Raw genomic sequence first — 72,089 nt, 5'->3', positions numbered from 1 at the left:
GTCTAAGCTTGCTTCAATGGTAAAACTCATATCCCATGTGTTATGGTTCAAATGTTTGTGAAAATCCATCAAGTGTTCATGTGTACCGGACCAGATTAATAGACAATCTATGTATCCTCCCCAAAATACTATAGAGTCTATAAATGTAGCACCTTTTGTGCCCCAGATAAGGTCCTTTTCAAGTGCACCCATGAACAAATTCGCGAAAGAAGGGGAAAATTTGGAACCCATGGTGACACCTTTTATTTGTCTGTACCATGAGTTGTTAAACATGAACACATTGTTCTTCAAAATGAGTTCCATCATAGATACCAGCATATTAGTATGTTGCCACATTGTGGCTGGTCAGTTCTGTAAAGTCTTAGTTACTACTTCCAATCCTAGATCTGGTTTGATGCTAGTGTACAGTGCTACCACATCCATGGTTACTAGAATGCTGCCTGGTTGGCACTGTAGATCAGAGAGTATACTCAATATATGTTTCGTGTCTTGAATAAATGATGGTAGGTTGTGTACCAGGGGCCCTAGGAATAGGTCTACATACTCCGCTAGTCTCTCTGTCGGTCCCCCTATACCCGATATAATAGGTCTTCCAGGGGGGAAAGGGAGGTGTTTGTGTACCTTGGGCAAGGTATAAAGCCAAGGCTAAGAAGGTTTGAATATTTTCAAATAGAGATATTCGTCTTCATTGATTAGGCCATCTTCTTTCCAAGTTAAAAGGAATCTATTGATGATAGTAGTAAGAGATGCTATGGGGTTGTGGTCGAGGCACTCATAGCATGTAGTGTCTTGTAGTTGACCTAGTATTTCGTCTTGGTAATCTTTCTTGTTCATAATGACCACATTACCCCCCTTGTCCGCTTCTCTGATAATTAGGTCTTGATCTTTGATAAGGGTATTTAGGGCGGCCCGTTCTCCTGTTGTTAAGTTGTCCTTGTATCTAAAGGTACGTAGGTTTCTCTTATGGTCTAGTTTTTCTATGTCTTCCAGTACTCGTTTGTGGAAGTTGTCTATAGTTACCCCCTGGTAGGGTAGGGATCCATTTGGATTTGGACTTCAGCCCACTTACGATGCTGTAGTCTGACTCAATGTTGAGTTCTTCTAGTAATTTTTCCATGTCATATGAAGTTTGTTCTTGGTCCGTTAAAGAGAGTAAGAGCTGTGTGGTTTAAATATCATTGATAGTTAAGACACCAGGTTCAAACTGAGTCGGGATGTTCGTAGAAGTTTTATTAGACATATTCCGGTTGAAAAAATGCTTTTTCAGTTTTAAATTACGTACAAATTTAAACAAGTCCATCTTTAATCTACAGATGTCAGTGTTAGCGAAAGGGTTGAAATTCAGACCTTTACTTAGAAGGGAGATTATATTGGGTGTCAAAGTTTTGGATGATAGATTAATAACCTGTACCTCCCCCTCTTGTGTCAGTTATTTCTGGTTGTTCCCAGATCTGAGTTTCCTCCTGTAATCTTCTACGTTTCCCCCTCCTGCCCCTGCGGGTTTTGGATCTTGGATGCGATTGCCTCTCCTGATCCGTTGTATCTCGCATAAAAAAGGTGTGGTTTCGCTATCTGTTCTGTTGGCATCGTCCTTACTGACACTGACTGTGCTAAGTGATGTATTGCTCGAAGAGATCGAGCTAGCATCAGTTTCATTAGGTTTGCCTTTTCTTTTTTCGATGGTTTGTTTATCATGTAATCATATTTCTTGGCATATGTGAATATCCTACCCTCAGTGTAATCAGCCTCATCTTTTTAACTGTCTGGCTTTACGACTTTTTATCTCGTTCTGATGTTTTAGAAGAATTTCATCTAATATCGTATAGTTTTTGACAGTAGATTCAGGAAGATTTTAGTCTTTTATCTCCTGTTTCAAAATGGCAATTTCGGCTTGAAATTTGGTCACTTTACGGTCCGAACTCTCAATGAGCATGTCCGTGAGGATGTTCGAATTGTTAGTGAGGGCTTGTTCCCACTTGTCTAGGAGATCGGTGTCTAGGTCATCATAAGTGGGGAAGATCTGTGCCCTTAGACCTCTGGGTATACGTCTTAATCTTGCGTATTGCTTCAAAGTGGTGCCGTCCCACCACTTTGAGTTCTCGTGTTTTTTAAATTTCTCAAGTCTTATGAATTTGTCCCTAAGACCTTCTTGCTTGGTAACACTAGGAGTGCCACTAGTAGTTGCTCTATGTGTTGACATACCCTTTGCAAAGTTGTCAAAGTTCTTCTGCAGCTTTGTCTCTATTCATGGTATTCAACTGTGAAGCCTTGGACCATTTCATGTATGTGCATGATCGAGGTAACTATCAGCGGAGATACTACGTGTCTCTCGGACCTCTTTCAAGTGCTTGCTGTCCTTTTTTTCCCCAGCAAACCCCCCCCCCCCATCCAGGGGCGGCAATCTGAGGGATAGCCCCGGGCGCCAGAAGCTCTAGCTACGCCTCTGTATGGACATGGCCCATAGCAGTTTTGTTTCACGTGAGAGCACCAAGTACTATAAGGTAATTAAAGTGCAGTCTGAGTGAACTACATTTTACTGCCGCTCTTGTGCGATGGACGAGCTGCTCCGAATATTGGGGTGTCTGCGGTTGGTGCACTCTGTCCCAGTGAGAGCCTTTTGGTCCCAGGTTAGTGTGGGGCGCCTTGCTTTTGAAGTGCACGGTGGGGGTGGGGGGCTTTGCCACTCATGTCCTGTGCTTTTGTTCTATCATTCGGCGCATATGTTCTTTTGTTTATTTGTGGGAGAGCCGGTCGGAGGGGGGCTGTGGTTGCCGCTACTTTTAGGGGCACAGGGGTCCCCTGGCAGCGTGCGCGGCATGTCCGAGCTTATAATGTTGTGGGCTCTTTAAGGTATGGGACAGGCTCGGTTCTTCCGTGTTGCTATGTGCTTGGCCCATATACCTCAGGGCGACCTGATTTGGGGCTCTTGCTCTAGTGCTGGAGGGTTATCTGCTTGTTGGAATGGACGTGGTTCCTTGGGGTTCCGCATCTGATCTGTTGATAATGTCCTGGTTTTAGATGTTGGGGTGTCTGGTGTGTGTTGGGGGGAGGGGAGAGGTGCTGGTCCCTATGTACTGTCGCCTGATGCCGCGGCATGATCGGGGTTCTGGGGGGTTCCTGGGCTTCCTTGGCAGAGGAGTGCTGACAGCCCTCCCATCCTTCCCCTCCATGTGCCTCTGTTTATCAAGCGGTCATTGGTAAATGGGAGCCGTCTGCACACAGTGTGTGCGGGAGGCATGGTGCTGGGCTTTTCCTTCTGTCTGCTCTAGGGCATCACTTCTGCAATCTTTTTTTCGTCTTAGCTTGTTTGTGACCCCGTGCATTGGAATAACGAGGTTCTCTTTGTGCATGCTGTTTCTGCTCTGGTTTGTGTAGCTGTATTCTCCCATTCTATGCAAACATTGCTTTTCCTTTGCTTCCATGAATGGTGTGCATTTCCACTGCATTTTCACTCGTATATTCGGAGTTAAGAAGGTGGTGTTGCTCTACAGCTTTCGATCCCCTTGCTAAACCGGTTCCGATAGTTCTTTGCAGTATGTCTGTCTGATCTCTACTTAGGGCACTTGGACATTCTCTAGTCCTTAACATTTAGAGCACTGCGACCTGAATTTTCCCAACAAATTCAAGTTCACGGTGATGGTCTGGGGCAGTTTGGTTTCATTAGCCTGATGGATGTCTTATGATACCCCGATTAACCAACATGGGCGGTAGAGTGAGAGTGAGGGCGGTAGAGTGAGGGCGCACTCTGAGGTCATCCATGCTGCTGAGACTCGGCGACGCTGCCTGCGTCCAAAGCCGGTAAACTACGAGCAGCACTGCACTCGGAGGTCATCCATGCACAGTGACTCAGTCTGCACACCAAGCTCCAGTCCAGTCCCCGCTTAAACTCCTACCAATCCGACTTCACTTCCCTCCACAACCAGGAGGTGAGCTCATATTCCCCGCCCCAGCCAGTACCCACCAGTGCTGAGGGCAGGCCCTGCCCGCCGTTACGGTATCTGAATGGGCACAGGACTGCCACTCAACTCCCCCACCCCCATGACGGCAGGGTATTCGTCGGATTCCTGGCAGGCTTGCAATCCTTACGTCTGTCGCAAACGAAATCTGCATACTGAAGCAGCTATTTGCTCTGTTAGCATGAAATGAGCATTGTGGGCGTTTTTGTTTGAGAAGCTGGTACACTGGCACACTGTTGGAATAGGATAGTCATGGCCTGCACATATCTAGCACGAGATAATGCAGGTCTAGAGCTTGTAAATTCTGTAAGAAGCATTACTGTTACCCAATTTCATTCATTTTAATTTTGAATGTATCATTAATTGAAATTAAAGTAGCTTCAAGGGTGTAACTTAATATGTGGTACCTTTATAGTTGGCAATCCCACACTTTAAGCATTTCTAAGCAAAGTAATAGAAATATTAGATTTAGTAGTGAGTGTTTAACTCACTGAGCGATCCGACCACAATGGGCATAACTGCATGATAGATATGTGGCTCACAATATCCTAAAGCAGCCATTGAAGAAAAAGAGAAACATTCCTCAGTCATAGAACTCTGCCTTTCAGGCCCAGAAGTATGCGCTGCGCAGGCAAGAGGCAGTTTTAAGTTGCCCAATACACAAGAGCAAAGGTGAACGGGACACCGCTGCCCTTTGGTGGAGGGGAGAAAGATCCCCAAGACCCCACGGGAGTGAAGCATTTGAAGCATCCTCTGTTGGAAGTGTTAGGGAGGCCTGGCTGTAGGGAGTGAATTTCAGCAGGGCCATCAAGACGCGTTGTAGGCGGCAGCAGCAGGGAGGGAGGGAACAAAATCATGAATTCTAGCGGGTGTCACAGGGCGCTCTGGCTTCCCCCCTCTACCCCCGAGTGATGTCCCTGTAAACAACAGAACACTTTACAACTGAAATGAGTGAGGGTGCAGACTCTAGGCTTCAGGGAACAAAACACACAATTTATTTACATCTATACAGAGTTCAGTCACAAGTCTCCCCTGATGGGCACCAAGCAGGCCACCACCTCCCGCGGGGGCAGCCCCCAGGCCTGCTCGTATAGTTGGTGGGCGAAGGCCCGGCCGCTTAGGCGCGCCAGCGGACTGCGCACTGGCTGGGAGTGGTTCCTGGCTCTGCACCACCAGGAGCAGGCAGGTGCGCCCCTCCTCCTCTGTGGTGACCCCCTCCGGGGGCGCTGGCCTGCTGGGCCCCAGAGATGGCCTCCATCGGAGCCTGGCTGGTCTGCAGGGCCTGCGCGTCCTGGGGGTCGAGGCTGATGCGTAGGTAGAGCCCTACCCGGCTGGAGGTCTCGCCCAGCACCAGGTGGACGCGCTCCTGGGTGCGGCCTCTGGCGGCATCCGTCAGCTGCGCCTGGAAGTACAGCCGCAGGTGGAGCTGGGGCAGGTAGCGGCCCCGGCGCAGGCCCTCCAGCTCCACGAATAGGGCTTGGCTGAAGCAGCCGTGGGTTGCCAGCAGCGCTACCAGCCACTTCTCCCTCAGCGCCACCTGGTGCGCGGTCCACATCACCCGCTGGACATGCTGCAGGTCCAGCCACTGGAGCAGCCTCCCGGCCAGGGCCTGCTGCAGGTGGGCCAGCACTGGCTGGAAGTGCTGCGGGTCCACCACCTCCAGCAGGCGGCGCGCCACGGCCAGCTGGGCAGCGAGGGGCAGCAGCCCACAGCCGCAGGCCTCCAGGAGGAGCGGGTATTATAAGAACAAAAGGGGGATAGGTCCATAAACACCTGGTGGGAGCTAGAAGCTTTATAGAATATATAACACAAATTGCCCAAACCACAAAATCTCTACAAGCTTATTAGGAGGGAAAAGATCAATTTATTGTAATCCCCCTCGACATCCTACTTGGTGTCAATGTTTATTATCTTTTTCAAGTTATGACAAGCTATATGACAGAAAACAATACATTAAATATTTACACACCTATATATACTTTGTACATACATGAAAAACAGATTCTTTACACAGTACAAAAAGAGAATTTCTTGCATCAAACATTACAAAAAACTAAGAATACATCACAAACAACATTAGAACAAACATTACAATCAAAAAATGTGAAAAATAGAAAAATCCAATCAAGGGGGAATTATAAGCAATGAATGGCTTTTAAACAAATCAATACTGGACCAGCCGGTCCTATTATCGTAGTGATGACATTTTATTCCACCCTATGAAAGCGGGAGAACGGTGTGGGGCTGGCGGGGTCCGGGCATGCTGGGGACAGCCATGAAGAGCTGGGCGGCGGTGCGCTGGAGGGGCTCCTGGCCCCCTGGGCTCAGCGGCGCGGCCTCTCGGAGGCGGCGGAACACCCGCCTGCTGGCCTCCTCCAGACCTGGGGGTGGGCGGGCATGGAGGGAGGGGCCACTCCGGCCATTATCAACAGCAGGCAGCATGGGGGAGATGGGGGAAGGCTTGGAGCACGAGCAGGGTCCGAGCACAGGCAGAGGAGCAAAGGCAGAGTCAACACCAAAAACAGCACAGCAAGAAACTGAACCAACGCGGTGCCACAATCCGGGTCAGCTGGGCTCGACTGTGCCGGGCCTTTATACACCTCTAGAGCAACCGCTCACACCTGAGGGTGCTCGTTTTTTTTCTTTCTTCTTTCCAAGCCCGACTCGACTGGGTCGGGGTGAAGAACCGGGTTTTAGAACCCAGCGGCGCCAGGGATAACACCCGATGTCTTCGGATTCATCTGCCTCGGCAAACAGGGACACGGGACATTTGATGACGTCAAAGACCAAAGTTTATTGGCTGCAACCAGGAACAGGATCAACGAAGCACAACACGGGTGGTTCGCTAGAGACTACACAAATTCAAGGAGCGGAGCATGGTCTTTTATGCCAAAAATCACATTCCTTTCTAGCATCAATTACATACAAACTGACCAATTGAAACATGACATTTCAAAAGTATCGCATGACGACAATCCCACTTTCCGTTGTCCAGCCCACCAGAAATGACCAAGCACATTCCAATATTCCTGTTCGATCAGGCCTGACAGACCCATCATAAAGACCTCAACCCAAATCGGTGATTAAGCCATAAAGGAAGGAACAGAAACAGCTGAGAAGCAAGATAGAAGGGTGTGTGCGTGTACCATAAACTCAGCAATGTCCTGCTCTTTATCTGACCAGCTGCTTTACAAGGAACTGGCTCAGCGAGGTCAGCCTCGGGCAAGGGAGTCAGTTCGGCCCGGTCACACAAGAGGTGTACGTGTCCCAAGGACTCGTTCGGCCGTAGTCATCGGCCTATGTGAGGGCAACCACACAAAATGGCTGCCGCACACAAAATGGAACCCGAGGGTTCAAACGAAATCCCTGAATACGTGGTGTTCTCATTGATCGATTATGACGAAACACTCGTACACACCGTACCCGTAATTTACGGTCCGTTGATACCAAAATAGTCTATATCTGACGACCTTCATTGTACGGGTTCAGAATCTCCGAACCACGGACCCTCGAACCACGGAACCACAGGGGCGCTCGACATGAGCACCAGGTGTGAGAGGAGTAAGGGAGTGTCTGATGGTGGATAAAAGATGCATGAGGTAGACTCCAGACTATCCAGCCCTGGTATTTATCACCACCAGCCACAATCCTCTTAAAAAAACATTTGATGCCAGCACTTGTCCGTTTACAAATTAAGCACTCTTTATTTTACCACGTGAAAGTGAAAGTGAAGCTGATGGCGGAAGTGGGCAAGACCTTTAAGCGTTAATCCAGATGCCAATCTCTGGCTGGGATCCTTCAACTGAAAAATTATGAGACGCCTCATCCACCGCGCCAGGGCAGCATGAGTGCGGACTACACGCCCCAGACTTCAGCGGGGGCAGAGTGTGCAGCGGAAGCCCCTCCTCCACCTACCTGCCGGTATATCAGCTGTCCGTGACTTCTGCTTCGTGCGAGACGCCTCATCCACGGTGGCAAGGGCCAAGGCAGCACGAGTGAGGTCTACACACCCTGGACTTCAGCGGGGGCAGGGTGTGCAGTTTAAGCCCCTCCTTTACCTACCTGGACCCTCCCTGTAAACACACGGAAGGACTTAAACAACTGATCCTCCCCGCACGCGGGATGTGCGTGGGCATGCACCGGGCGAAGTCCGGGCCCACAGGTGGGCCTGTCTGAGCCCGGAAGAGGCAGGGCAGGGCCTGGCCCCTTTTATCTGCCCTTGAACAGAAGCGGTGAGGGTTTTTACTTTCTGGCATACTGTTGTGACTGTTCTATCCATCTAGCCTGCTCTTGTGCCCTGAGCTGAGTTATCATCTTTAAGTTTTGTTACGAGGTGTTCTTCTAAACTACTACCAGGGAAATGTCTCTCAGTTTGTAACTCATAAGGGGTGACGAACTCGATCAATGGGGAAGAGGAAAGTAATAGAGGGTGCTGGGGGATGTAATGGGCTGACAATAGATCAAAGGAAGAAAGATGCAGAGAAAATTGGCTAAAAGCGCCGCAGCGAACTGTATAATGGACAGGATAGATAATATAATACAGGAATGCGAAGATATCCTAGTAGAGGACCCAAGCACTCATGAGGAAGAAGCTATAACTAATAGCCCTGTAGTTCCACTCATAAAAACAATAATCCCTCAATGTTTTCAAAAAACCAAACGGACGGAATAAAGGGGGATGCGAGTCTGTTCCAGTTAGAAGCAGAACTCCACGCTCACGATTCCAGGGATGCCCAGGCAGGAAACTGGGTGCTAAGCAAGGTGGGCTCCAATGTTCATTTTTCTAATAGATTTGCTCCCCTAGCCTCGCTTAGCGAACAACCTGACCCAACAATACCATTATCTTCTTCTGATAGTTCGAGGATGTCACACATGTCCAACGAGGACTTAGTAGCGGTCATTGGGGAACTTAGAGGGGAGATCGAGCAGATGCGAAACATGATTATGGAACTTTCTGCATTTGTTTCTTCTACACTTAACCTTAAATTCAATACCAGCCAGGTTGGATTAAATACGTATTTTTTCCAGGAATCTTTACATACACAGGGGGGCCAAAGAATGAATATTCTGGACATAGCGGGGATCACGTCAGAACCATCTAGGGGAAAGGAGGCGCACAAAATTGTACACTTAATGGGCTCCAACACACCCTAGAGAGGGTAGATAGATTACGCCGCTTAGCTACCAACCAAAGTTCATTGTATAAACCACAAGGCACTTACACCCTCCCGGCGTCATCTGCTTCCCTAGGCCCAAGAAAAACCAGGGATGATAGTACATCTCCAAACATAGTTTTCATGGTTAATGTTCCCAAAATCAGTGACCCTAGAAAGAAAAACAAATCTGGTGATTCATTAATTAATACATTAGTACATGTAAAGGTTAACGCTACGATTTGGAACCTTTGGAATTGATTTGATGCTGATGGAAATTACCTGACTTAATTACCCCTAGGGGAATCTTTGTATTTAGTACGAAGGAATGTACTATTTTACGAGAAGTACAAATGCCATGTTTTTAATATGATCTTGTTTAAGTTTTAACAGTAATTTTATGTATAGGGTATACTTTTAAGGTTGTAATTAACCAAATAAAGTTTTCTTACTGACTGACTGACATTAATTAATAAATCGATTCATTGGATTCGCCATGTGCGAGGGTGCCGCTCCATCATCAGGGAGGACATAATCAAAACCAGGAGCTGTACCTCCTGTAATGTTGCACTTGATACTATTGAGCTAACTTTGGTAGATGCTAGCCTGGCCGATAATCTAGTAGCACTTGAGTTTCGAACATCTTCCCCAGATACCTCGCGCGTACAGTTAAGGCGTTTCCCTATTGCATCTGCATGCAGCGGGGCGAAGGAGCATGTTATAGGAACCAGAGGGTCTATGTCTAAATTGGATGCAATCGATTGACTTTTTCAGAACTTATCTGTAGAAGCAGAGAGTAGGTGCATCCCTTCATGGCATGGATTCTCTGTCTTGCAAAATCACAAGCACCTTTTGGCCCCCCTTTCAAGCCTATACTTTTAAATAATGGCAACCACAACGATACCCCTCCCTCAACTTCTCACGCCCAAACCCATCTGAAAATCCTCTCCTGGAACATAGCCGGGTATAAAGAAAAATATGTCCGTACCCTCGTGGAACGGATTTGTGGGAACTCATGATGTATTCCTATTTCAGGAGACTTGGAGTGTAGTGGCGCTATATAACTCTGGCTATACTACATTCCATACCCCTGCAATCACTACTGGAAAAGGCAGGCCTTCAGGAGGCTTAACAGCGTGGATTAGACTAGATTTGGGATGGTCTGCCTCTACACATCACATCGATAGCCATGACATCATGTGGTTAACACTAAAGGGCCCTAAGGGTGGTGACTCATTGGAACTTTTTAATGTCTATATAAGGGGGACTGTGAATGGGAAGTCCCTCGGCGATCTTGAGTCAGCTGGAAGAATATTTATCCAAATGCCCCCCCCACCCCCCCGGTAAAATTGTTGTGGCTGCCGATCTTAATTGCACATTCATTGCACATTCGAGCCAATAAGTTATGAACACATTTAGACACAATGGAGGAGGACAGCAAATGGGTAGTGCCCCCATTAGCCTTGCCCGCAGTAAAAAGATGGTCCGAGATCATAATACAAGTAAATGCCTTAACATCGGAATATGGTCTTAGAGCTGCTAATGGCAGAACCCTATCTGATACACGGGGGGGGGAAACCCTTTCAACAAACTTGCATGTCCATCCTGAATTGACTACATTTTGGTGGATTCGCGCCTATGGGTAGATGTCATCAATCTGTAGGTGGGCCATACCATTGACAGCGACCATAACCCTTTAACGTTAAAAATAAAGAATCGATGGGCTTCATCGAATACAAAATCTAACACCACTCTGAACGCCCACCTCCCCACCAAGGAGTTAATCCTGTCTAATTGCAGTAGGCGCCTGAGGTGGCCAAAGGTGGCAGGGGAGGATCTAAAGTTAACGTATATCTCCTCAATTTTAGCATCAAAGATAGGTAAATGTAAATGTATAGGCATTTATATAGCGCACTACTTACCCGTAGGGTCCCAAGGCGCTTCGACCGCTGCGAAACCCTTCCTGGCTTCCCTGAGAGATGGTCCCTTAATGGGTATCTCCAGGGTGAGACCAGGCATCCCCGGCGGTCTGGTGGGGCCGTTAGTGAAGATGAGGCAAGCTAATGCCCAGAGTTGCCGAGTGTGATCGCTGATCAGAGTGGGCACCGGGGCAAGAGAATTATCGAGTCCGCTGACCCTGGTCCAGAAACCTGCCGCGCCGGGAATCGAACCCTGGTCCCGGGCCGTCCTCTGCTCTCGGGTCTGCCGCCTCTAACCAGTGAGCTACACTACTTCACTGGAGGTGAACTGGAGGAAGCTTCAGTGGTAGCGCAGGGGTGGGAGAGGATTCCCCAAATTCATCAAACCATAGGTTTGATTGGTGCCCAGTTCCTTGGAGGATCCCGTATTGGCCATGGAAAAAGGCCATCAAAAAGCCCTAATTTATGGTATAAAGAGATCTGCAAGGAGAAAAGGCAGGCTGTAAAGGGGATAAACTCTACCATGGTCAAAATAGCGACGAAGGAGTACAATTTATCCCTGAAACAAGCCAGGCGTGATTGGGAGGAGGCCCATTGGGAGGACCTAAAAGAGGCATCGAGTAAGAGAAACTCTGCTTCCTTTTGGGCTCTAATTAAGTAGAGAGAAAGGAGTGATAAAATCTCCATTCCAAATCATATTGGGAACCAGGCTTGGTGGGATCACTTTGCCCAATTATATTCGTAGGAAGCTGAGTGGCTGCCCGCAACCAATCTGCAATGCAGTCAGGCCCTACTCGACTACGAAGCTACCAACCCCTTTCGAGTGAATGAAATCGTGAGCGCCATCAATTGCATCATTCCTGCAAAGGCGGCAGGACCAGATAGCATCCCGGGTGATCTGTTCTTATTGGAACTGCATAAGTGGGCCCAATATATTTTGCTCCTAATTAACAACATAATGATAGGAGAGGAAGTTCTGAAATCGTGTAAAGAAGCGGAGGTAATACCCATATTCAAAAAAGGTGATCGCCAGGACCCTGCCAATTATAGGCCCATTAGTTTACTAGACTCTATGCAGAAAGTGGTTGGCAGAACCCTCCTAAATAGGATTCAGATCTGGATGGAGGAGAAGGGAATCCTTTCCAATTGTCAAGCCGGCTTCAGGAAAGCCACCAGTACAGTAAATTTACAAAAGGCAAGAGGGTATTTTGCGCATAAAGGTGTGTCTAGTATCTGGAAATTCGTAAGGTACTCTAGTCTATGCTCTAAAGGTGAGATACAACCCTTGCCACAGTTGTAACTATAGACAAACAAAGTTTGTCTATTTAAACAATTACAAAAAGATTCTCCTCCTGAGCAAAACTAGGACATTTAAGAGTCAATCCACAAAACAATACTCTTCGATACAATAGTGAAAAACACTGCAAATATTTTCCAATAATTCTTCTTTATTTTCTTTTTCAGTCACTCAGTACCATCTTTTCATAATGTTATTCATCTTCTTTGCCTTGCCAACACGTGTTTCGTCCTACTTTTACAGCATTAGGACTTAGTCAGGGCTAAAAGCAAATTAAACATACCTTTGATTACAAAAGGCTCCTTATATTACGAAAAAGATAATACATAACCTAAACATTATCATAGGATATGTATAGCTAAAACCAAAGATAATCACTAAGTTTAGTGTATTCCAATTATCCATCTGATATCAACAATTGGCATTTCAACAGGTACAAGATTACCATAGTTAAAAGCTGTCATATTTCTAATCGCTCAGGTATAGTGGAAATGAGACCTATACAGTAATACTTTTTATTAATCTAGGAAGATCCAAGACAACTTTGGAAAAAGTACACAGATAATCATATATGTTGAGAGAAACAATTTATCATGCCAGAGAAAACATCGAAACCTAATATTCGATATATTTGTCTCATTACTGAATATCCCTTTATTACGTACTCAAAATGATGCTAGACTTACCGGTTTTACATCTATGGTCTGTAGATTGGCGACCCCTTTATTAATGCATATGAGAGCATTTTCAGGCACGTGAGCTTGGGATGTGTGCTCTGCAGGGTGACTGCGGTGTAATATACTATAATCAAGGCTGCTGAAATTAAGTGGCATGGGAGGAACACATTATGTGGCAAAGCAAATTATGCACTGTTACGCACCACATTTTGAAGCAGCATTGCTCAATTATCATTCCAGTGGCCCCTACTATAATGTTGCTCAGCACACAAAAAGAATACAGGCCACATATAGGGTGAACGAGACAGGTGCTTTGCCTCATATTACAAAAACAACAACTTCATTGGGGGCTGAAGGGGGCGAGCAGAGGCATGAACGTTTAAAAGTTCATATTTAAAAACTATTGGATAAATGCCTCTAAATGCAGTGATATAATCTGAGGTAATACAATGGGTCCTTCTGCCAGGCCCTTGGCTCGGGTCCTTCTGCCAGTCCCTTGGCTCGGGTCCTTCTGCCAGTCCCTTGGCTCGGGTCCTTCTGCCAGTCCCTTGGCTCGGGTCCTTCTGCCAGTCCCTTGGCTCGGGTCCTTCTGCCAGTCCCTTGGCTCGGGTCCTTCTGCCAGTCCCTTGGCTCGGGTCCTTCTGCCAGTCCCTTGGCTCGGGTCCTTCTGCCAGTCCCTTGGCTCGGGTCCTTCTGCCAGTCCCTTGGCTCTGGTCCTTCTGCCAGTCCCTTGGCTCTGGTCCTTCTGCCAGTCCCTTGGCTCTGGTCCTTCTGCCAGTCCCTTGGCTCTGGTCCTCTGCCGGTCCCTTGGCTCGGGTCTCTGCCGGTCCCTTGGCTCGGGCCCTCTGCCAGGCACTTGGCTCAGGTCTCTGTCCGTTAGTTGGCTTGCACACCTTACTCAATGGCATGCAATGCTCTAGTTCAACTCCCACCCCAAGACAGCCGCCTCTCTTCTTCCATCTCTGTAGGAAGATCTTTCATCAGTTATTCTTTCTCAAACTGCAAAATAATGTTTCCCCCCAAAACGTGTTTTGTTGTGAGTGTTTAGTTTAGACTTGACTGTATGTTCATTTACAAACGTAGTGCACAGTGGAAAAATGCTGGCGCAGCAAACATGAAGGAATTCTTCGCACAGGGGCACCCATGGCCCAATGCTGGCACTAGCACACTGGAGGGCATTGTTGTCATGAGAGAGGACAGCTGTGGCTTTTAAGTGGGGGGGGGGGGGTTGGGGTGGGAATGGGCAACCATGAATAAAATGCTGAACCTGAGCTACGGAGGTCGTTTTTGACATAAGGGTCACCCATGTTATATAGATGGTATTAATGGCAACATTTTAGCTCTGGTACATTGCATGTAATTTTGGAATACTGGTCCTCTATGTCAAAATACTAGCCCTGGCACTATGAATGTATTCTGACTTATGGGGGAAACCATATCACATTTTGAAAAAAGTGGGACATTGTCGGGCGCAAAGTGTGTCCAGGCAGGAATCCACAATACCCCAGAAGTGGAGCTATACCTCCACGTTTCCCAAAGGGTATTTTCCTCGCCATGTTATGGAAGACACAGCAGCGAGAAAAGAACCCCTCCAGAAAATGAAGAGACCAAGTCAGGGAGTAGTCCGCCAAGAACCCTTGGCTGGGAATGATGACACGTCTCTACTGTAATGTGTTGTAATCACTGCAGAGGAGGAGAACACAAAAACAAGAAATGAGATAAATATGCAAATATGCCAATAGTAACAAGTGTGGCCAAATTATCTCCCAACCGTGTGCTATTCCATACTCAACAGTGACTATCCAGTAGGAGGATATAAACCTAATGTCTTGGTCTCTTGTGAACAAAAAGGGTTGAAGGAAACAAAACTCTCCAAGCGTCCGTAAATAATCAGATGTAAGATTCCAATATTGGAGCTGTCTGTTGAAATAGCACAACGAAGGAACACACGCTCCTAACCAAGCGTGTATTTGGTTGCTTCCAGTAATCACAGTAGTGTTCCAACACTTTGTTTGGCTGAATAAAGTTTTTGTAATAGCAAAAAAGGAAGCGCTTACCCGTTTGCTTCACGGGGACGCCCAACATGAGAGAAAAAAAAGAAGGCTCTGACGCGACTTTCAGCGCGCCTGTGAGATCCTCGTTGCATGCGGGAAACCAGGTAAACCTCTCTCAGTTCACCGTAACTCTAAAGTTCGTCAGGGAAAGGGTGCCAGAGTTTGAGGATAACCGCAGTTACGTCACTGCTGATTTAGACCAAAATGCAGGGAGGGCGAGGCTCGGCGAGAGTCAATAATCCAAAGCGCAGCCGTTGTCTGCACGGCAGCAAGGAAAGACACGGTTTGTCAAATAGTTCAAAAAGTCAAAGGGCAGCCGTTGACCGCACGGCCGATAAAGGATTTTGCAGGGAAATGTGCCTGAAGGGCACGGCTCGAAAATGATGCTCGAAGATAATGCGCAGTTCACCACCGCTGCATCCGGAATACAGGAACCAAAACTGGGGAGAGTCCAAGGTTCGAATAGGGTGTAGGAATCACATGGATGAAGCCGCCAGGATACTTCAGGACTGAGCAAGAAAGCCAAGCGCCGCCATAACGTCTCTAGGCAGTAAAAGAACCTCCCCTGACATCAGCTGACAACGCAAAGCAGTATGGGATAGCACACCGTTCCAACCCCTTTTGCAAGGCATTATGGTATTCGTAGTGCAGCTCTGGTTCTAGGTCTAACAGTTCTCCCCCCCCCCCTAAAGGCCTTTTCACAGGGCGTGGTTTAGTGGGATGCAAGGCGTGAAACCTTCTGACTAACCTAGAAGAGTGTACCTGTTCTGCAGGTTCCCAAGACCTACCTTCTGGGGATATCCCACCCAATCTATCAAATACTGCAATCTGCCTCTTACTCTTCTCGAATCCAATATACGCTTTAATCAATACTCTATTTCTCCATTCACATCAATTGGGGGTGGAGGAGGTTCAGGACAGGAGGGTTCTAGGTAGGGTTTTAATAAAGAAGTGTGAAAGACAGGATGTATTTGCATTTCTGGTGGGAGATCCAACTTTATGGCCACAGGGTAGATTATTTTGGAAACCGTGAAGGGTCCTACAAATCTAGGTTGTAGTTTACGTGGTCCTTTCAGCCTGAGATTAATGGAGGACAGCCATACCCTATCGCCCACCACATAGTCAGGGGCGGGACGTCTGTGTCTGTCAGCTTGTTTTTTCATAGCCACTTCGGCTTCTGTCTGGTTTTGTCAGGCTCGATCCCAAAGGTTTACTAGGTATGTAGTATGATCCACTACAGCAGGGGTTTGGGATACTGAAGGAGGTAAATCTAAGGGTAGGAATTTGGTATGGTAACCAGAGGTAAAATAGAAAGGGCAAAACTTAGAGGAGGAATGAGTGGCGTTGTTAGCAAACTCAGCTAGAGGTAATGCTTGAACCCAGTCTCCTGTGATAGTGGTGATCAAACATCTCAGATATTGTTCTAAAGTCTGATTGGTTCTTTCTGTTAGCTCATCTGTTTGGGGATGATATGAGGAGGATAAACGATGGTCTATCTGCAGAGCAGAACACAGAGTCTGCCAAAATTTGGATATAAATTGGGGGCCTCTGTCAGATATGATAACTGAAGGTAGTCAATGTAGCCTTACTATGTTTTGAATGAAGGCTTCTGTGAGTTCTAAAGCTGTGGGGATCTTTCTGAGTGGGATGAAATGTGACATCTTGGATAATAGATCCACTACCACTAGTATAGTGGTATATCCTCGTAGTAAAGGAAGGTCAGTAATGAAATCCATACTGATGGAAGACCATGGCCTATTAGGTACTTCCAACGGTTGGAGGAGACCAGCAGGAACGCTATGTGAAGATTTCTGTCTAGCGCATGTAGGACAAGCATGTACATATATAGCAATGTCTTTTCCCATTCCCTTCCACCCAAACCATCTCTGACAAGTCAATCTTGTTTTTTCATCACTTGGATGACCTGCTAAGGGTAATGTATGACACCACTCTATGATCAAATTCTGAATATCTTTAGTGGGTAGATATAACTTTTTGTCATGAAAGAAGAGGTGGTCAATGATCGTATTCCCCAAAAAAGGAAACCCATCGCATTTGGCGAGGGGTGAGTGCTTTAGCTGTTCTGAAGTGTTGCAGATTACGATGGTCCGAATAGATAGTGATGGGATGTGGTGAACCTACTAGGTAATGCCGCCATTCTTGAAAAGCTAGTTTTAATAGCTAACAGTTCTCTTTCTCCGATTGTATAATTCTGTTCTGCCTGGGACAAGGTCTTTGAGAAATATGCCACTGGCTGTAGAATGCCGCTGTGTGTCTCTCGTTGGGATAGAATGCCTCCTACTGCATATTGGGAAGCATCGGCTTCCACGTAATAAGGTTGTGTTTCATCAGCGTGTTTTACAATGGGAACTGAAGTGAATCTGTCTTTTAGAATCTGAAAGGCTTTCTCTGCTTCTGTAACCCACTTGAATTCAACCCCTTTTTTAAGGAGTCTAGTTATAGGTGTGACTAGTTCTGAGAAGTGATCTATAAATCTTCCATAAAAATTGGTGAACCTCAAGAAGGATTGCACTTCTTTCACCGAAGTAGGACTTTTACATTGAGTGATCGCAGATACCTTAGCAGGATCCATATGAATACCTTCAGGTTGAAATGATGAACCCTAGAAAGGCTACCTTTTGAGTGTGGAAAATGCTTTTGTCTAGTTTGGCAAAAAGGTGGTTGTCTTGCAGTTTTTTCAAGATCAGACTCACATGTTGTACATGGTCAGATACGGATTGGGAGTATATTAAAATATCGTGGATGTAGACGATCACAAACCCATCCAAGTATTCCTGTAGTATCTCATTAATAAAGAATTGAAAAGTGGCATGCGCATTACATAAGCCAAAGGGCATTAAGCAATACTCAGAGTCCAAACTTAGTACGAAAAGCCGTCTTCCACTCATCTCCTTCTCTAATGCAGATCAAGTGGTAAGCCCCTCTTAAATCCAGCTTAGTAAATATGGTAGCTTTACGCACCTGATCCAAGAGATTGGAGATGAGCGGAAGAGGGTACTTATTTTTGATGGTTACCTTATTTAATGATCTATAATCCAGGCAGGCCCTAGGACCTCCTTCCCTCTTCGGGATAAAAAAGAGAGGGGATTAAACTGGAGAGGTGGAGTGCCTTATAAACCCTATCTTTAACATGTCCTGTATATAGTCGTAAAGGTATTTGGTCTCAGGCTCCGTAAGGGCATAGACCCTGCTCACTGGCAAAGCTGCGCCGGGTATTAGATCTATCCTACAGTGGTAGGTTCTGTGGGGTGGCAATGCTACAGCTTTTACTTCATCAAACACCATGCCAAACTGTTGATATTCTATAGGTAGGGGAGCTCCGTCAATGGTAGATAGGGCACAATATACTGGCGTCTGCCAATGCGCCATGTCCTGATGACAATGAGTGAGACAGAATGGAGATCTCAATGTGATCATTCTGGCTACCCAATCAATATGAGGGTTATGTTTCTGGAGCCATGGGATTCCTAAAATTGCCCCAAAGGCCGGAGTATCAATCAGATCAAATGCAATAGATTCCGAATGCCCGTTATCGCACAATAGAATGAGGTCAGGAGTGTGATACTTGATTAACCCAGAAGATAATTCAGAGCCATCCACAGCTCGTACCTTTTCCTGGTTTTTCTTGGGAATGAATTCAATACACAGAGAATTCGCTAACTGAATGTCTATAAAATTCCCTGTAGCACCTGAATCCAACAAAACAGGCATTGTGTGTCTCAACTGTGAATGTAACAGGAAGACCGTGTTGATAAAAAAAGGTTTAGGCACTGGAGCCATTGCATTAGCCACATATTGCAAGGTCTTTGCAACTGTTGGACTTGGAGGGGCGACCTCCCTACTCCCCAAGTCTGCTAGTTTTCCGAAGGAACACTTCGAGTACCCTTGCTAGTGGAGTTTGACAGGACAATCTTTGGGGAAGTCTCCCCCTTTCCCACAATACAAACAGAGGTTTAATCTGCTACATTTTTCTCTTTCTTCGGAAGTGAAGGGGCCCCTAACCCCACCAATTTGCATTGGTTCACTAGTGTCTCTGGGATCCTTTTTGTCTGTTTTGTTTAGATACAACCTTGGATAATCACCTTTGACCTTTTCACCCTTTCTCTCATGTAAGCGGTGATCTAATTTGATCACCAAATCAATAAAGGCTGAGCAGTCTTCTGGAGGATTTACAATCTGTATGTCATTAAGCTCGTCTCTCAATCCTCTGTAACACAAGGAAGTCCGTTTTTCCTCGGGCGATTGTGTTTCAGTAACCAACCTATTAAAGGTGGTAATACAAGTCAAAAGATCTTTGGTCCCCTGTTTTACGTTCATTAGTTCATTGTCGCTAGCTTGCATATAAGAGTGTCTAGAAAAGAGACTTTGCATCTTCTCTTTGAATAAGGTTAAATCGTATAGAATGGGGTCCTCTTTCTGTACTAGCGTAACGCAAATAGAGCTGCGTTCCCGCTTAGGTAGGAAATAATGAATGCTACTTTGGCTGCATCATCTGGGAAGGAAGCAGCTCTACACAAGAATAGTAAGTGGTATTGATTCATAAATACTCCATATTTATGACTGTCTCCGATAAAACGCTCAGGCATGGCAAGGGGTGTTTGTGGTGGTGTGACCACAGTTACATTCAAGGGGTTAGTACATGATCTAGACGATACGGAAGAAGCACCCCCTGAAGGCACCTAAAAATGAGCAGGTTGTATGTATGTACGTTTAAACTTAGGGATGGTGTCATCATCTCTACTCTCTTGATGACTCTGGGATTTAAGCACTGTTAATTCTGAGGTTAATCTCAGATTTTCTCCTTTTAACTAATTTTAACTCAGTTTGTAAGTTAACTACTGCAGCTGCAGCTCCCTCATAGTACTATCAGTAGTGTCCTCATCCATAATAGACACATCCATAATGTAGTTTCGCTCGGGGGGTATTTATAAACGTGGGCTTGGCTTTCTGTCGGGCGCAAAGTGTTTCCAGGCAGGAATCCCCAATACCCCAGAAGCGAAGCTATACCTCCACGTTTCCCAAAAGGTATTTTCCTCGCCGTGTTATGGAAGACACAGCAGCGAGAAAAGAACCCCTACAGAAAATGAAGAGACCAAGTCAGGGAGTAGTCCGCCAAGAACCCTTGGCTGGGAATGATGACACGTCTCTACTGTAATGTGTTGTAATCACTGCAGAGGAGGAGAACACAAAAACAAGAAATTAGATAAATATGCAAATATGCCAATAGTAACAAGTGTGGCCAAATTATCTCCCAACCGTGCGCTATTCAATACTCACCAGTGACTATCCAGTAGGAGGATATAAACCTAATGTCTTGGTCTCTTGTGAACAAAAAGGGTTGAAGGAAACAAAACTCTCCAAGCGTCCGTAAGTAATCAGATGTAAGATTCCAATATTGGAGCTGTCTGTTGAAGTAGCACAACGAAGGAACACACGCTCCTAACCAAACGTGTATTCGGTTGCTTCCAGTAATCACAGTAATGTTCCAACACTTTGTTTGGCTGAATAAATTTTTTGTAATAGCAAAAAAGGAAGCACTTACCCGTTTGCTTCACGGGGACGCCCAACATGAGAGGAAAAAAAGAAGGCTCAGACGCGACTCTCAGCGCGCCTGTGAGATCCTCGTTGCGTGTGGGAAACCAGGTAAACCAATCTCGGTTCACCGTAACTCTAAAGTTCTTCAGGGAAAGGGTGCCAGAGTTTGAGGATAACCGCAGTTACGTCACTGCTGATTTAGACCAAAATGCAGGGAGGGCGAGGCTTGGCGAGAGTTAATAGTCCAAAGCGCAGCCGTTGTCTGCACGGCAGCAAGGAAAGACACGGTTCGTCAAATAGTTCAAAAAGTCAAAGGGCAGCCGTTGACAGCACGGCCGATAAAGGATTTTGCAGGAAAATGCGCCTGAAGGGCACGGATCGCAAATTATGCTCAAAGATAATGAACATTTGACAGATAAGTGTCCTTTGTGGTTGAATGATGGAAAAACAAGTAAAGACACATGCTAAGAAGAGTGCATTACATTTGCCCTGACCAATCTGTAGAGAAATGTAACAGGAGGAGAAATTGTGACATGGAGGATTATACATTTGTTTTGCGACATGGCAAGGCTCACAGTAAGATAAACAGAAGACAGAGAACACCATACGCACAAGAATTTGAAGAGACGTTCCTGACTTCGAGGCACAGATAAACAGATTTCATGAGACTGTATGGCAAGAGCCAGTGGAAAATACTAAGAGCCACAGATCTTGTACTGTTCTCTGAAGTCGAACACTCACCTATAAGACCATCAAGGCCCCTCTTGTTCTGCAGACAACACTGAGGATAGTGTTCTGGATGGCGAAGTGTAGAACTGCCCAACAGCAAAATGACACAACACGTCAGATGTGAATCTGAAACCTTGGTAGCTGTGACGCCCCCTCCCGACCTCCATCCATCAGAGTACAAAGCCTCTCTCCACACGTTTAAAAAGGGCTCTTGGCTATAAAGCTGCAGCCTTCGGTGGGCGGGCGGCGCTACAGAAGAATGAATAAAGGCGGCTCATCGACGGATATTTTTTGCTATGCAGGGAGCAGCCTGCCTATTGCTGAATGTCTGGCCAGACAGGATGGAGGCCCCCACCTCCTGGGGGGGGGCAGCCCCCAGGCCGCCTCGTATAGATCGCCCGCTTGCTCCCAGGCGCTGTAGTTTGCCAGCTCTGTCGCAATGGCCTCCTGGTTATGGTCTGCCCCCTGGCCCAGCTCCCTGGCGCTATAAAAAAACCACCATCTGGCAGGCGCGGCCTGGAGATGGCGCTTCCGGGCATGCTGACCCTCTAGCCCGCCAGAATGTCCCGCAGCTGGGCCCGCCCGGCCTGCAGGGCCCGCATGTCTTCCGGGTTGCGGCAGATGGCGACATAGAACTCCATCCTGCTGGTGCTCACCCCTTGCTGGTGGTGTTGCTGGGCAGCGGCTGTGGCCAGCCTGGCCTGGTAGTGCAGCTGGAGGTGCAGGTAGAGGTAGCAGTGGGCCTCCAGCCGGCCCGCAGCTGCTCATGGAGGGTGTAGCTCACCCCGCCCTGGGTGCCCAGCAGGGCCGCCAGCTGCTCGTGGAGGGTGTAGCTCACCCCGCCCTGGGTGCCCAGCAGGGCCGCCGGCCACCGCTCGTGCAACACGGCCTGCTGGAGGTGACCCAGCACCAGCTGGAAATGCTGCAGGTCCAGCCCCTCCACCACGTGGCGCGACAGGGCCAGCAGTCCGGCGGGGGGCAGCAGGCCTCGAGCAGCAGCGGGGCCACGTCCTGGACTAGGTGGGGGGTGGGCAGGCCAGGGACTGCCTCCAGGAGGACGGTGGCATGGAGGCCCTCTCCTCCGGGGCGACAGCCCCCAGGCCTGGTCATAAAGGTCCTTGGTGGAGCCCCAGCTGCCACGGCCCTCCAGCATTGTGCCGACTGTCTGTGGCAGCTCCTGGGTGTGCAGCATGACTAGCATTCAGTCCTGGTTCGGCTTCAAGGTGGTGACTCCTTCAGGGGCGCTGGCCTGAGGGGCCCTCCAGAGGGCCTCCAAGGCGGCCCACCCGTCCCGCAGGGCCTGCACGTCCAGGGGGTTGAGGCTGATGCGGAGGTACAGGCCCACACGCCCACCACTGTGACCAGACTACCACAGACTCGGGGTGCTGTGCACGCAATCATTTATTTACATATATATTTACAAAGTGAAGTGCGGCTCAGTCCATATGAAAGGCACTGCCAGTTTGTTTGGACGGTCCAGATGGAGGCCCCCACCTCCCAGAGGGGCAGCCCCCAGGCCTGCTCGTACAGTTCCCTGGCACGGGACCAGCTGCGGAGGTGCGCCAGTGGACTGCGCACCAGCTGGGTGGGGGGGTCAGCACTGGAAACCACCACCAGCAGCAGGCAGTTGCACCCCATCTCCCGTGTGGCCACCCCTCCTGGGGCGCTGGCCTGAGGGGCCCCCCCAGTTGGCCTCCAGGGGGGACCGCCCGTCCCGCAGGGCCTGCTCGTCCTTGGGGTCGAGGCTGATGCGGAGGTACAGGCCCACCCGCCCGCCGCTGTGAACAGTCTACCACAGACTCGGGGTGCTGTGCACACAATCATTTATTTACATCTATATTTACAAAGTGAAGTGAGGCTCAGACCATGTAAAAGGCACTGCCAGTTCGGTTGGACGGTCAAGATGGAGGCCCTCACCTCCCGGGGGGGGCAGCCCCCAGGCCTGGTTGTAAAGGCCCTTGGCGGAGCCCCAGCTGCCACGGCCCTCCAGCATTGTGCCGACTGCCTGTGGCAGCTCCTGGGTGTGCAGCATGACTAGCAGTTAGTCCCGGTTCGGCTTCAAGGTGGTGACCCCTGCAGGGGTGCTGGCCGGAGGGGTCACCCCAGATGGCCTCCAGGGGGCCCACCCATCCCGCAGGGCCTGCGCGTCCTGGGGGTCGAGGCTGATGCAAAGGTACAGGCCCGCCCGCCGCTGTGAACAGTCTACCACAGACTCGGGGTGCTGTGCACACAATCATTTATTTACATATATATTTACAAAGTGAAGTGCGGCTCAGTCCATGTGAAAGGCACTGCCAGTTTGGTTGGACGGTCAATATGGAGGCCCTCACCCTCCGGGGGGCAGCCCCCGGGCCTGGTCGCACAAGTGCTTGGTGGAGCCCCAGCTGCCGCGGCCCTCCAGCAGCGCGCCGACTGTCTGTGGCAGCTCCTGGGTGTGCGGCATGACTAGCAGGCAGTCCCGGTTCGGCTTAAAGATGGTGACCCCTCCAGGGGTGCTGGTCTGAGGGGTCCCTCGAAAGCCTCCAGGGGGGCCCGCCCGTCCTGCAGGGCCTGCACGTCCTGGGGGTCTTGGCTGATGCGGATGTACAGGCCCACCCGCCCGCCACTGTGAACAGACTACCACAGACTTGGGGTGCTGTGCACGCAATCACTTATTTACAGATGTTAGAAATGGGGGTCTCTAGTTGGCAGGGGTAGGTACCACTGTCCAAATAGGTGCCCTTGCTTCTAGTCAGGGTAAGGAGGAAACCCTCTGAGATAACCCCTGCTCACCCACTAGGTAGCTTGGCACGAGCAGTCTAGGCTAACCAGAGGCAATGTGTAAAGTATTTGTACCAATACTCACAGTAACACAGTGAAAACACCACAAACTGACTCCACCAGTTTAGAAAAATAAAGGTATTTAATCTATCGCAACCTTAAGAACTCTTTTTGAAACCATATTCTTGAACTGGGAATGTTGGATTTTTGTTGTTTTGGTCTTGTGTAGTTTAAAGTCCTTTAGGTTGCAATAAAATTAATCCACAGTTGCGTGAAAAGTTCAGTTGCGACACTTTTAGCTCACAGTACCTTTAAATGCAACAAAGTTCCAAAAGAAGAAGCTGGTGCGGTGGAAAACAAGCGATGCGTTGCTCCTGAGAACCTGGGGAGGCGATGCAGCAGCGGGCGTATTGCGACGAATCCGGTCTGTATGGGGAGGAAGGCCACTTGTATGGATTCTGGTGCGTAGGTTCCATAGGAAGATTGCTCTTGCAAAGGCACGATGTGACGAACTTTGGAGTGGCGACTATCGCCGGGGCGATAATGCGCGAACCAGCTGTGATCTTCTCTCTCACAGCTCCACGATGTGATGGCTTTAGCGATGACTCTCGCAGCGACAAGATGCGGTCTGCAAGCAGGCGGTGCAGCGATCTCACCCAGCGACGACAGGCTCTGCGACGACTCTCGCAGCGATGTTAGACTGCCCGCAACGATCGGGTGAGTCCCGCAAACGAAGGATGTGACGGCTCTGACAGCTGCAACAGGCGCTGCGACGATCTCTACCTTCGTAGCGGCGGGAATCTTCTCGCACTGTCGGGGATGCGCTCTGCAGCGAGCGATGCAATAACTTTTCAGTAGTAAAGTCTCTCAAGCTCAGTTTCCAGCTTCCCAACACAGGTACAACTTCCAGAGGCACCACACATGGGCCAAGCACTCCAGGAAGGACAGAACTCTCTCAGTAGAGCTCAGGGCAAGCTGGGGGTGAAGTCCTTTTGTTCCTGGGACTTCATAAGAGGGAGCCAGCTCTTCTCAGGCCCTTGGATTCCTTCAAGACAGGGCACACACCACAACAGCAGTGTCCTTCCCCTCTCCTTGGCAGCAAAGCAACAGCAGGGCAATCCAGCATCCCACAGCAGGACAATCCTCCTTCTTCAGTTTCAGCTTTCTCCTTGGCAGAGGTTCCTTTTTGGTTCCAGGATAATCTGATTTCCTGTTGTCAGGGGTCCTGTAGTTATACCCCAAAAAGTCTTTGATCCCTTTGTGCAGGAGGGCTCTGAGCCCCGTCTGAACCAGTTCTGGGTGTTGCTTGGACACTTTGTTTTCCTGGCTTCTTCTTTCCTTTCAGAGTGAGGGGCAGGGTCGTCAGCCGCCCAGCAGGAGGTGGAGCCAGCATTGTGGAAGGCAGGCACAGCCCTATTCAGGCCCAGGTGCTATCTCCTCCCACCACTAAAGTTGCAAATGCAGTCATTCAGCTTAGGGCTGACTCAGCCAGCCTCATGGGGAATCCCCAGCCCCTGTCACACTCAAACCAGACAGTCAATACACAAACAGGACAAGGCACACAGAAAGGTCAGACAAGAGAACAAACTTTCTAAAAGTGCTATTCTCAAACACAGGATTTAAAAACCACCTTTCCTAACAGATATGGTATTGAATTCTGAGTTCAGGGATACCAGACGTTTATGTCCTGTCTTGCTTCTATGGGAAGATATGCTGGTAGCCACTGTAGCCAGCATCCCCCATGATAGCCTATGAAGCAAGACAGCCTTACAGCAGTGAAAAACGAAAATGGCTGTGATTCACTACCAGAGCTGTCACCTGCACAAGTACATGCTCTACCTTTCACATACACTACACCCTGCCCGGGGGGGGGGGGGGGGGGGTAACCCTGGGCCTTCCATAGGGGTGACCAATGTGCACAAAAAGGAAAGGAAAGGGTTAGGCCTGGTCAGTGGGGATTCTGAACGGGCGGACATGGCAGTTCACAGACTGCACACAGGCACTGCGGTGGCAGGCCTGAGACACCATTTTAGGGCTACTCATGTGGGTGGCACAATCAGTGCTGCAGGCCCACTAGTAGCATTTGTCATCACCAGCCCTGGCACATGAAGTACTAGGGACTTCATGGTGATACAAATAGGCCAATCATGTATATCCAATTATTATAACAATTTACACAGAGAGCATATGCACTTTAGCACTGATCAGCAGTGGTAAAGTGCGCAGAGTCCTATTGCCAACAGCCACGGGTCAGGAAAAATAAGGGAGCAAGAAGCAAAAAGTATGAGGATGACCCTGCAACAACAGATAAATTTACAATGTGTAGTGCAGCTCAGTCCATGTGAAAGTCCCTGCCAGATTGGTTGCACGTCCAAGATGGAGGCCCTCACCTCCCATGGGGGCAGCCCCCAGGCCTACTCGTACAGTTCCTCGGTGCAGGCCCAGCTGCGGAGGCGCGCCAGTGGTCTGCGCACCGGCTGGGGGGGTGGGGCTCAGCACTGGTGACCACCAGTAGCAGGCAGCCGCGCCCTATCTCAGGTGGGGCCACCCCTCCGGGGGTGCTGGCCTGATGGGCCCCAGAGATGGCCTCCAGCGGGGCCCACCCGTCCCACAGGGCCTGCGCGTCCTGGGGGTCGAGGCTGATGCAGAGGTACAGGCCCACCCGCCCGCCGCTGGGAACAGACTACCACAGACTCTGGGTGCTCTGCACACAATCCTTTATTTACAGATATATTTACAAAGTTGTTAGAAATGGGATCCCTGGCTAGCCAGGGCTTGCGCCAAAGTCAGTCAGAGACCACCACTTCCACGTCAGGGCAAGGGAGTTACACGCCAAGATAACCCCTGCTCACCCCCTTGGTAACGTAGCACGAGCAGTAAGGCTAAACTCGGAGGCAATGTGAGTTAAGTGTTTGCGCATGCACCCCCAGCAACAACACCCAAGGCCCACCACAAAGGAAACTCCACACAAGGTTATATATAAAAATAGCCTTTGTATTACACCAAAACACATTAGATAAAAACACACACTTTACAATGTGCCAACAGGCAGAATTTACAGGGGATATGTACAAGACAGGGCCACTTGGACCACTGTCGGGAATCAGCACTTTTAGAACTAGCTCTTAGAATATCACTTAGAACATAGAACATAGAATGTAAATCACTGTAGCACACAACCAGTAACTACTGGTCACAGGTAGGTACCACCTATGCAACCCTAACCACCTTAGGAAAATGTCACGCAGGAAACTAGGACCTCACTAGCAAAACCTGTATTAGGAGAAAAACAACCACCTAAGTATCACAATACCTGTAGGGATATAAGCATAGGAACATTACACATGATGCATCACAACATTCGGAGGTGTAGGGAAGGAAAACACATGACGTACAACCAACACATTCAGAGGTGTAAGAAAAAGGCACATGATGCATAAAAACACACTCAGAGTTGCAGCACGGGAGAACACCATTGCGCAAAACTCACATGAGCCACCACCTGTGGAAGTCCTTAGGCCAACTGGCCTCTCTAGGGCTAGGACGCCCTGTGTCCCAATGTCGGGGGGGGCCTAAACGGAGCAGCTGTCCATGAAGTGCTGGGCAGCTGTGTAGATAATGAGGGCCAACGTTGGAGCCTCGCAGGCTCTGCGCCACTGACTGGGCCCTCAAGAGCCTCTCTTGGCTCTAACAACTGATGCCCCCTGAGCCTCCGTGGCTTGAAAGAAAGAAATGCCCCCACGAGCCTCTCTGGGCTCGCAACTTAAGGAATGCCTTGAGCCTCCGAAGCCTCGCTACTCCGGCGGCCGGTGCTCCTGCACTCTGGGGCTCTCCCTCCTCCTGGGAGCCCCGGTGGAAGTACGTCGACTTCCTGTTGTCCCTCTTCCCGCCTCCGGCCTGCCTGACTTCCTGTTGCAGGCCGGGCGGCGGCGGAAACAACCTCGGGGTCAATTTACCAGCAAAGCGAGGGGTGGGCACCCTCGGATGTGGACAAGGCCAGGTGGGCACCAGCCTTTACAAATTAAGCGCTACAAGCAAAACAAAGCACTCCCAGGCGCCAGGGGCAAGGCAAAGCAATCCCAAGCGCCAGGGGCACGAACAAAGCTCCAGCAAAGTTCTGGGGGCAGTCAGGGGGGCAAGGCTGGTCCAAGAGCCAGCTTACTGGGCCTCCAGGCTGGGAGGCAGTCCAAGTGGTGGTCCTCCTGGCGCCCAACAGCAACAGCCCCCCTCAGCAAAAGGGATCCTGGAAGAGAACAACTTACAAGGGGACACAGCCCCTTTTTATACAGTTAAACCCTTTGTCTGAGGTGCAGGGTGAGGGGAAGAACCAGTCACAGCTGGTCTGGGAGCACCCTTGATGTGCTCAGCCCCTCACTCTATTCACTGGCAAGGTAGGGTCATTAGACGCACCACAGGGGGCGGAGCCAGCATTTTGTGGGGAAAGCCCAGCCCTATTCAGGACCCAGGTGCACTCCTCTCCAGCCATCAGCATGCTAATCTCCAGACACCACCGGGCAGACCCATCATGACGCCGCATACATCATTTCGCAACATTCAATCACACTAGTCCGCACATACCAGACTCTAGCCTGCACACCCCACGCATCAGGAACTACCAGGGACACATACATTCCCCATGCATTCCTATGGGAGGGCAGGCCAACCTTACTCCACGCATTCAGAGTGCGCACTCACTTTCCACTGGGACACAGTGAAAGTGCGCAGAACCCAAAAATCACCACCAACAGGTCACCATTAAAAGCAAAAAGTTTAGGAGTGAACCTGCCAGAAGGGCCAAGTCCAACAAGAGTGAAGTGCGGCTCAGTCCATGTGAAAGTCACTGCCAGTTTAGTTGCACGTCCAAGATGGAGGCCCTCACCTCCCGGGGGGCAGCCCCAAGGCCAAGTCGTACAGGTGCTTGGTGGAGCCCCAGCTGCCACGGCCCTCCTGCAGCGCGCCGACTGCCTGTGGCAGATCCTGGGTGTGCAGCATGACTAGCAGGCAGTCCCGGTTCGGCTTCAAGGTGGTGACCTCTCCAGGAGCGCTGGCCTGAGGTGGCCCCCAGATGGCCTCCAGGGGGGACCGCCCGTCCTGCAGGGCCTGCGCATCCTGGGGGTGGAGGCTGATGCAAATATCCACAGGAACACAATGTCACAATTAAATTCACAAAGTCAAATCAGATTGAAAATAGATATATGGTTCATTTAATCCTTAAGGCTTTCTCCAAGTCCAGCCAACACGTGTTTCGTTGAATGGGCAGGTACCCACGACTTCATCAGGGCTGGGAAAGAAAATACAATACAAACAAATATTGTAGTCTGGCGATACATCGTGTAATGGTCACATTTTACATATAGTTAATTTGTGATAATCAGGTCTGATGTCATGCAAGTGGGATTATTCTTTACATGTTATTAATCCACACATTGTCGAGATAGATAGATGTGTTTTTCTCTTATTGCCGAGTGAGTTTTCATGAGAGGAAAGGAGGGGAGACTGTGCTCTGAGACAGAGGAAATACCTCCTTAAGCGGCCCAAAAGTGCCCCACAATTCGTGAAGTCGCAACATACACCGGTAGCACCAGATTTTCCGACATCACACCAGCACTATGCCTCACCAATTCAATTTCAGCCATAAAACCATGTTAGAGTTGTCCTTTTCAATACAAGTGCAGTATATCCCTCATCGGATAAGTGAATTATTGTAAGTGGTGGTGTTCCAGAAGTTATCAAGACTGAGCATTACTACTCAGGCTTACCTGATATTCAATATTTGATAGGTTATATGCCTGTGAATTATCATAAGATATATACATCTTGTAAATTCCATATGCAAAGTAATATTATCCATGTGAATAAATAAATGAATAAACCGGCCCAGAAACGTACCTTCTGGCTGGTTATAATTCCGACCCTGCCTCAACGTGGCTGGGTTGCTAGTTTCTTTAAACACCCGGGTTTGTGTCTGTTAATCACGCTGTGGGAAAATATGTATATATTGCATATTACCCAGGTGAAAATAAATTATATGGATACAACTTGTACATTATTGTATGGTTAAAGTTATCAGGTTCTTAACGGGTCCATTATACTAACTATTATTATTAAATAAAGCCTCAAGCTTACCTTCACATTGGTGATTTAGAATATATAGTCCCAGAAGCCACCAGGATGAATTAAGTTAGGATCCAAATGTATAGTAGGATCATTAATTATATTCGTCACGTTGGTTGATAAGTATTAGTCCTCACCCCAGCTGCCGATCGTATAAGGAAGAGAAAAGGACAAACCTATACGGAAGTTCGTTAATATTCCGTATTTGTGGTCAGAGGGTAAATTACATTGTGTATCTAAGTTTGTATCGTTCTATTATCCTACCTTCATATTTTGAGGTCCCGGGGAAAATGTTGCTGCGTGTAGAGCCGGTCTCTCCGTATTGTGGAAGAGCCGCGTCTCCTAACCGTAAGTGTATATAAATCAGATTGGCCTTCCTGCTTGATGCGGCTAGACTGTCTGCGTCTGAAACGTAGCGTAGTTCTCGTCCGCCATTTTGGGTCAGTGTCTTATGCATTATCATGCCGTAATATTGAGTATTCATTGGTGGATGCCCGTAAAATTATTATTAAACGAAATTATAGGTTGGATGCAAAAATTATGCGTATAAATGGGCTTGAAGTTGGATACTTTCACACGGTGTGGAATCATATCATCGATAAGGTGTACCCGTATAGACTAGGGAAACTTTCGTTACCGGCAATGCCTGACACCAAAATATGGGGAAGGATGAGTACATGTAGTTTATAGAAGAAAACATTCAAGTAGGCCAAAATATAGGTTATGTCTCATTACATTGTGTATCAATGTGTATTCATACATAATTGGGGAGGCATACATCTTCATATACATCATTTATATAGAGATTTAAGGTCATTATTTTTTCATATATCATAATAGAGCTAGAGGGCACATTCGCATTCACTATGATTATATTGTCATTTACATCTTTCATCAATTTTATATACAGATGGTCTTATGTCTGTATCATACAGATAAGTATATTTTGTTGACTCTATAGCGATATGGGACAGCGTGTTAGTCTCCCAGATAGTAATGTAATTCTTGGTCCGAGTTCATCCCATACTCCACCGCCCGCATTGTCAATATCCATGATGCTTCTCTACGTTGTAGAGACAGTTCCCTATTACCCCCTCTGGGGTCATTTTTGACCTGATCAATGGCACAAAAGCCAATTACTTTATTCCTGCCTTGACTGGGACATTCATTCACATGTGTGGCAGTCCTATATCTTACGTCATGATGTCTAATCGCTCTTACATGTTCAAAGATCCTATCTTTAAGAGCTCTTTTGCTGCTACCAATATAAAAGCTACCACATTTGCAGATAATCATGTATATAACAAAACAACTATTGCAATTCAGTATTTGTTTAATCTTGAATTCTCTTCCCATGTAATTGCAAAAGGTCTTTGTTTTGTTCATAGCCATGGCACATAATTTACATATCCTACATTTGTGAAAACCCACACATTTCTGAGTTAGCCAGTCTGGCACTGTCTTGGGAGTTGATGGGTAAGTGGGACTCACCCAGGATTTAATGTTTTTCCCCCTCCTGTAGGTGATAAGGGGCTGTTTTGTAATATGTTTGTTCAGCGATTTGTCATTGTTTAGTATCCACCAGTGTTTTTTCATGCTGTTTCTTAATGTGATTGCTGCGTCATCATAGTTAGTAATAAGTCTAATTTTGGTGTTGTCATTATTAGCTTTTTGTTTTTGTCGTAGTGTGGCTTCTCTGGGTGTACTGTTAATTCTGTGTTCTGCCTTCATTATAATATCTGCATTGTACCCTCTGGCTTTAAATCTCATTCTCATATTGGTCTTACATTCTGGGAAGTCTCTGTCTTTGCTACAATTCCTTCTTGCTTGTGTCAGTTCTCCAAAGGGAATTTATTGGATCTGATGTTTAGGATGTGATCTACCAGCATGCAAAATGGCATTACATGAGGTTGGTTTTCTGTATAGTTTACTCTATATTTTATTGTCCTCAATAAATAGTGTAAGATCTAGGAATTCAATCTGAGTCCTACTTATTGAGTATGTGAGGTGTATTCCCATTATGTTAGAGTTCAGGTATTCACAAAATTGTTTTAGACTGTTCATATCTCCAGCCCAAATCAGTAGACAGTCAATGTAACGACCCCAATATATGATGGATTCGCTCCATTGTATACCACCAGGGCCCCAGATCCACTCCTCCTAGAACCTACCCATGAACAGGTTTGCATAGGAAGGAGAGAACCAGGACCCCATGGCAACACCCTGTTTCTGTCTGTACCAATTGGTCTCAAATAGAAAAACATTGTTCTGTAATATGAGATCCATCATCTTCATCAGCATTTCAGTGTGAGCCCACTGAGATGCTGGTCTTTTGTTAAGAAATTTTCTAGCGGCCATAAGACCTAGATCTGTCCTGATCGTATACAGAGAGGTGACATCTAAGGTGGCCATAATCATACCATCCTCCCATGGTACATCTGAAATAATGCCAAAGATATGCTTAGTGTCCTTAATGTATGCTGGTAGGTTTCACACTAGTGGTTGTAGGAAATTATCCACATATTGTGACAATCTTTCAGTTGGGCCCCCTATGCTTGATATAATTGGTCTTCCTGGTGGTAGTTGGGCATTTTTATGTATCTTTGGGAGAGTGTAGATACAAGGGAACCTTGGTTTGTCTACTTTCGAAAATGTGAATTCCTCCCTACTAATTAGACCTTCATGCCACCATTTTTCAAGGTGTGTGTTAATGTTGGCCGTCAGGGGTCCTATCGGGTTTTCCTTGAGTTTCTCATAGCAAATACTGTCTGTGAGTTGTGATTGTATTTCTGAATTATAAGCTTCCGTATTCATTATAACAATGTTACCACCCTTGTCCGCCTCCTTGATGGTAACATGGGGTAATTTGCTCAAAACCACTAGTGCTTGACGTTCATGTTTACTTAGATTATCTAAGAGTGTCAGCTTGTGTTTCTTGTTGTGTTTTAAGCGGTTATATAGATCCTCAGGGACGAATTTATGAAACATATCAACACCATTTCCACTTGGTAAGGTCGGGGTCCATCTTGATTTATTATGTAGACCACTCGATATGGTAGTGTCTGGTTCAATATCATGATCAAATAATAATTCATCTATGGACATGTGGTCTCTGTCATCATCCACAATAGACAAAAGTATTTCACAATCTCTAATATCCTGTGTTGTTGGTATGGCATGAGTCACACTTTGAATTTCTGTTTCTATGCTTTTATTTGCAATTGGAATACATTCAAAATGTTAATTCAATTTTAGTTTTCTCGTGAATTTAAATAGATCCACCATAGATTTGTGTACATCTCCTTGTTCCCTGGGGCAAAAGCCCATACCCCGTTCCAAAACCGTAATCATATCTTGCGATAATATCTTGTCACTGAGATTAACCACTTCTACACCCCTCCATTCATCCTTATGATCAGCTATTTCCTCCAAGATCTCAATCTCATTCCATGTCTTCCTGCATTTGGTTCCTCCTCTTTTTCCCCTCCTTGTCTTTTTGTTATATTTTCCTTTTGTCTTGATTGGTCTGTTTACCCATAACTTCATTCAGTCTCTGAGCACTTGTACTTCAGGCACATCAGAAGCTCCACGGGAGGTGGAGCCAGCATTGTGTGGACAGGGGTAGCCAGGAGTACCTTGATGACGGTGCTTCACCCCTCCTGGGCCAGGTGCCGGCTGAGTCATCAGTCGCTCCACAGGGGGTGGAGCCAGCATTGTGGTGGCAGAGCACTGCCCTATGAAGAGTCCTAGGGCACTCCTACCTCCAACTAAGGTGTAATCCTTGCCTTCACCATCTGTCATCCCCCATCCCTGTCACTCACACATCCCAGACAGTCAGAAACGCATACTAGCAGAGGCGGGCTGAAATGGTTAGGCAAGCAAATGCTAACTTTCTAAAAGTAGCATTTGCAAACGCAGGATATTAAAATAAACTTTACTAAAAGAAGTATTTTATTATTCGGAGTTCAGGCATACTAAACTTTATTTTCTACCATGTTCCCTGAGCCTGCTGGGATTATAGTGTAAAAATTCCAGCAGCCCATCTGGCCTAAGAGAACAGGTAGCCTTACAATAGTGAAAAACGAATTTGACTGTAATTCACTATTAGGACATGCCACACACATCAGGGCATGTCCTACCTTACACTTGCAATGCACCCTGCCCTTGGGCCTACCATAGGGGTGACTAATATTAAGTTAAGGGAAGGTTTAGGGGCTGGCAAGTGTGTGCACTTGCCCAGCCAGCATGACAGTACCAGACTGCACGCAGGTTCTGCAATGGCAGACCCTAGACACATTTTAAAAGACTGCTTCTGTGGGTGGCGCAACCAGCGCTGCAGGCCCACTAGCAGCATTGGCATTTACAAGCCCTGGCACTCCTGGTGCACTTTACTGGGGACTGACAGTAAATCCAATGAACCAATCATGGAAATCAATCACATATACATTTTACATTGGGAGAGCATATGCACTTTGGGCACTTTACCACTGCTGACCAGTGCTAGAGTCATTAAACCAACAAAAACAGGTCAGAGAGTATTGGAGGAAGGCAAAAAGTTCAGGGATGACCCTGCCAAGAGGGCCAAGTCCAACATACCATCCATTCCCGGGGACTTCGCCGTCTTTAGGTGGGCGATAGCCGCCCTTATTTCCTCCCCACTAAAGGGCCCCCCCCAGGGCTTCCTGACTGTCCGCGTCTATACTAAGCAATTCCTCCCCCACCAGATAGGCTTCCACAGCCTCAAGGGTCGTGGGTGACTGTGTACCAGAGTATATTTTACATAAGTGGCCCATGAATACGTTATTTATTTCATGTTGGGCATTCACCATCTGTCCAATGTCAATTTTAAAGTGCCAGGATTGGGTGAGGCGGAGTCTCTGCCCTAATTGGGCAGGCCAGCAGCCGCCCTCCCTTATCCCCTTCCGTATACCACCTACGTCTACTCGCAGTTCTAACATATTTGCCTAGTGAGTCCCATAAGTCCCCTATCTGCCGCCTCATGTCCTCCCACTCAGTCGACCTCAGTATTCTTGGGAAGCTCCCTTTCTAGTGTCGCTAATTGTTCCTCCTGCCGTCGCAGATCACGCTCCAACACTCATTTAACCACCACCTCCCTGGACATACAGATCCCCCGAACCACTACCTTCATTGCGTCTCACTCGATCGCCCTAGTGCCAGCGGAGCCCCAGTTGACCTCCATATAATCATTCAACTCATTCACAATAGCGTCTTTATAGATCGGGTCGTCAAAGGCTTCAATATTGAGCCTCCAGAGCGGTACCCTAGACCTCGGTCAGGCTAACGAATAGGAAATTGGGAGCGGGGAATGATCTAACGAATAACGGGCTAGGTATTGCGTCTCTGCCACCCGATATTTCGCCGTCTTTTGAATGAAGTAGTCTAGTCTACTATAGGTATTGGCAGCAGGTGTGTGCCACGAGTACACTCTACGACTAGGGTTACGGTGGCGCCACGCGTCCAGTACGCCATAATTATGAAAATTTTGACCCATCGCTTCACTGACTCGGCATCCAAATTTGGGGGGAGTCGGTCGAGCTCCCCTTCCAGGGTACAATTAAAGTCCCCCGCCACCACCAATTCTGTATCCGGGCCCAGATCTAGCTGTCCCGGAACTCTGCTCAAAAACCCACCATTGTCACTGTTCGGGGCTTACACATCTACAAGGCAGATACTGCACCCATTCAGGGTCCCCTCTACCACCACAAACCTCCTATCAGGGTCCTGTTGAACATGCATAGCCTTAAAGGAGACTCCCTGTGCCACCCAAATAAGTGCTCCCCTGGCCAACCCAGAGTAGGATGTAGCAAAATTCTGACATCTCCACCTACGCGGGACGAATTTGACAGCCCCCCTCACCCCCATAGGTGGGTTTCCTGGAGTAGAGCTTTGCTGACCCCATAGCGCCTAAGGTATGATGCCACTTGGATCCGTTTCATCCTGTTATTGAGAACGTTCCATGTAATCAGCTTGTAATTCCGGTTATCCCCTGACATGATTAAACAATTGGCGGTATCATAGTCCCCTGCCCATGGTGTGGAGACCACCCCTTTAGTGTCATCGCTTGCCCCCGCAAGAGGACTTCTTCGATCTCCGGTGTGCCAACATGGACCCGACTCGGCAGCAAACCCCCAACTGGAAACCCCAACTCCCCCCACCCCCCCACACACAGTCGGTAGCCCTTCATTCTCACAACCAGTTCTGGTTTGAGGACTCCGAACCCCACCCCAAAGCTCCTCCCACCCCTAGAATACCCCTCACCACTTGAAAGCACTAATACACCCACGGTTACTCACCCAGGTCCGTTGAAACCTTCCTCCCCTCTTAAACTCTGTAAATCAGCCGACTGACTGGCACCGCGCAGCCCCGCCCGACGTCTAGCCAGGCTTCCTCGTACCTCACAGCCGGCAAATAGACAAAATAATGTACCCTCCTCCAACACTGAGTAAAGCCCCCCTCAAGTCCATTGGGTGCAATGCTCGTTCACATGAGTTCCATGGTAAAGTCAAGTGCCCCGTGGGCTAAACCCGGTACTCGGTGTCTATGGCAGAACACCTCCCAATCTCAGCATGCCCCCCCCCCCCCCCACTCACTTGGTTCCAGAGCCCTCTACAGCCCGGTCAGTGGCACCATCCAAGTCTGACTGTTTTCTGCACCAGACAAAGCGGAGAGAACTGGTTCTACGTTGGGATCGCCTCTCTCTCTGCCTCTAGAGTTCCATGCGGTCCCACCACGATGCGTCCCCCCGATCTCGCTCCCATCACTGTTGCTTCTCTTCCTGGCATTGCTGGTTCCTCTGTTGATGGCTCCTGCGCCTCTGCCATCCCTGGTTTTTGCCCGGGCCGGCCAGTCCCAGAGAGTCCATCCAATCTGCTGCCTCTTAAGGGGTACCAATGAAGTGGACTTTGTCTGCATACTGCACTCGGAGCCTAGCCGGGAACATCAGGCTGTATTTAATATTGTGGCAACGCATCCGGTGTTTAACACTCAGGAAGTCATTTTGCAGGTCTTGCACTTTTTAGGTCTCGGGTCTAGCCTACAAACTGCGTAAGCAGTGTGGGTGGAGCCCAGAGGCCTCTTACCGGCGTTTTGGATTTGGACCTTGCAGTCCACAACGCTCGTGCATTTGTGGAATCCAATGTCCAATTTAATTGGCCTTGGTGTGCGTGCTGTTTTGAAACGGAACACGCAATAGGCCATAGGCGTCGCGTGGCTCCGCCTATGGCCTATTGGTGTCTGTTACATGCACCATAGGCCATATGTTTTGAATTATCGCGGCTTGGAAGCCGAGATAATTCACAACATATGCTGGCAGTGGCGCGCGCACCACTAGCGGGCTTTTCTTTTTTTTTTTTTTACAATTCGATCACTTTCGCGATCGGTTGAAGTGCCGCTTGTTCTGTTTATTGTCGAAAGTTTATCTGTGCTAATCAGGGTACAAAAATACACATGCAGTAAAACTGACTTCAAGGCAACTTTGTTCTCGTTAAGGAAACTATTGAATTTGAAGGCAGCAGATGTCTTTGATCTGCCTGAAACATGAGACTAAACCGCTGAAGTAGCATGCTATATAGAGCAAAGTGCAGGCATGTGTGGCTCCATCATATATCCATTTTTGAAATAGAACTCCTTGCTATGCTCATTGGCTGCTTTGAAAATAGAGGGGACCAGGGCTAAAACGCAGGCATAAGTGCGCATGCAGTTTTAAAGCGCACCTTCATGCAAAGTACGCCACTGCTGGCTTTTTTTCTTCATTCTTCAATTATTATTAAGCATGGGCGAATATTGCAAATTTGCGATCTGCGAAATTCGCACAAATTTGCTGATTTTTTTATTTTCTCTGCCCCACTCGTGTTTGTGCCCTGTTGCCCTCTTCCCCACTCGTTTCTGTGCTCTTCTGCTCTCTGCCCAACTCGTTTTTGTGGTCTTCTGCCCTTTGCCCCACTTGTTTCTGCCCTCTGCCCCACTCGTTTTTGTCCCCTTCTCCCCTCTGCCCCACTCGTTTCTGTGCCCTTCTGCCCTCTGCCCCACTCGTTTTTGTCCCCTTCTGCCCTCTGTCCCACTTTGTGCCCTTCTGCCCTTAGCCCCACTTAGAATGGCGCCGGCAAGCTGCCAGCGCCATTCTAAAATGCTACAAAGTCCGCTTCAACAGGAAGCACTAATAGATAAAGTAAAGCAGGTGCTCGAGTTGAAGGTCAAATTAAGTTACACAATCATTAATCACCCCAAGTTTGGTATCTGTTCGGCGTGTGGTTTTGTACAGTAATCGAACAGGGAACCCAGCCTGCAGTACGTTATTTAACAGAAACACATTTCTTTATTGGGTTTACCTATGGGAGCGCTTTGCACAATGGTATTAACGTTTACAATCAGTATAACACGTTTGCAGGAGCCAATGTGCAGTGACTCCGGAACGGGAACTTACCTTTATTTTGCAGGTTAATTTTACTCCCAACTACGCATGGTTTAAAATGGTATACAACTGTTACAACGCATTTTTTACAACACAATACCATTACAACGCATCTTTTACAACGCAAATACTGTTACAACGCATACTTTTATAACTGATACTTTTACAACGCTAGTACTTTTACAACGCAGGTACTTTTACAACGCATTTTTTAATGTTTGGATTTAATTGATATAATTATATTTAGTATAATGAGTTTTATTTTTTTTTAAAAAGGGTATTATAGTATTAATGTTTTATTAATATATATTACTATTTTTTACTATTACTATTTAATGTTATTTTTTAATTATAAATTTAATAATTTATTAATTAGAGTATTAATTTGGGCACTATAGAACTAATTTATATATATTAATCTTTTAATATAAAAAGGGGATTTAGTTAATAAAATTTAATTGGAAAAAGGGTATTATAGTATAATTTTTTTATCACTATATATTACTATTTTTTACTATTACAATTTCATATTTTATATTTGTAGTATTTATTTATTAATTAGAGTATTTTTGATACTATTTTATATGTATTTTAAATGAGTATTAATTGTTTTAATTTATAAGGTACTTTAATATTTTATTTTAATAAAAAATGTTTTAAAAATAATTACATTTAGAATTTTAAAAGAGTATTTAATTTATTAAAAATAAGGCTACTATAGTATTAATATATATTGTATTTTTCATATTTTATATCTGTAGTATTAATTTATTAATTTATTATTTAAAGTATTAATTTGGGTACTATACAACTCTTATATATTATTATAATTTTAGAAAATAAAAATAAAATTGAATTAATTTATTAAAATTTAAAGGGAAATTTAGTAATAAGTTTGATTTAATATATTAATGTTTTTAACAAAAATTTAAAATAAAAAAAGGTACTTTACAACTAATTTATATTTATAAAAAATGAGTATACATTTAATTTAAAGGGTACAAAAGTATTCATTTTTTAAAAATTAGTTTATATTTTTAAATGTATTACATTGAGAATAAATATGTTTAACAAATTTAAAAATTATGGTTCCCACGGTTTAACATTGTTTTCTATGGATACATTTGTCCTTTATTTATTTCCATGGTTTCTTGATGTGTGTATAGCGGTCCGGAATAATAGTAGAGGAAAGCACAGGAAAGAATCGGAAAATAAGGGTAATGAAAGAAGAAAACAGGTAAGTAATGAAAATAGTTAATTTACATGAAAATTGTATATAAAATAAAAAATGCTTAACAAAATAATAACAAGAAATCAGTGCTTAACCCCTTCCGTGCGGCCGCGATTTCCCCCGTGTGCGGCCACCGGACGAACAGGGGCGGGCCGTGACGAACCCCAGCCATCATCAGCACACAAGCACCGTAGTGCATGACGGCTGGGGTTCGTCACCAGCATGGAAGGGGTTAATTAAGATTCGTTTTTATTTTAGTAGTGACAAATAAATTGAAAAAAAACATCCAATTTTTAATAATTTAATGCATATTTTTGTACATTTTTAAATATAATGGAAAAATATATATAAAAAATAACTTTATTACAATATATGTAATATATATAAATGTACAGTAGTCCTTTCTTTATTGTTGCAGCACATTTTGACGTCATGACGTTTACGTGAGCGTCAGCGGCCATTTTGTGGAGTATCGGAGCAGGAAGCAGCTGGAAGCTGATCTACGTCCAGGTAGGAAACAACTTAAACCTTAAATAATAATTTTATTGATAAAAAGATTAACATTTATTGTAAGGATAGGATAAGTTGAGGTTGCTCGAATTGTAAACAATGTAAATAAGAAGACATGTCGCTACCCGTATTTCTAGAATATGCCTGTGTTGGGTCGGAGGGTGGGGGAAGATCGGAAACTTAACTTTAGGAAGAATTAGTTGTATTTAATGAAGAATAAGTGATTTAGACTGTATGTATTATAAATTCGAAATCGTTTGATATGCAATGTATTAAAATGCATTTTCGATCGAATATAAAGTTTTGCATATAGACGTTTGAGAAAGTTAGTTTCACGTAATTGTTGATAAAACATAAATCGATAGTAAACAGAGATATTTCCTATGTGGTTTTCGTGATTTGTGGAAAAGGAATATGATTATTTGTTTCGAAGTGTTGTATAATGTGGAAAAATAGACATTATGAAAGGCCGAATTGTTTTTCACTCTTTTTTAGAAAAATACGGTGTAGCTTATATTCATGGTTTATATTTGAGTTACTACATTTTGAAAAAAAAAAATCCGATTTTGCTACTTTCTTGTTCTGTTGATTTTTAAGCGTTGACAATTCATTCCCAAAAAAGATTGTACATATGAAAGGCCGAATTGTTTTTCACTTTTTAGAAAAATAAGGTGTAGCTTATATTTATGGTTTATATTTGAGTTACTACATTTTCATTAAAAAAAATCCGATTTTGCTACTTTCTTGCTGTTTTGATTATTAAGCGTTGACAATTCATTCCAAAAAAAGATTGTACTTGAAATTTTGTTTTTGAAAATTTTCAAGAAGTATAAAATGTAATGAATACATTTGCAGTTGAGAATTTGGGTATGTTTTGAAATGGTAATCAATATGTTTAATTCTTTTGATTACAAAAATGTGAATATATTTTCAAAAAAATAAAATATTGGATGTGGTGTTTTAACACATTAAAAAAAGAAGGAAATTGGTTCAAATTAAACCAAAAAATGTAAATCAAATCTTTTTGCTGACTTTTTTACATTTTAGAAAAAAGGTTTGATTGGTACAAAAATAAAGAGTTTTTGTTCAAGAACATAGAAGATTTTTGAAAACTATGTTTTGAAAATTTAGGCAAAATAATTTGCCAATATCGGTAATATCATTGAAATATAAAGTTACTGCTTTAAGAAATAGTTTTATCAACAATTGTACGGTGTAGACTGGAAAGAAGAAGAGTATAAGCTATCAAAAATGCATTTACAACTTTTGCAAAGTAATGTGGAAAAGATTAGCAATAATGCAATACATTTTGTTTGCTAATAATCTTTTCAAATTAATCAAATATATTTATTTTAAAAAGTAAAAAAATATTTTTCGTTGTAAGGGGATGATTATTAAATTGTTTTAAAAATTTAATTTAATAAAAAGATAGGTGACCCAACATATAATTTAGAATTTTTTTTACAAAAAATGTTTTTTGCCAATTAAAATTAGAAAGGGAGTAAATTTAGAGCAAAGCAGGAAAGTAATGTGAATATGTGTTTAAAAAGAAAGGATGTTAGCAAGATTCTCAAAGTAATCTAGAGCCACACACAACGAAAACTGTTGTATAAGTCCCAATAGTCGTTCAGACATTTCCTTAGTTCTTTGAGTAATCCGTGAGTTTAGACTATCTGTGAGAGTTTGTGATATTCTCATTTCTTGAAAACTTTGCTCCTTCTTCAAAGTTTCAAGAAATGAATAGAAATTTGGGTGGGGTTTTCCAATTACATGATTGAAGGAGTTATGCCATCCCTCAATGGCATTATTTGTTTTAGCCTCTCCCTGTAGGCAACTCGAATAACAGTTCCACCACTCCACATGGAAACGTGGCTTCCTCCTGCGACCCGATCTGCCTAGGTGTCCAATCCATGTGTCTTCCATATAATTTAGAATTGGTGCCAATTTATCTTCGTTTGTTAAATAATATTCAGATTCTGTAATGGCAGTGTAGTACTAGTCTACACTTTCGGGAGGGACAAAACAAAGAGCTGTTAGTTTTTTTAATTCGACTTGAAGTTTGCTGTCTGAGTATTCTGTAACTAAGGGTGTTTTCTGTAATTTACGCCAGAATGCCTGGAAAAAATGGAAAAAACACCCCTGAATTTGGGTATCCGTGTACATTTTGTTGATCACATTGATCATGCTCAATTCAAAATCCATTATTATTTTCCTAGGGCTTTGGTTAGTTTTAGATTTAATCACAGTTGAAAATTCTGTGTAAGTTGCAGGAGTCTTATCAGGCAGCAAACTATACACTAGGGGTATTACACTATTGTTTATTTTTGCGTGTATAGTATAAATTTGGGTGAATGGATGGTGGCGTGCTTTTAAACGTCCCATCCATTATCCAAATTTCACTACTTTCAAGCTTTAAAAGGTTGCGGGGAGTACTTAAAATTAAGATACGCTTTTGAGGGTTTTCATTATCATGCAGAAGGAAAGGTTCATTAGCAAAAGAAATAGTAAGTTTGTGTGGAATATTTATATCAGAAAAGCTATGTGGAGTATTAATTTGAGTATTACTTGCCTGCTTTTGACGTTGTATAATTCTACGCAAATTATGAATGGTAGGCATATTACTAGCAACATGGGTAGGGACATGCTGAGCAACCTCTCTCAAAATGGATCCTGTGGAATCATTGGAGGTGCTTGCAATAACTTTCATCTCATTGACTGTTTCTCTTACATCAACTTCCATTGCAGAGGCAGAGTGGTTATGGTCGGTTGTTCTTACAATAATGTCATCGACCGTAACCGCTCTGCCGCTGCAACGGGTTGTAAAGTATTGCACGCATCTCCAATGATTCCGTGGAAAACTTATCCTTTCCTTACAATAAATGTAACCTGCATGATTAAGGAGTCGGTTTCCTTTCCTGGACTTGATATATTTAGCGGTAGGATGTGTAGACATTTTCTGAAAAGAAAAATGATATTAAATTTTTGGAAAACATTTCATAATTGTAATTTCTGTAGCATTTACAAATATGTTGTGTTTAGTATATGAAATTTGTTTTAGATTACTGCACGATATACTCGTACAATTGCTGGTATCTTTAGTACTGAACCACTATCAAAGATTAAAAATTGAATTTTAAAGGTTTTACTTTTCAGGTTTTACCCTACTGTCTAAGAAAGTTTTCAATTGAAGCAGTTACTTAGTATATTATTTTAATTCTGTATACTATCCAGCACTTTCCCTACTGCAGCACTTACCCGGAGTTAGAATAGTAATTTTTACTTCTAGACTATCTAGCACTTTCCCTACTGCAGCACTTACTTGGAGTTGGAAAAGTACTTTATACCTGTAGACTATCCAGCACTTTCCCTTCCGCATCACTTACCCAGAGTTGGAATAGTAATTTATACCTCTATACTATCCAGCACTTTCCCTACTGCAGCACTTACTTGGAGTTGGAATAGTACTTTATACCTCTAGACTATCCAGCACTTTCTCTACCGCAGCACTTACTTTGAGTTGGAATAGTAATTTATACCTCTATACTATCCAGCACTTTCCCTACTGCAGCACTTACCAGGAGTTGGAATAGAAATTTATACCTCTATACTATCCAGCACTTTCCCTACTGCAGCACTTACCCGGAGTTGGAATAGTAATTTTTACTTCTAGAATATCCAGCACTTTCCCTACTGCAGCACTTACCCGGAGTTGGAATAGTAATTTTTACTTCTAGACTATCCAGCACTTTCCCTACTGCAGCACTTACCCGGAATTGGAATAGTAATTTAAACCTCTAGATTATCCAGCACTTTCCCTACTGCAGCACTTACCCAGAGTTGAAATAGTAAGTTATATCTCTATACTATCAAGTACTTTCCCTACTGCAGCACTTACCCAGAGTTGGAATAGTAATTTATACCTCTTATTATTATTAAAAAAGATTTGGTACCGCGCACATACACCAATTGGTTTCTTGGTGCTCTAGACCAGGTGGGAGAAGAACATTCAGGAACAAGGCCGCTAGCCGTGCGCCAGACGGAACAGGTAGGTTTTCAAAGAATTGCGGAAGCAACGATAATCAGTGGACAGGCGGATGGCAAGAGGAAGGGAGTTCCAGGTAACAGGAGCAAGAAAAGAGAAACAGGCTCCCCCATGTTTCTTACGATTGAACCTGGGGGTGATCAGAAGGTTATGAGTCGAAGATCTAAGGTGACGGGAAGGGACATAGGCGTGCAAACAGGAAGAGATAAAGGCAGGGGCACAGGTAAACAAGGATTTAAAGATGGTGCAGGCCATTTTAAAAACACACCGCTGTGCAACTGGGAGCCAGTGTAAAGTTTTCAGCAAAGGGGTGACGTGCTGATGTTTAGGTTGCTGAAAAATTAATCTGGCTGCCTGATTCTGGACCAGTTGGAGTCGGGAAAGATGGCAGGCAGGGACCCCCACGTATAGACAGTTGGCATAATCTAGACGTGAGGTAATAAGGCAAGGATAACAAGAATAAGGGCCTCTTGGGATAGAAACCTGCAAATCTTCCCAATTCGGCGAAGATGAAAGAAACAAGCCGAAGTGACGGTGTTAATGTGTGGCCGCATTGAGAGGTCACTAGAGATGGTGACCCCCAAGCTCTTCACAGTATTAACTGGACAGGGAGGGGAACCCAGAGCTGTAGGCCAAAAGTTGGGAGACCAGGGAGTAAGAGAGCCACCGGTCACCACCAGCTCCGTTTTGCTTGGGTTGAGCTTAAGTTGGCTCAGGTTCATCCACTCATAGATAAAGAGCATGGCATTTTGAAAATTAGAACAGGAAGAGGGAGAGGAATTGAGAGGAAAAATAAGCTGCAGATCATCTGCGTAGTTGAAAGCAGTAAGTGAAAACTGCCGAAGAGAGACAAGAAGGGGCTGCATATAAAGATTAAACAGAAGCGGGGACAAAGCAGAACCCTGGGGAACACCACAAGAAAGAGAGGATAGAGGGGCAGAAAAAGAGGAAAGACGGACGGATTGAGAGCGGGAATGGAGAAAAGATATCACCCATGACAGGGCCAAGCCCGAAATGCCAGCATTTCTGACACGGTCGACCAAAATACCATGGTCGACCGTGTCGAAAGCGGCAGAGAGGTCTAACAGTACAAGGGCCTGTGCCAGATTCCTGTTAGCTCCCTGTTTCAGCGTGTCCATAACTGCCACCACAACTGCCTCAGTGGAATGAGCAGGTCTGAACCCAGCCTGACGATCGTCGAGGAAATGAGTTTCCTCGACGAAGGCACTGAGGCAGCGGGTGACATAAGTCTCTAAAACCTTTCCCAAATAAGGGAGGAGGGAGATGGGGCGATAGTTAGCCAGCGCAGTAGGGTCAAGACCCGGCTTTTTTAAAATGGGGACCACCACAGCGCTTTTGAAAACATTAGGGACAACGCCTGACAGAAGAGATTGGTTTAAGAGATCAAGAGGGGGGCCGGGGCAGGCCACCAAGGCAGCTCTTAGAATGGACGTGGGACAGCAATCATTGGGCAAGCCGGAGCTCACCGTCTGGAGTACCTCTATACTATCCAGCACTTTCCCTACTGCAGCACTTACCCGGAGTTGGAATAGTAATTTATATCTCTAGACTATTCAGCACTTTCCCTACTGCAGCACTTACCCGGAGTTGGAATAGTAATTTTTACTCCTAGAATATCCAGCACTTTCCCTACTGCAGCACTTACCCGGAGTTGGAATAGTAATTTTTACTTCTAGACTATCCAGCACTTTCCCTACTGCAGCACTTACCCGGAATTGGAATAGTAATTTAAACCTCTAGATTATCCAGCACTTTCCCTACTGCAGCACTTACCCAGAGTTGGAATAGTAAGTTATAGCTCTATACTATCCAGCACTTTCCCTACTGCAGCACTTACCCAGAGTTGGAATAGTAATTGATACCTCTATACTATCCAGCACTTTCCCTACTGCAGCACTTACCCGGAGTTGGAATAGTAATTTATATCTCTAGACTATCCAGCACTTTCCCTACTGCAGCACTTACCCGGAATTGGAATTGAAATTTAAACCTCTAGATTATCCAGCACTTTCCCTACTGCTGCACTTACCCGGAATTTTAATAGTCATTTCAACCTCTAGACTATCAAGCATTTTCCCTACTGCAGCACTAACTTGGAGTTGGAATAGTAATTCATACCTCTATACTATCCAGCACTTTCTCTACTGCTGCACTTACCCGGATTTGGAATAGAAATTATAACCTCTATACTATCCAGCACTTTTTTGATTGTAGCACTTATGCGGAATTTATATAGTAACTTATACGTTTACATTCTCCAGCTTTATACCTTCTGTAGCATTTAATTGTTTTTTCTGTGTAGCTACATTTTTTTTGAGTTAATTATATATATATATATATTAACAATTTTCACTCATGCACTATTATGTGTATTATTTATTTGGAATTTCACTTACTTTTGAAATTGGAGTTTTTTTCACTTGAAACGTGTATTTGATCTAGTTCTTTCCTTCAGCTGTTTTTCAGGATATTGCTTTTGGTGGGTAGTACTCAGGAAATAATATATGGTAAAAAAAAATTGACTTATGCTTTCTGAAGAATGAGACTATTTAAAAGTACAGTGTTTACATGATTTTTTATTTATTAATCATTTAATTCATGTTCAATGATAGAGTTAGATAATTTTTAAAAGACGTTGGATTTGAAAATTATACCTCTATACTATCTAGCACTTTCCCTACTGCAGCACTTACCCAGAGTTGGAATAGTAATTGATACCTCTATACTATCCAGCACTTTCCCTAATGCAGCACTTACCCAGAGTTGGAATAGTAATTGATACCTCTATACTATCCAGCACTTTCCCTACTGCAGCACTTAACCGGATTTTGAATAGTAATTTAAACCTCTAGACTATTCAGCACTTTCCCTACTGCAGCACTTACCTGGAGTTGGAATAGAAATTCATACCTCTATCCTATCCAGCACTTTCTCTACTGCTGCACTTACAGGAGTTGGAATAGTAATTTAAACCTCTAGACTATTCAGTACTTTCCCTACTACAGCACTTTCCCGGATTTGGAATAGTACTTTATACCTCTAGACTATCCAGCACTTTCCTTACTGTAGCACTTACCTGGAATTTGAATAGTCATATATACCTCTACACTATCCAGCACTTTCCCTACTAGAGCACTTACTTGGTGTTGGAATAGTAATTCATACCTCTATACTATCCAGCACTTTCCCTACTGCAGCACTTACTTAGAGTTGGAATACTACTTTATACCTCTAGACTATCCAGCACTTTCCCTACTGCAGCACTTACCCGGACTTTTAATTGTCATTTCAACCTCTAGACTATCAAGCATTTTCCCTACTGCAGCACTAACTTGGAGTTGGAATAGTAATTCATACCTCTATACTATACAGCACTTTCTCTACTGCTGCACTTACCCAGAATTGGAATAGTAATTGATACCTCTATACTATCCAGCACTTTTTATACTGCAGCACTTATTTGAATGTGGAATAGAATTTTCTACTTTTAGGCTAATCAGCACTTTCTCTACTGCAGCACTTACCCGGAGATGGAATAGTAATTTATATCTCTAGATTTTCAACATTTTCACCCTTACAGTATTTATTTGGAGTTTGATTGTTAATTTATACCTTTACATTATCAAAATGTTTTTTATTATTTGCTGCACTTACCTCGTTTATGAAAAGTAATATATAATACTAGACTATCCACCACTTTACCCACTGCAGCACTTACCATGAGATTGAGTAGTAATTTATACTTTTAGACTATGCAAACACAATAGGTGATGGACCGAATGTTCATAAATGTCACACTCACCCCATTTTAAAGATATAATACATATTAATTATTTATTTTCGGATTTACCTTTTGAAACGAAGGTTAGATGTTTGATTTTTCAACAAATGGATGAATTTTCTTAACTTTTATCAAGCCTCGGTTTTCGTATCTTAAACATATAAAAAATTAATATTAATTAATCTGTTTCTAGTTTACATGTTTTTAAAATTAATTGCTGTATTTACTCTTCCTTAAAATAATTTTATTTACCTTTTTCAAAAGATGTAGAGTCACTTTATTCTGTCAGTTATGAAGTGGAATTTATTTTTGAAGGGTTTTTTCTGTCAAAATAATTTAGAACATGTATTTATAATGCGACTTATTTCTACTAATGCATTTTGAAGTTGTTCAAAAAATACTGAATATGTACCTTTTTTTAAATTGAAAAATACGGTTGGTAGTCTCGAATAGAATATTTTTCGTGGTCACACGTTTTCTGCGGCCATGAAGTGATATCTATGAGTAATACATTAAACACTTTTTAACCTTATGTTAACCCAATTAAATGTTATTGCGTTTTATTTTTCTAGTCATCAAAAATAGTTGCATATCGAAATACATATTTAGCGTTCTTTCTTATTGTGTTTCTTTCACGTATATGTTTAATAAATCTCAGTAATATTTTTAAAATATGAGTTAAATTTTTAAATATTAATAATATTTAATATTAACTTTTTCCGACATTCCCTTTAAATAAAATGTGCTCATTTGTTTATCGTTTTCTATTAATGTTACTCACTTGTAAATCTTTTAATTATTTCGCTCTGTTGGTAAAACGGATCTCAAAAGGTGAAAAGGTCAGAGGTTCAGATTTCACGTCTGTTCTCTCGGGTAGTTGAGGATCAACTGGTTCTAAAATGGTGTCTGCCTCGTATTTATAAGTTTCGCTTACTGACTCAATTTTATTATTAAAAATATGCGTTAGAAATGATTTTTTTAGATTTATTTCTCTGTAAACGTTTATTTTAAAAATTAATTACAAGTAATTTTGTTCGCGTTAATTCTGCTGTTTTGGCATCCATTTTGGATAATGTGTTGTGGTATTAATTCATTGAAATAATAGTAGGACTAATGTATGCAATACCTTCTTAAAATGGCGTCTATTAATCATACCATATGTTCAAATTTCTGTAACGATAAATATCGTGAAAATAATTGTTGTTTCAGTATTTTTATTTTGAAATGTAATGTGGTAAAATGAGAATTTTTAGCAGTCAGAGTATTAATTTAAGTACTAGAGTATTAATTTTCATACTAGAGTATACATTTTTTTTTAAACTTAGTTTTCGTTATAATATGGTCGTTTTTTACTTCATTATTTAATACACTTCCCCACCCAAAACCCCTATTTTCCCTGCATCCCGTGCCAGGTTTTATTGTACAAAAAAATATATATATATAAATTTATTTTTGCGTTGTAATGGTATACCATGTTATATGTTGCGTTGTAATGGTATTTTTAGTATTAAAGTACTAATTTGCGTTGTTATAGTACTCGTTGTTAAAACATGCGTTGTAACAGTATTTGCGTTGTAAAAGATGCGTTGTAACGGTATGCCTTATAATAGGACGCGTTGTAACGTCATATATCCGTTTAAAATATCTCAAAGCGGGCCATAAATACGATTGCATATGAAACAGAAGCCTTCCCTGATACTGGAGAGAAAGAACACAATTCACACTTACAATAGAAAGGGGGGGTCGGAGAGCAGGAGAGGAGAGAAATAACGAGAGACATGGTAGAGTCCATGCAGAGAGACTGTATATAAGAGAGGGAGAGAGCAAGAGACTGACAAAGAGGTAACAAAAAACAAGGGCACCCAACGAGTCAGCATAGGACCTCGGGGAACATATTTTTTAAGCAACAGTGGTCCCATGCATTAATAGGTATAGGAAAAATAATAAATATAGACACACTGGAACTATATTGAGTATCGTGATTTGTCCAGCCGGACAGGGATCACTAATTTTTACTTAAAAAAGGATTCAACAAGGAATTGCCTTACATTCAAGAGAGTGAGACAAGCCTGTGCCCACACGTTTACAAATTGGCAAAGTGAAAGAATAAAAAAGGCAGAAGGGAGATTTTGTTTTAGGCAAAGGGTGAAAGATTTCTGAGTTGAAAAATGGCAGAAATTCAATTACACCATTATAAGTATAGCACAATCGTTATACATTTCAATATGGTGTCTAAACAAGTAGACGGCGTTTCGATCCCTTAACAACAATACATGGGATCATCATCAGGACAATAATTAAAGCCTAAAGAGTTTTTCACAATAGCCTAAGGGGAAAAGGAAAATTGTAAAATATCAGCAAGGGGGAATAACACAGCAAACAGTTCATATAGTGACATTAAGTGAGTGTGATTTAAAATTCCATAAGGGAAATGATGAACTAACAGCATGCTTAAGACTATCAGTGAATGTGAAGGTACGGCGAGTGTCTGAGTATATACACATCAACCATCACATGCATCACTGATGTGCAAACGTTGTTCCGAAACCGCGCTCAAATACGTAGTGTTGGTGGAGGAAGCGGACAGTGAACTAAAAGTGAGCATTAAGGATATTTCGCCATTAACAAGTGCAGCTACTCGCAAAAAGTGAGCAAGATTGGCAGGTTCCAGATAGAGCTCACTAGTGACAGTTTGGGGACAATTATGGTATAGCAAGGGTACCTGTAACACAGACAATAACAATGTCAGAGGGCTCAATAAGTATAATTCCAAGTTCGTAGACCAGGAGTGCAGTAACAGTAGCTTACTGTCCCAGGTATACAATGTACTCGCAAGGCTGGAGGGTAAAGGGGATAATTAGCCCATAAACCTGCACTATTCGGGGGGAAAAAAAGGGGAGAATCCTGCGTATCTTACCGTTGGGTCAAGTACGCAATGTGTACTGGGTATGGGCAGGTTCCACGACGGTCTGTTTGAGGTGTCACACAATTATCATGATGGATCAAGGTTTGAAGTGCCAAGTTGTGGCGTACGTGATCCTGGGGTAGAAAGGATGCCGGTAGGCAACAACAGCTGTGACTATTACCGGCGTGAAAAGAATTAAGCCGGGAGCGAGGCTGTAAACACTTGTAAAGACTCACCAGTGAAAGCGGCTTGGTAAATTCAGTGCCCGAAGAAAAACACACAATGACGGCGCCGGAATAAAGCGAGAGAGAGGAGAGGGTCAAAGGAAGATGACGCACAGGAGAGTGACAGGGGCACTGATAGAGAGGGAGACAAATAGAGAAAGTGAGAAGAAGAGAGGGAGAAAGAACTCGTTCTTTTAATCATTAGGCAATGTTTATCTGTCTGGAAAAAATACTTTTCAATGTGTTTTTTTTTTTTACTTGTATGGTGCAGTTCTGTTCTACTTTCGTACTTTTAAGCAATCATACAATCTAAATCCACGTTGAACATTGGGCGCTCTGACGATATGGAGGTGCAAGAAGAGCTGAAATAGTATCGTCACCGCCACTGCTGGCGAGTTATCGGAGAAGAGTCACGGAGTTGGAGGGGGAACTTTCTACCAATGAGGCTGGAGGGTTTGGAGGTGGCATACATCAGAAACCCAACCTATGCCTGCTAAGAACTGTCTAGCCACTAACCCTCTATAGTCTAGCTTATAGTGAGAACAGCCCCCCCATTTGGATTACAACAGCCTCTCTGGGCCTAAATAAAATACGACCGCTACCCAGGAGTAAGATGCAGCACGCACACACACCCCAAGACTTTTATGAAGGCAGAGAGAGAGGACATGATGAGCCCCAACTATGGCGAACCCGGTCCTGGGTTGCTTGTTTCTGAATGTGCCACCATCTCTCTCTTCCTGTTTCCAGGCTTTTTCTTCCCATCTCACTGCAGTTGCTGTTAAATTTAATATCCATCTGCCTGTTTCTGCATAAGTCTTTCACGCTCCTCTTTCAACCGCGCTCTCTTGTGTTTCCTCAATTCTTTCTCAGTGTCTCCCTTTGGAATCTTTCTATTGGAGAAGCGTGGCTCAATGGTTAGAGCGGCAGACCCTGATGCAGAGATCTGGCCCGGGACAAGGGTTCAATTCCCGCCTCGGTGGCTCTTGGACTCAATTTCCCCGGACCTGATAATTCTCGCCTTGGTGCCTAGTCTAATCATGGGTCCCACTCTGTGACTCTGGGCAATAGCTTGCTTAATCTCCACAACGGCCCCAGCAGCGCTGTGGATGCCTGGCTTCACCTTCGGGGTGCCCAGGAGTGGACATTTCACAGGAAAGCCAGGATGGGTTCCACAGCGGTATGAATACAGCGCTACGAGGCCTCCGGGTAGAAGTGCGCTATATAAATACACTACATTTACATTTACATCTATTCCCTCATTCCTGCCTCTGCACTTCTGGTGCCAGGTGCCTCTGAAAGTCTGCCCCAATTCTTACCTCTGCACTGTGGTCTACTGTGGGTTGGTGGCTCCGTTGACTAATGCGCCCGTCGCAAAGATCTGAACGGGATCATTTGGACACAGCTTCGAGTCTTGGTACCATTATAAAGCCGACAAAAGGAGTCCTCTTGAGTTGCACAATCTTATCCCAGGGGCATAGCATCCTATCTAAATGCACCCATGTTACACTTTAGCTATCCATTTATCCTCCCTTTAAAAGTCTGCACTGCAGCTGTAGACTCTGCTTGGTTGCCACGACAGCAGCATATGTAGGTTGGGTCTGGATTTCAGCTGTACATGGATTTGTTTGTGTGATGCATGCTGCACCTCCGAACAGGCTTTTTCTAAGGTTGTGAAAGTAGATTAAATATGACACTGCGGTAATTGAAATAAAGGAAAGCATTTTCATTAGAGCAAGCGCGAATCATCACTTTATAAATGTGGAAGGGAGACTACACAGAGGAAGAAGCCGATGGGAGGGATGTTAAAAATAGGGTTAAAAGCACACGAGACAGGAGAAGGAAGAGAGCAGGATTGGAGCTCAGCAGGGGAGAGAGCTGTAGGATTGTGGTGGGAAGGGAAAGGATGGAGAGGCAAAAGGAGGAGTCTTTAGAATTGTAACTAGAGCGCCGTTGTGAACAGACTGCCACAGACTCAAGGTGCAGTTAACACTCATTTATTTACATATATACAGCCAGGCACAGAGTGCAGTCCCATTCCAAAGTCACCAGTGTGGGTGGACGGCCACGATGGAGGCCCTCACCTCCCGGGGAGGCACCGCCAAGGCCTGCTCGTAGAGCTGCCTGGTGGAGCCCCAGCTGCTGTGGCGCGCCAGCAGCCTACTGACTCCCTATGGCACCTCTTGGCTCTGCACCAGCCGGCAGGCACTGTTCTGCTGGCCGGTGGTCACCCCTTCAGGGGCGCTGGCTTGATGGGCCCCCCGAGATGGCCTCCAGCGGGGCCCGGCCGGTCTGCAGGGCCTGCGTATCCCGGTCGTCCAGGAGACTGGTCAGGTACACCCCTACCCTGGTCCTGCGCTCCCCGAATGCCAGGTCCACGAGGTGCTGGTTTTGGATGGCTCCGGCGGCGTCAGTCAGCGTGGCCTTATACTACAGCTGCAGGCAGAGCTGGGGCACGTAGAAGCCCCACAGCAGGCCCTTCACCTGCTAGTACAGGGTGTACCGGAGGGTGCCCTCAGTGGCCAGGGCCGGCAGCCGTCGCTCCCTCACCACCACCTGGTGCGTGGTCCACACCACCTGCCTGAAGTGCTGCAGGTCCAGCCGCTGGAGCAGCCTCATGGCCAGGGCCTGCAGGCCATCCGGGGGGCAGCAGGACGCAGTCTTAGGCCTCGACCAGCAACGGGGTGACCTGGTGGGCCTGGTGGGGTCCGGGCAGGCGGCGGTCGGCCTCCAGCAGCTCCTCTGTGGTGTGGTGCAGCGCCTCCTCGGCCCCCGGGCTCAGCGGCGCAGTCTCAGTGAGGCGGCGGAGCAGCCGCCCGCAGGCATCCTCCAGGGTGTTATGGAGGAGAAAGGACCGAGAGGCAGGGCATCCGGGGGGCAGCAGGAATCTTTAGGATTGTAACTAGAGTGCTGTTGTGAACTGAGCGCCACGGACTCTGGGTGCAGTCAACACTCATTTATTTACATGTATACAGAGTGCGGCTGAGTCCCATTTCAAAGTCATCAATGTGGGTGAATGGCCACGATGGAGGCCCTCCGCTCCCGGGGGCAGCTCGTAGAGCTCCCTGGTGGAACCCCAGCTGCTGTGGCGCGCCAGCAGTGTGCTGACTCCCTGTGGCACCTCCTGGCTCTGCACCACCACTAGCAGGCGGGCTCGGCCTGCTGCCCAGTGGTCACTTCTCCGGTGGCGCTGGCCTGATGGGCCCCAAGATGGCCTGGAGCAGAGCCCACCCAGCCTGCAGGGCCTGCGCGTCCTGGGGGTTCAGGAGGCTGGTCAGGTAGAGACCTACCCGGCTCCTGCCCTCACCCAGGGCCAGGTCCACCTGCTGCTGGTCTTGGACAGCGGTGTCCGTCAGCGGGACCTGGTACAGGACCTGCAGGTAGAGCTGGGGCAGGTAGCAGCCCCTTAGCAGGCCCTCCAGCTCTAGGTAGAGCGTGTGCCAGAGGGCTCCCTCGGTGGCCAGCACCTGGAGCCGCCGCTCCCCCACCACCGCCTGGTGCGTTGTCCTCACCACCTGCTTGACATGCGGCGGCTTCAGCCACAGGGGCAGCCTTGGGGCCAGGGCCTGCAGGGTGACCGGCGGGCAGCAGAACGCAGCAGCAGGCCTCGACCAGCAGCGGGGTGGCCTGGTGGGGTCCGGGCACCAGCAACTCATCTGCGGTGTGGTGCAGCCCCTCCTCTGCCCCTGGGATCAGTGGCGCAGCCTCAGTGAGGCGGCGGAGAAGCCGCCCGCAGGCCTCCTCCAGGGTGTTACGGAAGAGAAAGGAGAAAGCCCGGAAAGGCAAAAGGAGGAGTCTTTAGGATTGTAACTAGAGCTCCGTTGTGAACAGAGTGCCACGGACTCTGGGTGCAGTCAACACTCATTTATTTACATATATACAGAGTGCGGCTCAGTCGCATTTCAAAGTCACCAGTGTGGGTGGACGGCCACGATGGAGGCCCTCAGCTCCCGGGGGCAGCCCCCAGGCCTGCTCGTAGAGTTCCCTGGTGGAGCTCCAGCTGCTGTGGCACGCCAGCAGTGTGCTGACTCCCTGTGGCACCTCAACGCTGTGCACCACCACCAGCAGGCAGGTGCGTCCCTCCTCCCCACCCATGGAGACCCCTTCGGGGGCACTGGCCCGGTCCGCCCCCAAGATGGCCTGGAGCGGGGCCCGGCCGGCCTGCAGGGCCCACGTATCCTGGGGGTTCAGGCAGATGGTCGGGTAGACCCCCTCCCGGCTCGTGCCCTCGCCCAGGGCCAGGTCCATGAGCTGCTGGGTTTGGACTTCCGCGGTGTCCGTCAGCTGAGCCGGGTAGCAGAGCTGCAGGTGGAGCTGGGGCAGGAAGCGGCACCGGAGCAGGCCCTCCAGCTCCTGGTACATGGCGTAGGTGAAACAGTCCCGAGAGGCCACCAGGGCCTCGAGCCGCCGCTCCCTCACCACGGCCTGGTGTGCGGTCCACACCACCTGCTGGAAACAGTGCAGGTCCTGCCGCTACACCAGGCGGCGCGCCAGGGCCTGCAGCACGGCAGGGGACAGCAGGTCGCAGCTGCAGATCTCCAGGAGCATGTGGGCAATGGCCTGGGGCCGGAGGGCGGCGGCGGACTGCCTCCAGCAGGTCAGTGGTGGTGTGGCGCAGGGCCGCCTTGCCCTCCTGGCTCAGCGGCACGGCCTCTCGGAGGCGGCGGAGCACCCGCCTGCAGGCCTCCTCCAGGCAACCCTGAGGAAGAGCCTCACGGCCCGGGGGTCGGCCATCTCTGGCTCAGAGGTGGAAGGCTGAGGAGCAGGAGCGGGCGGGGGGGCCTGGAGCACAAGCAGGGAAGCAGGGACCGAGAAGCAGGGTCCGAGAGGCAGCAGGGTCCGAACACAGTCAGGGTAATAATATAATAAGGGAGTTTTATAAAGCGCATGGTTACGCTCAGATGGCGTGTCCCCGCGCTAAGACCGAAGAACTCATGCAAGCTGGGCCGCAGGGTCTGCTTGGTTACCGTGTATAGAGGTATGTTTTTAACTTCTTCCTGAAGCCGGGTTCAGATGGCTCCAGCCGAAGGTCCAGGGGTAAGGCATTCCAGCTTTTCGCCACCAGGTAGCGAAAAGATCTGCCACCCATGCGAGCCCTTCTTATCCGAGGGACCTTTAATAGGCCTCCATAGGAGGAGCGAAGGGCGCGCGTGGTCGCATATCTGGTGACCAGACTCTGGAGCGGTGCTGGTGCCTTCCCAGTAAGGATTCGATGGCAAGTACAAAGGGCCTTAAACTCGACCCTACTCCTTACTGGGAGCCAATGAAGGGTCTGAAGGGCAGCTTTGGACACCGATCTTTTGGGAAATTTCAGAATGAGGCGGGCTGCCGCATTCTGCAACACCTGGAGTCGAATTATTGCCTTACTGGTTGCTCCCAGATACAGCAAATTGCCATAGTCCCGGCGCGATGTGACGAGGGCATTCACCAGCGTCCTACGGGCTGATGTAGGGAGGAGATCTAAAACCTTCTACAGTTTTTTTAGGACGCTGAAGCAAACACCCACCACACGCTTATCTGAGGTCCAAAGGACAGGTCAGCGTCAAGCCAAACTCCAAGGTTCCTAGCTTCTTGACAGGGTGTTGGAACCTCGTTTAAGCATGAAGGCCACCATGCCGACGACCAGACAGATTGATTCCCCCCTACCACGAGCACCTCGGTCCTACTGCCATTTAATTTGAGGCGTGCTATGATTATGAACAACAGGGTTAAACCCAAAATAGTCACTGGGTTCTGGGTAAGGATTATTATGAACAGAGGGGTCCCGGACAGAAAGGATAGATTTACATACAATACAGATTAGTAAAAAACAGTTGAGAAAGAGAGGCAAACAAATGAGGTTATGATGTTTTATTTCACAACGTACCTATTTCAACCATTGCATGGTTCTGCAATTTTATGAAAATTCTTTTCTTTTGCTTTATCAAGAATTTGAAGTGCCCACATAGGGAAGGGGAGGGATGTGAAGTGAGGGATTTTTAGTGAACAAGAGTGAAATAGTATAAACAGTAAATAATTTACAATATATACATATTAGGCTGATCTCCGTATTTTGGGAGCCATTAAGCGAAATTCATTAGTCATTGTATTAAGTCACAAAGAACAATATCTCCTTTTTAAGGCTGCATAAATCCTAATTAACCATAGGAGTAAGGTCAAGGGGAAAGTCTACGTTTCGCCCCTACGCAGCGGGTCTTCATCAGGACATAGGGATGGTGGGCAAACCTCCTAGGGAGAAAGAATAGGGAAAAAAACTCAGAAGGGTATTAAAAATCCATATTACCTAAGCGTGGTTATCGCTTGGGCACACTAATGGAGGTACACTGATAGAGGGACTAGCACAAACCCAAGCACGTTTTTACCTTTAAGGAGGTGGACTGAGACAGGGACCATCCGGAAGGGTAGGGTTCACCTTGAAATCGTTCTAAAAATTAGGACTATGATTAGATCCATATTGCCAAGGGTGTGACGGGGTTACTGCACAAACAGTGAGGAAAATAATCACCTCAGGTAGCAGATCGCGATCGCTACAATCCGATCGGATTCTGAAAAGGAGAAGAGAAAAGCACGGCCCCATGAGTACTAAGTCAGCAGGGGTTCCGGACGTTTTTATTCCCAGATAGATGGCAGAGCTTACCTTAATACCAGATACGGTTCTGCATACAAAGGTTCTCGTGGCATTCAATGGAGACGGCTCAGGGAACCAGGAAGTCGGGGATGGGGGGCGGAGCTACGTCTGAAGTAAGGATTGCGATTGATACTGACAAGGGACTACTGCCAGGGTTGCCAGGCGACCATGGACGCTAAATGGGGATGCTGGCATGGTTGCCGAGACACCATGGACGCTACAAAAAACAGCGTTACGACATGACTTAGATCGAATTTACACAAAACCGGCATATTCCGATAATTAACGAACACCTATTTGTTAAAGGCTGATACATATACTTGTTCCGGTGTAACGAAACACACATGTTGGTAAAACCAAATTAATGGTAAATTTCAGAAACAGACGCTAGATTGTTCTGTGGATCGAGATAACACTGGTGCATGTACCTACCGCACAAGGTGCTAAAAATGCATAGCGGTAACCAATGTAACTGATGAATCATAGGTGGGTCGCACTCAACCTAGATCACACTACTACATGTACCTACCTTACAAGGCATTATTACATGAACATTTGTGCTGTCAATCGGCAGAGGATCCAATAAGCATGAGAACACATAATCAGTCAATTATACCTGAAGGACACATCCAGTGTGACCAATGCACTCATTCACGATTTCTGACCTCGTGGTGCATGTACCTACCGTACAGGGTGGAAAAAATGCACAGCTCATTAGCATAATTGGTATTTCAGAAACTTAAAAGACAGATGAATAGATTATCAAAAAGGATAGTCAAGAAGATAAATCAAAGAGTAGCGAGTTGTGCAAAGCTACTTTCGGACTCATTAAGACCATTCTGCACTGAGTGGAATAATTGTATCCATTTCAATTCTCTAACGTTGAGGACCGGGGCAATGTTTCCTCCTCTGGAACCCAATTTCACATGTTCCGGTACGATCCATCTCAAGGACTCCAGAGTGTGGTTCTCTTTCACACAGTGTTCGACTATCGGTGCCCCCACCACTTGGCATCTGACTCGGCTACAGTGTTGTTGGAAACGCACTTTGATGCGTTGTTGCGTCTGGCCAACATAAATTAAGTCAAAAGGACATATTATGCAGTAGATTACATCGGCTGTGTTACAGTTAGTGTGCGTTTTCATTTTTATTCTGTGATGTTTGAAAGTAAGTTCCTTGGTTTGGATGGTGGATGGACATGCCTTACAACTTCCACACTTGAAGTGCCCCGCGATGGGGGGTAGATTCCAAAGGGACGTGATGGTCGATGTCAGAGTTATCTAAAAATGAGCAAACATGGTCACGTATGTTTTTAGCTTTCTTGAATGAATGTAGGGGTGGGCACTCACATCCCACATCATCAAATATTATTGTCCAATGTTATTCACAGCTTTCTTGATCTCATTGCTTTTAGTTGAGAAAGTGGTAACGCATATTAGCCGTTTGTCTTCATTTAAGGTTCGTTCCTGGGGTTGAAGTAATGTCTTGCGGGGATTGAACCATGCCCTTTTTTGAGCTTTTTTGTCAGCCGTTTGGGGTAACCGCGTTCAATGAGGCGGTTCATCAAGTTCTCTGACTGGGCCATGTAGTCCTCTTTTTTGCTGCAATTTCGTCTGACCCTTAAAAATTGTCCAAATGGCATATTGTCCCTTAGGCTCCTGGGATGATGGCTTGGATATTGAAGCAATGAGTTGCGTTCTGCAGTTTTTCTAAAGAGAGTTGTATGCAGTGCTCCATCCTCAGCAATGATTGAGAGATCAAGGAAATCAATTTGAGTTTTATCGAATTGAATAGTGAATTTGATGTCCTGTGATTTGCTGTTCAACCAGGTGAAAAAATTGGTGATTTCGATATCCGTGCCTTCCCAAACAAAAAGGATATCATCTATGTACCGCATCCATAGTCGTATGTTGGGCTTGAAAGGGTTCGAATCATTGATAATGTAGGAAGTCTCGAAGGTGGACATAAATTATTGCCAAGTCGGGGGCATAGGCAGCCCCCATGGCAACTCCCTTCGTCTTCAGGTAGAATGAGTTCTGAAATATGAAAAAATTTCTCAGCATCGCAATTTTCAACAGCTGGGTAATGAAAAAAGTTGGAACCCTTAGCGGTGCCTCTCGTTTATCCAATGCCATAGTAGCCACCACTAGTGCTTCTTCCTGTGGTATACTGGTGTAAAGTGACACAATGTCACAGGTGCCCAGGAGTTCGTTATTTGGATCAAATTGCCGTCCATCCACTATATTGATCATGTGCATGGTGTCTCGTAGATACGTTCCAGTTTGTTCAGCCAATGGCTTAAGAAAAAAATCTATATACCGGTATAAGGGTTCCAATATGGAGCTGCAGCCAGAAACAATGGGTCGACCCAGAGGGTTCTGTAAGTTCTTATGGACTTTGGGCAAAGTGTATATAGTTGGTGTGCGTGGATTCTTTTGGTTCAAATATTGATATTCATGCTCCGACAGAAAACCTTGACCTAGACCTTCCTTGGTGACTTTGAGGATCTCAAGAGCAAGATCTTATGACGGATCCCCAGGTAGTTTTCTGCAACTAATCCCATCTTCAAGCTGCCTCATGATCTCTTCCTTGTACTTCACCACATCCTGAATGACAATGGCGCCACCTTTGTCAGCCGGCTTGACTATAATACTCCTATTGTCTTTAAGAGATGATAGAGCTAGTCTCTCGGCTCTGCTGATGTTATACTTGGTACACTTTTTCTCTTTCAGAATTTTCTTAACATCTTGGAGAACTAGACTCTCGTATGCCAAAATCCTGTTAGTCATAGCATACGTGGGAGGTACAAACGTCGAAGGTGTTCGAAGGCCGGTAGGTGTACCGGTGGTTTTGGATGGTTTGTCCTTAAAAAAATATCTTAGTCTGATTTTGCGGAAGAAACTGTGCAATTCAGCAATGGTTGTAAAGATATTTGGTAAGGATGTCGGTACAAAGGATAATCCACGGCTAAGTACTTTGATTTCGTCGTCATTTAGATTGTGTGTAGAAATATTGATGACAGGACTATTAGGTGGTCTTACCACCTGTAATTCTTCCGGCGGGTGGACCTCTCTCCATGTTCCTCCTGAGGGAAATGAACCTGTTTCGTACCTCTCCCTCGTCCGTTGTCCCAAGGGTATTCTGTTGGCCCCTGCCACTGCCTTTGTTCCAATTGTTCCCTCTGCCACGGGGTGGTCTCCATCCTCCCCGTCCTAAAAAAGTTGGGGGATATGCTGGGCCGTATGAATCCTGTTAGCCTTAACCGCTGCTGGGGCCTGCTTGTTCACAATCTTTGCCTGAACTGTAGGATGAGTCAGAGAAAGTGGTGTAATTTCGTCTTCCTCTGAAGCCACCTCGTCCGCGGCTGGTGAAACGCCCTTGAGGGTCTTGGCGATAGTATTCCTCCTGGAGGTAAGGATATGTCCTCTTTTTGTCGTAAGCTCGTATGTCACGGGCAAGCTTCTCTAATTTTTTCTTTATGGTGGTAGTTTCAAAATCCTGAAGAGTTGCAACCAATTTGGTCAGAGCTTCTTTGGAATTGGTGAGTGTTGTGTCGGCGGCAATATCCGCCTTTAAATCTGATATTAGTTTGGCGAGGGCTTGGACTTGTTCTGCCGCTGTCTCGATCCCCAGCACCATCCAGTGTCTGGAGCAATTGTTAGCGACAAAGCTAAATCCTTCCCTGAACTTAGGGATATCAACAAATATCGCTGGTTCTACCTTCACTTGTAATCCAACCGGGATGATATTAGACTGTAGGCACTGTGCCAGGAAATGGCCATGTAGTTTGGTTCTAATAAGTTTCTTCTCCAAACGTTCAAGTTTGCTGATCTTATAGTTAAGGGAAAAGTCAATAGGTGGTATATTCGGGGATAAGAAGTTATTTGCTGGATCATGGAGTAATTATTTTATGTAGTCCTCAGTGTACGAGAGAGTGTCTTGGTCTACCATTCTGTGATGGCTAAATATTAGCCAGAATATTTAAGAAAAGGGATGAAGGGGAGGGAACCTCGCAGACGGCGTCTGCACGAAGTGTGCTATGAACAACAGGGTTAAACCCAAAATAGTCACTGGGACCTGGGTAAGGATTATTATGAACAGAGGGGTCCCGGACAGAAAGGATAGATTTACATACAATACAGATTAGTAAAAAAACAGTTGAGAAAGAGAGGCAAACAAATGAGGTAACAATGTTTAATTTCACAACGTACCTATTTCAACCATTGCATGGTTCTGCAATTTTATGAAAATTCTTGTCTTTTGCTTTATCAAGAATTTGAAATGCCCACATAGGGAAGGGGGGGGATGTGAAGTGAGGGATTGTTAAGTGAACAAGAGTGACATAGTATAAACAGTAAATAATTTACAATATATACATATTAGGCTGATCTCCGTATTTTGGGAGCCATTAACCCCTTCCATGCTGATGACGAACCCCAGCCGTCATGCACTACGGTGCTCGTGTGCTGATGACAGCTGGGGTTTGTCACGGCCCGCCCCTGTTCGTGCTGTTTACAGCACACCAGGGGAATCGCGGCCGCATGGAAGGGGTTAAGCGAAATTCATTCGTTTTGTTTTAAGTCACAAAGAACAATATCTCCTTTCTAAGGCTATATAAATCCTAATTAACCATAGGAGTAAGGTCAAGGGGAAAGTCTACGTTTCGACCCTATAGAAGTGTAGGGTATTTCGCCCTTACGCAGCGGGTCTTCATCAGGACATAGGGATGGTGGGCAAACCTCCTAGGGAGAAAGAATAGGGAAAAAGACTCAGAAGGGTATTAAAAATCCATATTACCTAAGCGTGGTTATCGCTTGGGCACACTAATGGAGGTACACTGATAGAGGGACTAGGACGAACCCAATCACGTTTTTACCTTTAAGGAGGTGGACCGAGACGGGGACCATCCGGAAGGGTTGGGTTCACCTCGAAATCGTTCTAAAAATTAGGACTATGTTTAGGATCCATATTGCCAAGGGTGTGACGGGGTTACTGCACAAACAGTGAGGAAAATAATTACCTCAGGTAGTAGATCGCGATCGCTATCATCCGATCGGATTCTGAAAAGAGAAAAGCACGGCCCCATGAGTACTAAGTCAGCAGGGGTTCCAGATGTTTTATTCCCAGATAGATGGCCGAGCTTACCTTAATACCAGATACGGTTCTGCATACGAAGGTTCTCGTGGCGTTCAATGGAGATGGCTCAAGGAACCAGGAAGTCGGGGATGGGGGCGGAGCTACGTCTGAAGTAAGGATTGCGATTGATGCTGACAAGGGACTACTGCCAGGGTTGCCAGGCGACCATGGACGCTAAATGGGGATGCTGGCATGGTTGCGGAGACACCATGGACGCTACAAAAAACAGTGTTACGACATGCCTTAGATAGATCGAATTTACACAAAACCGGCATATTCAGATAATTGACGAACACCTATTTGGTAAAGGCTGATACATATACTTGTTCCGGTGTAACTAAACACACAGGTTGGTAAAACCAAATTAATGGTAAATTTCACAAACAGACGCTAGATTGTTCTGTGGATCGCGATAACACTGGTGCATGGTGAGAACCTTCGTATGCAGAACCGTATTTCCCAACAAATTCAAGTTCACGGTGATGGTCTGGGACAGTTTGGTTTCAGTAGCCTGATGGATGTCTCATGATACCCCGATTAACCAACATGGGCGGTAGAGTGAGAGTGAGGGCGGTAGAGTGAGGGCGCACTCTGAGGTCATCCATGCTGCTGAGACTCAGCGACGCTGCCTGCGTCAACACTTTAAGCATTTCTAAGCAAAGTAATAGTTGTTGTTATTTACCAGAAATATTAGATTTAGTAGTGAGTGTTTAACTCACTGAGCCATCCGACCACAATGGGCATTACTGCATGATAGATATGTGGCTCACAACATCCTAAAGCAGCCATTGAAGAAAAAGAGAGAGATTCCTCAGTCATAGGACTCTGCCTTCTGGCCCAGAAGTATGCGCTGCGCAGGCAAGAGGCAGTTTTAAGTTGCCCAATACACAGGAGCAAAGGTGAACGGGGCACCGCTGCCCTTGGTGGAGGGGAGAAGGATCCCCAAGACCCCACGGGACTGAAGCATTTGAAGCATCCTCTTTTGGAAGTGTTAGGGAGGCCTGGCTGTAGGGAGTGAATTTCAGCAGGGCCATCAAGACGCGTTGTAGGCGGCAGCAGCAGGGAGGGAGGGAGGTAACAAAATCATGAATTCTAGCGGGTGTCACAGGGCGCTCTGGCGCCACCCAGTGATGTCCCTGTAAACAACAGAACACTTTACAACTGAAATAAATGAATGAGGGTGCAGACTCTAGGCTTTAGGGAACAAAACACATGATTTATTTACATCTATACAGAGTTCAGTCACCAGTCTCCCCTGATGGGCACCATGCAGGCCACCACCTCCCGCGGGGGCAGCCCCCAGGCCTGCTCGTATAGTTGGAGGGCGAAGGCCCAGCTGCTGAGGCGCGCCAGCGGACTGCGCACTGGCTGGGAGGGGATCCTGGCTCTGCACCACCAGGAGCAGGCAGGTGCACCCCTCCTCCACTGTGGTGACCCTCCGGGGGCGCTGGCCTGCTGGGCCCCCAAGATGGCCTCCATCGGAGCATGGCTGATCTGCAGGGCCTGCGCGTCCTGGGGGTCAAGGCTGATGCGCAGGTCGAGTTATAAATGACACAAAAGGGACCCTGAACCTAATTAAAGGATAAAGGGGAACAACCCACCAGGGAGTTAAGTCATCAAAACATGAGTGGGAAGTTCCCAAAACTCTAGAAGACTAAGGAGTTCAAATGAATAAAATTGCCGCCAAAAACGCTGTCAAGTATCAAATCATTTTATTTTTAAATATTTCTTAGTAAGAAGACATTCATTTGTTCAAAGAGATTCATTTCATAGACATATAAAAATATATTCTTTGGCAATATTGGCCCAGCACAAGAACCAGAAGGGCAATATATACAGAAACCATTCATACTCTCAGGCATACACACATTCAGCCATCACCATATGCATCAGAAGGAAAAAATACACAGACACATTTAAGACCAACAGACAGAGGAAAGCGCCGACGCGCGTTTCGGAAAAAGTGCCAATATTCAGGATTCCTTCATCAGGGCGCAAATGAGGTTTTTACAGTTCCATTTCAACTTTGCTGGGCAACAAAACTGCAAAGCGTACCGTTTCTGTGGGCAAAAGGGCAAAAGATATAACTTCATATTTAAAAGGGGAGGGAAGCTGGTCATCCAGGTCAGACAAAGCACACATATTCATATTTACACATTAAAAATATATACAAGCATATATACAAGCACACCACTTTTCTAGTAGATAGTTGCAACAAAAGGAGGTAGAACATTTCATAAGGGGTGACAGGATAGGGGAAACACAGTAAATGGAGATCCAGGTGAGATTACATGTGGGACTATTAACAATACCAAACGGAACAATGATTTGGGAATGAACGTACCAAATAACAAGAGAAGTGAAGTGAACCGGTCTTCTGAATTGTGGGCACACAGTCACTAAAAGTGTGACCTACTGACATAAAACAGAAAAAGGATGAACTAACTCTGCAACCTATATATCACCAGATAAAGAAAAGGAAATATGGAGCTATCTCAGGATTTCTTCAAATATTCTATGTCTATAGTACATGGACAATCTCACGAAGGACTAAATAGCTCACGCCTCCTCCAGGCGACCCTCAGGAAGAGCCTCACGGCCTGGGGGTCGGCCATCTCTGGCTCAGAGGTGGGAGGCTGAAGAGCAGGAGCGGGTGGGGGGCCTGGAGCACAAGCAGGGAAGCAGGGACCGAGTAGCAGGGTCCTAGAGGCAGCAGGGTCCGAACACAGTCAGGGTGAACACAGGAACCAGCAGCAATGCGGAGCCTCAATCGGGGTCAGCTGGGCTCGGCCGGGCCTTTATACACCTCTAGAGCAACCGCTCACACCTGAGGCTGCTCGTTTTTTTGTTTTTTTTCTTTTGTGAGAGGAGTAAGGGAGAGTCTGGCGGTAGATTAAAGATGCATGAGGTAGACACAAGACTATCCAGCCCTGGTATTTATTACCGGCCACAGTCCTCTTAGAAAAACGTTTGGCGCCAGTAATTGTGCCTGTACAAATTAAACACTCTTTATTTTGCCATGTAGAAGTGAAGCTGATCGCAGAAGTGCGCAAGGTCTTTAAGGGGAGAGGAGTTGGCCTAACGGCTAGTGCGCTCGACCTCTGACCTGGGGAACTGGCTTTGAGTCTTGGTAATGTCGCTAATACATCCTGTGATTCTGGTCATTTAACTTCATCTCCCCGTGACTAACAAAAGTAATGTGTATCTTCATGTAACGTAACTGGTGCTATGTAAAGCGCTCTCATACCCGGTTCGGGTCAAGTTGGCACTCTGCAAAACAAAGGGTTAATCCAGATGCTGAGCTCTGGCTGGGATCCTTCAACTCGAAAATGATACGAGCTAAAGACGGACTTGGCTGCAGCATTCATGCCTGGCCGCATACTTGTTTTGCATCCTTTATATAGAAGTTAGTTCTCCTATGCTGTGTGCACAGGCGATTGCCTACATGAGTAGCAGGCTACACCGTGCACAGTGTTTGCTTGGAAAGACAATTTCTTGTTATACGCTTTGTGGTACGAATGTGTTTAAAGGTTATGTATGACCCTGAGAAGGCAGAAACTGGCGGAACAAAAGATTCAGAGATGTGCTAGGATGCACTTAACTATCATCGTCCATATCTGAGTGGCATGTGAGATGTCAAAAGCCTATTTATTTATTTGTAAAGTTTTATAGTATGTAACTAGTTGGGACCCTCAGAAGTGAACGTAAGTCCTCTATTAGCCAGCGGTTTGTGGCAGACCTCTTCAGTCTATTGCCTATTTGCATTGGACTGCTACAGGAGTGGGTATGGACGCAGTGGCGTAGCTAGGAGGGGCGGTCCGCCCCAGGCGGCACTATTTTGCGGGCGGCCGTGCGGCACTGGTGGCCCATTGCGGCTGCCGTAATAATTTATTTGGGAACACAGTGTTCCCAAATAAATTATAAAGGCCGACGCGGCCGCAAAGGAGTGCTGCCAAAATTGCGGCCGCGACGACTTCCTGCGTAACCGTGTTTGTGTTTGCTTTGCTTGACTGTTGGTGGTCGAGGTCCCAGCCTTCAGGGCCGTCAATCTTGTAGTGCGCAAGCGCTACCAATGATGGCCCTGGGTGACATTTTTTTATTTTTTTTATTTACAGGTTTGTAACGCGCTAGAATAGACTCTATACAGAGTATCTCTGCGCACAGAAGAAAAGAGAGAGAGAGAAAGAAAAAGACCAGCAGCATCAGTTTAGCATATAGTTCAGTTCAGTATGGACATAGGGTACATAGACTAAGTCTGAAAAAAGAATGTTTTAAGTTTTTTTCTAAAATTTAGATGTTTTGGACATTTCTTAAGCTCGAGAGGATGTTTATTCCACCAGGTAGGTCCGACAACTGACAAAGGTTTGCCACCTTGTCTGACCTTCTTTGTGGTTGGCACTCTCAATAAAAGTTGGCTGCTTGACCTGAGAGATCGAGTAGGATTATATGGGATGAATTTATCCTTCCAATAGGAAGGCCCACATCCATGTAGGCTCTTGTGGATCAGGCAGCGAGTCTTAAAATTGATCCTCTTACGGACTGAGAGCCAATGTAATTTATCCAGGAGGGGTTTCAATGGCGTTCTTGGAGGGGCATTCAATACTAGCCTCACTGCTGTATTTTGTATCACCTGGAGTTTTGCTAGGACACCTTAATTGGCTGACAGCAGGAGTCCATTGCAGTAATCCAGGCGACTCAATACTAATACCTGTACCAGAGTTTTCCTGGTGGAGTCCGGTAATATTGGAAAAACTTTTCGTAAGCGTCCAATAACATGGAAACATTGGCCAACCACCCAGTTACCATGTTGTTTAAAAGAGAGCTCTCGATCGAGGTGTACCCCTAGGTTTTTTTACAACCTGTTTAGGTTCTGGCACTTGGCCAAGCTCGCACGGCCACCAGTCCGGCATCCACAAAGCTCTAGCCTCCCCAAAAAGGACGACTTCGGTCTTATTTACATTGCATTGGAGATAATTCGATGTCATCCACTTTGCCACAGCTTTCATGCCTTCGGAAAAGGCGTCCTCACTTCGTCGGTGAGACTTTTGAAAGGAAACAAGAGCTGGGTATCATCCGCGTAGGAGACTGGGATGAACCCAAACTCTCTCAGAATTCTGGCCAGATGTTAGAGTCGGGCTCAAACAAGAGCCCTGTGGCACCCCCTTCGTGATGTTAGTCTCAGCCGACTGAAATGAGCCCATGCTGACCGCTTGGGTACGGTTAGATATAAAGCTCTTTAACCAGGCTAATGCTGTGCTCTCAATGTCGATCATGGTCAGGCGTTCGAGTAAGATTTTATGGGATATCGTGTTGAACGCTGCCGACAGATCTAATATTACCAGGATAAGAGTACCCTCTTTCCTGGTACATATGAAGGTCATCAGTCACCGATAGCAGTGCAGGTTCGGTACTGTGTTTTTGGTCTAAAGCCAAAGTGAGAACAATCTAGCCTACCAGTCTCTTCGATATAGTTTGATACATGTTTATTAACATGTTTCTCTATAAGTTTCCACAAAAAAGGAAGTAGGGATATGGGCCGAAGGTTAGACATATCAGTCCAGGGAGTGGAAGGGTTTTTCCTGATACGCCTCACTAGTGCTTTCTTCCATTCCCCAGGAACTTGACCTTCAGTGAGAGATTCACAAGACATTGAATCTGTGGGCTCAGTCTTCCCGAGTACCGGCACAATTCTGGCCGGGATGATGTCTGAGGGACTACCACTCTTAATCTGGCCTAGATAGCATTCGATCTCTACCAGGGAGATGGGGGGGGAAAGGTGTCCAAGGTCATCAATCCTGGTTCTTTTCCTTCTTCCAGGAATGAGTTTTACTCCTGTACTAGATGAATTGATTCTAGTGATGTCCTCATGTATCCTATTTATCTTGTTAGTAAAAAACTGAGCAACTTCGTTGCACAATTGTTGTGACGCTAATTCAGGAGTTTTGCAAGCAGCTGGTTTCACAAAAGACTGGAGGGTTTGGTATAGAATCCTGGGGGCATTTCCTGCGGCTGAGAGTAGAGACTCCATATTTGTTTTTCGGGCACATCGGATTTCCTTGTGATAAATGGTGAGGGCTGCCCAGTAATGATTCCTGTCTTTCACCATGGGTCGTTCTCCACATCCATTCTAGCTTTCTAGCCGATTGCTTAAGTGATCTTAAATGCTCCGAAAACCATGCTTCCTGTTTGCGAGCTAAGCATGGTTTAAACGTTTTCATGGGGGCAATGCAGTCGACCGCTTTAAGAATTGCATGAAACAAATTCCTCCTGGAAAGCTTCAGGGGTGACCTTATGCCATTGCCTGCGTCTAGTGGGAAAGGCTTGCACCTGAGCAGGGACTTTACCTGAATGGGAGGTGTGGAATTCCATAACAAAATGGTCTGACCAGTTTACTTGTATTGGAGGAATGCATGTCATGGTGTTAGATTTATTTGTAAAAATAAGGTCCAAAGTATGCCCTGCTAGGTGTGTAGGTCCGGTATTCATTAGTTAGTCCAAACGAGGAAAGATCAGTCAGTAAGGATTGTGCATCTCCACATTCCTTCAAATCGCTGTGTACATTGAAATCTCCAAAGAGTATGAATTCATTCTCTGTGTCAATGTGTCTGGCTAATATCTCCAACAGTGAGATATTAAAAGTAACGCAAGGGCCTGGAGGGCGGTAAACTAATGCCCCTTTATAACTGATTTTATTAGAGATGCAGACTTTAAAAAACAATTTCTAGATCTGGAGTGCTATTTCCTTCTAAAATGGTGATCGATAAGTTGTGTTTATATACGATCGCAATACCTCCCCCAATCTTAGTTCAACGATCTAACCTGACTATTATGTAGCCTTCTGGGATCCCTAGAGTGATAGCTGGGACCGAATGGGGTTTTAGCCATGTTTCAGTCAGATAGCAGAGTTCAGGTTGTACAGAGGATACAGTGATCTGATATTACATAAAAGGTTTCCGCTTTTTAAAGGGCCCTGTGGGACAGCCTTTAGAGCGGGGGCTTCATATAGAAGGAATGTCCATTTATCATATAGGGCTTGGAATTGACATTTGCAACAGGAGAAAGGGCCCTCTGGAGGTGGTACTCCTCCTGAGCAACCCTGGTGTGGTGGCGTCCAGATACGTAATAGATCCAGTGATGAGTATCTTACCTGAGGTTTGGCCTGTTCAACAAGGTGGGCAGATGTAAGAGCCATAGCCTCTAGCCCCTAGACTCGTCCAGTTGCAGACGGGCGCAGACAGGCTCCTCTTTGGCTCCTCTTAGGCGACTTCTTAGGCACACCCCTGCGCGCAACCGCTGCGTGCTCTGTGCAGGGGAGGGTTTTGTAGCCCTTGCTGTTAGGAGGCTAGAGCTTTAACGGCTCGTAAGGCGGAAGTGTCTCTGGCTCTGCCTGTCCGCCCTCCGCACAACGGTGATAATCACCGAGTCGGACCGAGGCGTGCAGGCCAGTGATTGAGCGCAGAGCGTCCCTAAAGGTCAGTGTAAGTAAAAGATTTTAAAATCACATTAAACATCCAATTTACTTGTGTTTAAAATCATCAAAATGTATCAATTTTTATGAATAAAACATTAAATTTACACTCGTGCTTCAAGTCAATTTCAATTCTTCGAGACTTAGCTTTGTACAGCGCTAGCTAGCATCTAAAGAGTGCCAGGGAAGACTCTGCCACCGTCCACCCCTTAACATGATTTTGGCCAGCCCTTGTGACGCGAGAACGTAGCAGTGATGCATCACGCGCTTCACTACGCGCTCGAGTCGTGAGGAGTCGATAGGGGCCTGGGGCTAGGGCAGTCAGCGGCAGTGCTGCTCTGGGTGGTTTGCTCGCTCTGGAGCCTGGCTGCTGCAGTCAGAGCAGCAGAACTTGAAGTGATTAAGTGAATGAAGTTTGAACCAACCACCCCTGCCTGCCATAGAGTAGAGACCCTGGAGCGAGGGAGCTAACGGGTAAGAGCAGAGCAGCAGGAGCTCAGCTACCTAAACGTTTTCAGAGGGGTGGGTGGCTGAGTGGCTCATCATAATGCATAGCTGCCAAGGTTTCAGATTCTAATGAGTGACATTTTCATAATTTTTTTCTGTGTAATTATGAGTGACATTTCTATGGCAATGAGTGACACTGTCTGGCAAGCAAAATCAAGGAACGAAGCTAGGGGAAACATATAAATATCAGACATTGCTCCCATTTGTGCAACCAGTTGTCTGAATCATACTGTTCATTAAAGGGCCATCTACTGAATGAAGTCACAATAGGTATCAATATCCAAGCAGACGTCGCAGTCCTCAAATAAACAGCATTCTGGAATGCTTCCTGGTGGTGCTCGTTAGTGGCGCAGTAGAGGCCTGTTGCTTTTTCTTCAGATGATGCCCCTTTAAGACAGAAGAATCTCAGCCAGTCAGCAGCTCTAAGAAAGCAATTTATGATATGATAAAATTATTTAAAGATAATTTCACTGTGGGGAGAATGCGGTTCCATCCTCCGCTCATTTATCACTGGTAGTTGGGACAGAGCTGGCATCATAAGTTGAAAACTTGAATGAAACACTGGTTTCCATCAAGCCTCTCTCCATTCTCTCTCGCTCCTTATCTCTTTTGTCTTCTTCCCCTCTTGTCCCTAATAATTTTTACATGTAAATTACTCTCGTAGTTTGACTTCAGACTCCTATTAGTTCACTAGTCCTGAATCTAGGCATTTGAAAACCATGTCACTTAAAATACTTACTATTAATAAGAGGGGCAGGCTGACCTACCTTGATGTGCCTTTGCAGATTTAGTGACGTGAACTGTGCAGTGTCTAAGAATAGATAGGATTCCGCTTTTTTTGTTCGGTTTCACAAAATGAGCGATTGGGAAGAGGTGGCTCAGTAAAGACATCAAATATGAACGTGTATTAGATCTTTCATAGTTTTTTTCAAAGATTTGTACTCTGCTCTCCGTTGATTAAAGAGAGACCCTCGATCAAACGAAGATCACAGG

This window comes from Lissotriton vulgaris, chromosome 7 (genome assembly GCF_964263255.1).
Source record: "Lissotriton vulgaris chromosome 7, aLisVul1.2, whole genome shotgun sequence".
Classification (NCBI taxonomy): Eukaryota; Metazoa; Chordata; class Amphibia; order Caudata; family Salamandridae; genus Lissotriton; species Lissotriton vulgaris.
The sequence above is the reverse complement of the archived record's forward strand: the minus strand, read 5'-3'. Positions refer to the sequence as shown.